Genomic DNA, 68,079 nt, shown 5'->3' on the forward strand with positions numbered 1-68,079 from the left:
TGCGCCCCCTTCCTAAGTGCTCACCTCATCAGCTGCACTGCACCATCTGAACAGTGTTAGCGTGGTGCATAGATGCATATCGATCTCACTGGTTTCCGCAATTGAGTTTGTTGGCAACAAGCTTGTTGAATTAACCATTGGCGTCGACGTGAAATTAGTTTTTCAGCATCCCACAGCTTATCTTGCTGCAATATCCATCCCCATCTATTTTTGACTGAGCCTGTCGTGGTGCACTGCCCTGAAGACTAAGAAGTTTGAATATGAATTGTTATTGTTACTCAAATTACATTCAGTTGAGTTTGGTACTTGCCATTAGGAATATTTAATTGGCCTGGCGTAACGCTTGGCCAATTAATGCCGTGTTTTTTGTACTATATAAGATTTTTTATATGAAAGGCTGTGAGCATGGCACACAAATGTTTTTGTAAAGGAGTTTTAAGGCTAGGCAGACATTTTTTGATGTCAACTGAAGTTTAAAATTATTAGAACTTTGGGGGCAGTTGTTTATAGAGCTAATTTGGAGGCAGTCACATTTTAAAGCACACCAATTTTTTTTTACTCCCAAATGTCTTGCCCAAGTTGGGCTTATTATCATTGAATTTCAATGCTCAATCCAGGCAATATTGAAACTGAGTGCACTAAGAGCATTGGAAAGGCTAAGCAGTTTGCTTGTGCTTGTGAGACGACTTGCCAATTTGTCTGGCAAGCATTGCCATGATGTGCCATCATTCAAACTTCACGCACTTCGTCATGGGATGTTTATCTGACACAATAGTGGGGCTGCCTTTTTGGCTCTCAATACGCTCAGTTTCAATATTGTTTAGATTGAGCTTTTGAATTTCGATTCACATCTTGAAATAGGTGAAATTTTCTTGTCATGTAAACATGCCCCCAAGGTTCTATTAAATAAGTTAATGAATTTTTGTTAGTCCTCAAACTTGCATTAACAGCGACAATGCCTGCCCGACATTGCAACTTCTCTGCAAAAATGCCACATGTACTGTGCTCATAGCACAGTACATGTGCTATGAGCATACTGTATACTGTGCTGTATACTGTGTATGCTGTGCTCATAAGTATACTGTGCTCATATACTTATTGACTTGGAATAGTGCGATTACTGCTGGTAGCACTAGGTTAACATCTGTGCAGATGATGGCCACTTCGTGACAGCTGTTTGGTCAAATGAGCCAGAAAATATTTCTACAACCTCCATTTGAAGTAAAGCATAGTTTCTGCTGCAAGAGTTCTTACTGCATAAGGGAATGGGTTAGTCAACAAGCACATACAGAAGCCGATTTCTTGCATAATGACCTAAAATTGAATCTGTACTCGTAATTCTTTTAAAAGCTGCACAATTCTCCACAGTTCATATGAACGTATCATACCGGCAACAGCCATGGTGTTTTAAGGCTTTCTTGTGTAAGACATTCTCGCAATAATATGAAGCACTGTACCTAATTGCTTGGATGTTGAGACAACTTTTGAATGTGTGTGACGATACATTGAAGACTCATTTAGAATGAGTGCCAGTGTATTTTGTCCAAGCACTGCTAGGGAATGTGATGATCCAGTGAATTTTCTTGCAAGAACAGCTGGTTTGGTTGGCTCTATGGTGCACTTGAAGCCGTCCACATGGCAGCACCTAAACCTACACATTTATCACATTTACACATTTATCTCATTATGACAGTGCATGAAGATTCCTCATTGCGAGTTGTTTCTGCTGCATGGGTGTCATTGGTATCGCTGGAAGCTCTGAACGTTAGCATCTGCTTGACCAAGGTGCCTTCTGAAAGGTTATGCGGCCATGGATGCCTGATGTCTCCATGTGACCTAGGAGTACCAGTCCTTGCTGCTGGGAAGGAAACAACGCCACATGAATTCATTGAAATCTTACTGCACAGACAAACATCTTTCTTTTGCTATTATGGCGTCCAGTAAGGTGTGATCATCTTTGCCAGGCGAGTTAGTAGGGCTTGGTGTGCAGGCAAATTGCAGAAAATTACGAGGTCAATCTACCACGCCACTTCAGTTGCATGTGTTTTATTTTCCACCTAGCACATGCCCCAGACACGAGGCTTCACACAAGCACTCTTTGAGTCCAGGAATAGGCAGACCTGAATTTGTGGGATGGTGTGTAGCCATCATTTCCAGTTATTTGTTATAGTCATTTCCAGTCATAGCAGCTTTTGTTATGACTGCAAAGATGGTCTAAGTTCTGAACAGATAACAATAGATGCAACAGTTTTTCATACGATAATCTCAGTCAAACAACCAAGTTTTATTTCCTTCGAAAACAGTAATTTCTCAGGGCCATCTAAAAGAATGTCCTGAAAAGAAAGTTTGAATGCGATCACATAAAATGGAGAACAGTTTCCACAGCGAATTGAAAAATGTTGTTGAAAAAAAAAAAAAAAAAAACTAGGAGCATGATGTTTAGTTACCACCATAATTCTGGTAGTGTATTATAACTGGAATGTAAATATGCACTCAGTGCAAATGTTGCTCATAATGTCCAAAAGCTTAAAAAAATATTAATAGAAACCCGAAGTATTTTCACAATACAACACAACAACCAACACAGACTGACTAACAGGGCTATATAATGTATACAATATGCAATCTTTATATAATATATGTCTATATATTAAAACTTTGGTGGCTCTACATGTAACCCACTAAACACGCAACACAACAAAGTTGCAGCTGATGCCAGCACACCAATAAGCAACAGGTGAACACTTCATCACTTGTTAAAAGCAGTGTTGACATAAAGCTGCCATTTCAACCATGCCTACTTAAACATAATCCAAGGCAACAAAAATTGCATTTGGGCATTTGCTATGCTGCTATAAGGTACGCTTTAACAGTTTTAGAAAGTTTCACATTCAAGTACACATTGTCCCACAACAGTAATTATGGTATTGAAGCTCATTTGCTTTCAAACACATATATGGAATATTTCATACACAAGATATTCTTGACTGGAAATTAACCCAACTGTAATTACCATTTTTGTACAACTATATAAAGTGCAGAACTTCTTTAGAATGTATGTATACGGTAGACAAATCGGCGATCATATGGGCAGTGCATTAGATACCTTGACGACCGAGGGCTGTCACAAAGGCAGTCATTGGAAATCCTTGAGAAAATGCAGACAGCCAAAACAGCATTCCCACTTTTTTTTTTCTTTTTTTCTACAGCACAGAACTTGAAATGCAGCACAGGTGCTGCAGCATTATGCATGGAAGCAACCAGCACATCTCATTCTACATCTTGGGGCAGTATTCTGAGACAATAGCTTTTGGGGATACTTTCACTGGCGTGAATAGCAATAGACTAAATGGTGTCTACGAGTGACAGCATCCGTGGCACAGAGCCAAGCAGGTTGTCTTAGTTAAGTGCCAGGGCCACTGTCGCCTGCAGAGGCCGACACATCTGGTGCTAGTCGCACAAAATCTCGAGGAAGTCGAAGTACCCCCAAAAGTGATTGTCCGAGGATACCATCCCTAGCATCTCGGTGACAGCACAGAAAAGAAATGATCGACGTGAATCAGTATGCAGCGAGATGGCTACAGCTACATAACTTCCTTGAAGCTCAACAACTGGATTGAAATATTTTGAGCTTGATCGGGACTTCGACCTCTAAGCATCACTCTACTCTCTCATCTGAACCATTAAGAGGTAGCGGTGTGAAGCTGTTCCATTGATGAAATATCGCGAGGACTATGAACAATTGTCCTATGAAAAAAGCAGTTCTGACGTCAACAGTGCAAAGAGCAAGCATGTGCATTGCGCATTGTGAAGTCTTGATAACAAGTGACAGTACTGCAATACATTTTTCACGGCAATGGGGCTATTATACATTTCATCTGGAAGTATGGGTGGTTTGTAAAAAAACAGCTTCCCAAAATTTACTAACTATGCCGGGCGCATAGATAGCTGGTTATATCATGTACCCTTGGCTGGAATTTGCATTAGGCAGCAAAATTTATGTCATGGAATCTCACACAACAATTTATGGTTTGATTGTTGGGATATATTATCCCAAAGCAACGGAGGGGCTATATGAGATGTAGCGCAGTGCTCTATATCAATTTTGACCTCTTGACGTTCTTTCATGAGCACCCGAAACAAGCTACATAAACGCTTCTGCATATCACCTCCGTTGGAATGCGGCAGCCAGGAATCGAAGCCACAGCCACTGCAGCTTGTGCTCGTCAATGTTTTGATTTCACAGGTCACGGCAGAAAGCAAGCAAAAAGAAGAAAAGGTACTATAAGACTGCTATTACCAAACGTCTTGAAACAGCAGCTAGACTGGTGCCAAGACTGATGAACTGCAAAGTTTCCCGTGATGTACTTTGTTTTGCCTAGAGCTGCACAAGCGCAGCCTTGAAATGTGTACAATAGAACTGCAAAAACAAAAAAATGACATCACAGAGCTGGGAAGCATTAGCATATATTTAAGTAACCAGGTGCACTTGAGAGGGCAGCACCATGTGAGGTGCCAAATGTGCACCCACAATTCCTTGTAATGTGTAACAGCGCATAAAAACTGATTAATTCTGCCTTCCTTGTGCAAACATGATCCCTGAAAGTAGGCCAAAGTCCTACAAATAGTATCAGCTGCACTATTAAACACTGTGTCAGTTGATGAAACTAAAACACCAGGCAAAGTGAACAAAGTATAGCAAAGCCAAGGAGTGGCCAAGACGTAGACACTGGTGTGACCAACAGTATGCTACTAGCCTAAAATGAAGTACAGTATCACGATACAAGAACACAAAATGAACACTGACAAAATGACAAGCAATGAAAATGTGATGTATCAGCTAAGAAACTGGAGAGTACTGTTTCAGAACTCAACGTCAGGATTTGGGAGTGCTCAACAGTTGTCCCACAAGATTCTTCAGGAATGAGTAACTCCCTTTCTCGCTATCAGCATGTTGAGCACAGGGTGTTTCTTGATGTACTCGACAGCCTTCTTGTGTGTCACCATAGTGAAGTCGTAGCCGTTCACCTGGGAAACGGGATCGATATTTGTGAAGCATGCATGAGCTGGATGACGTCCACCGCATCACGTTGCGATAAATAATAATAAAAGACCAACTGAAGTCTATTTCAAGAATGTCGTCGTGAGCATCGCAATTTCTTCCGCGCGTACGTGCGTGAAGTGATTATAAACTCGTCAAAACGTGCAGCGAGAAGCTTTGACACAGGGCACGTAGATAGTAATAGTTCATATTACCGGGGTTTCGGCGCCTCCACGCGTAATCATGCAGAAATGCTGGATAAGCATGCTACATGTAGTCCCTGCAGCGATCATTAACCCCGAGATCGTAAGTTATTATTGACGCACCTGCAGGATCTTGTCGTGCACTTTGAGGCCACACTTGGCTGCAGGGCTGCTCTCGTAAACCTCGGTAACGTAGATGCCCTGCAGTGGAAAGAAGTGCAAATTGACAGCTCTGTCGACACAAGTGGTAGGGCGTGCATACGTTATCGGTGTATCCTTGCGGGCTACGCGTGAAGTCCTGATCGATGCCACCTCCAATCTTGAATCCACATTTCATCACTTCCCTGCCTTCGGAGTCGATGCCAACCTCCTTTGCAAGCTTTATCGGGATCTGCAAAAGCAGAAGGGGTTTCTAAGCACTGCGATGAAGTGATCGCGCGCACAAAGCTGTGAAATGTGTTCGCGTAAATCGCGGCCAGGCCATAGGGCGTTATACCAATTGCCAAATCCAAAACATCGAGTATGCACGACACAGACATGATGTTTTTGGCCTCATCCCGAGCGTATTGGCAGCTCCCGCAAGCATTTGGAGAACGGCTTTTGCGCCGGATTGTCGAAACGGGAAGAAAATATTCGAGCAAACGTACGCTCAAGCACTGCATTGCTGTACCGGGCTGGTGCTGAAAGGCCATCGCCCTGGAGTCTCCACTCCGTCAAAACTGAGGCGTCTAAAAGCAAGGCACGAAATGTTTAGATTTCACGGATCCCGAATCAATTGGAAGGGGCGGAAGAGCCTCCGACCATTGCTCTGACAGAAGCACGTACGGATGTATTGGTCGGAATCGGACATTTCCTGACCAATCTCAGCGCGTTATTGACAACGCTCATTGGCTCAAGGAATTACGTCAGGTACGTGTAAATAAAGCACGCTAATTTTGTTGGTTAAAAGCGCGGAATCTTTAAACGTTGCTACATAGAGTTTCTCACTTATAATGAGAAACTATGCACATAGAATAAAGAACCAACTTCTATGCATTGCTAGCTGCGTGACTCACGTCAAACAGATTGATGAGATGTGCTCTTGTCGAACGCGATAGAGTTCATTAAACTCATTGGACGAATTAAATATACTGCAGAAACAGGGGGATTGTAAGACTGGCTGAGACCATGGCATGAACAGAGCGTCTTACCGAGGTATAATATGAAACAAACCGAAACAAATAACGTTTACAATGCATGGTAAATGTACCAGCCCACGGAAAAACAAAATCCTCACGGCACTACCCCACCCCACCCTATTTTGTTTGTTTGTTTGTTGTTGCTTTTTTCTAAACGTTGCAGGCATTACGACTTTATTACATGCGGCTACGAACGTGTGTGATTATTTTTTCAGCACATTTGGTATCGAATAGCATAAGAGGGACATTGTCTAACACCGGAAACAAGGTAATGTTGACTTTGCACAAAACGCTTGCTCTTCCTTGCTCTAAAGTAACGTGATCATATAGTTTCCTGAAATCCATGTATGAAACTCTATGGATGTGACCATGACAGTGACCGCCGTGACTACGCACACCCTTCCGAGAAAAATGGGTTAGCAGACGCATTCACCAGTCCTTCATTGTGGCCTCCGAGATAAAATGTGCATCAATGTAATCTCAGAGGACACGTTTGATCACGTCAACTACGTCGGAATTATAAAGAACAAATTGTGCTTAAGATAGTTAATAGTAAACATATTATTAATTCTTGTTTGTGCAGTTGGTATTTGATTTAGTTGTAACCTTTATTAGAACTTTTTAAATTGTTGGCTTGAAAGTCAGTGAAACCAAACGTGATGCCTAGATAGCCAAGATGAGCCAGCGCCATTGAGTTCGATCGGTGAGAGATGCGCGAGTAGCCCGGGAAACATGAGTAGTGGCGTGAAGGACTGGTTTAGAAATGAGGTACGATATCTTTTGTTATGAATGTGCTCCCGCTGAGAGTGAATGTCTTTAGGAAGCGATAAAAAGGTTTTTCAGAGCACCTCCAAAAGCGCACACGTGCTTCTGCGCGGGCCTTTTCTATAATTTTTTGTTTTACTTCAGGTCCACTTCTGGAGGTGCGTGCACACCATCGAGACAGTTCTGGCCGTACAGTTCATTCTCACCCCTCTCGCTTTGGTCTTCCTCCAGTTCAACGTGTTTTGCCCGTTCGACGGCTTCATCGGTGAGGAAGTTGTTACGGATGCATAGAACCCAAGAATGCTTTCGAGTTCGCATGTCGTAGGCAGAATACTGTGCCCTGTGATTAGTATTTTGTGCACCCACTGTATAGTATTTTGAGGGAGGGAATGTACCTGTGCAATCAGGGAAGCGGAAGACCGATGAAAACGACTAGTACGGACGCTTGATAAGTTAATGGCTACGTTTCTTTATTAATTTGTCTACTTGCTCGCTTATTCTGGCGCTTACAGCACCATGTGAAAGTTAATGTAGAGAGAGGAATAGCAGTACTGATGCAATAAATAGGACACATGTGTGAACATGTTACTGAAAGGCAGGCGTGAGGAATAGCGCTACTGTGTGCAGTAAATATGATACATTTGTTAACATGTTTCTGAAAGGCAGTAATGCTAAACTGACACGAGTAGCAAAACACCATGCAACGCTGATTTTTTTTTCTTCTTTTTTTTTCTCATACCTACCTGTTCAGTTACATGAATCCCTACCAAATTTCAGTCGTTCTAAAATGTTTTGAACACGTGTACACCGACCAACAGTGATGCAAGTTAGTGTTTCACAAGTGTGGGGTACAATGGCTGATAAAAATAGATGAAAAAAAAAAATCATATACTCACATATTCATAAATAAAAGAGAAACAAAAGATTCATGTTAATTCTTTTAAAACAAAAGATTCATGTTAATTGTTTTAAAATGTTTGCAAAAGCCATCTTGAGGGAAATTGTGTCTGTATACAGGTGATGGACAGGAGAAGGTGGCTGGCTCTGTTTATGTATTTCTCGCGTAAGAACACTATTTTGTGTTACAGTAACTGAACTTGGACTTTATAAAATGCTATCTACGCGAGATGATTGTAACATAGTCACAATAGTGTTCATGCTTTATTGATGCCTCTTTACAGTTTAAGAACAATTAAATATTTTTATCTTGGAATACTGAAGCCTGGCTTCAATAAAGAAAGGCTAGCAGTGCGACAGTATATACAACAATAGACCAGTTTCAGTGATCTTGAAGTTTTTCAGGGCATCAATGCATGTTCACTGTGCTGAACCTGTATTGTAAATCACATTCTAGATTAAGTCAACTTAGTGCTACAGTGGACTGTTAGTTTAAGGCCTGTTGGGATTTATCAAAGTTTCTGCATACACAACTAAAGATGCAACTTGTATGATTAATGATTAGATGGCTGGAAGCTTTGTAGCACATTGGATGGGGTATCATGCAGTGAAGGTAACTTTCTACTCTGGATATGTAGTTTAGTGCGTTAAGATATTTAAACTTATAAATGCGCCAGAAAGTTTTAAAGAACGAGTTTGGTGGCATGTTCCTTCAGCCCGCTTCAAAAGGAATGTGCATATCATATCATCATCATGCAGCTTAGATCTGTGCTTTAGGAAAAGTTGCTTGTTATGAGAATATCAAGAAACATAAGAGTTAATGTTCTTAGAGGCATGTAGATGTTTTGCAGTGAGATTAAGTGGTGTGAGATTATGTGCTTTCCTTTACTGGTGTCTATAGTTCGCTATTTACTACACTGCATGTTGTGCAGCGCTTTGTCAAGTGCTTTGGCAAAGTTTATGAATGCGCAGTCAATCACCAAGCCATTAACTGTCGGACGAAATATCCACATTGCTTTCTGTGTTAGCTGGTGATAACCATTTAGGTCCGTTCCAAAGGTGTCTGAAGGCCCCCATGAGTTGCTCGCTGGTTGGTCCACTCATTTCCCTCAGTCAGTGTTCAGAGTAAGCTGAATGTTGGCAAGCTGAAACCAGAGTGTTGCCCAAGAAAAAGTGAGGAGCAGAACTGAAGCCTAAGGCCAGAATGCAACTGCAAATGATTGCAGGACAGAAAACCAGGCCACTCGGGAACGAGAACTGGCGATGGATAGACACGCGGCAAGACCCAGCCTATGGAGAGCCAAGTGTTGAGACATGCAGAGTCCAGTGTCCAGTGTTTCGGAGTATTTTGTTGCCCCATGCAAACTCAAATTATTGTGCCGCTCTCCAATCTGGCACCAAATTTGGGTGTATCATATAGAAAAATTTAAGCCACCTTGTGAGACATTAATAACTATAATGGGAAAAGTTAGCGTATAGGTTTCCAGATATCTCGGAGTTTAATATCTCGGCGGCAAAAGGGCTCTTCACGGCACCCTGTAGTAGATGCGGCAGATTACACTACGCGGCACGCCCCTGCTATCTCTGAAACCATGCGCAACAGACACTGTTACGTGCAACAGTCTTGCGTAGACCGGCGGTGCAGAGATAAAATGATTTTTCTCTTTTTTTGAGATCACAGACAAATATCCGTTTTCATTTATTGAACTCCAAATTAGCAATTATGTATTCCTGAGATGTTGCGGGATCGAATCTCGGCCACGGTGGCCGCATTTCAATGGGGGTGAAATGCATGTTAAAGAACCCCAGGTGGTCCAAATTAATCTGGAGTCCCCCACTATGGTGTGCCTCATAATCAAATGGTGCAATCACGAAATCAGCCAATAGCTTTTGGTGGGTCCAGCTGCTTGCGATGACGCTGTATGATGACATTGTAGAAGCAAGAGCAAGTGATTAATGGCAGTTTTCGACATGAAATTGTAAATTCCCTACTGCATGCAGTGCAATAACATTTGGCTCACATGTTCACAGGAGCCTCTTGTACAGATCTGCACTCGCCACAGTGGCAAAGTGGCCTTGGCTTTGTGTCGTTAAGCCTGAGGGTGTGGGATCAAATCCCTGCCGCAGCGGCTGCATTTCGATGGGGGTGAAATGGAAACATGCCCGTGTACTGTGCATTGAGTGCACGTTAAAGGGCAGCTCTGGCATTTTTTTAGCCTTATTAGGATATTGTCATTTTCTAAGGGCATTGGCAGCCCTGTAACCGGTAGAGTAGTTCAATTTGCTTAGACACTCATCAATAATATTAAATAACCCATAAACGAGATACCGAAACTGAAACAGGTAGTTGCTTCATGTGACTTTACTTTGAGTCAATGACGTCAGATCCTACACTCCCATAGTGTAAACACGCAGAATGCGGGCTAAACGTGCAGTACACATTGTGCTAACGTCAAAAAAGCTAAGCTAACGATCTCTTCTGACGACATGGGGAGCTTTTCCAGCTCTTTCGAATTGGAGAGCCATGGTTTCAGCCATGATACGAGCGCTGAAGGATTTGTGCGAGGCAGCTGGCGTGCTTAAGCTCAACGCATTGTGCTGCGCCAAGACGAAGAGAAGCACCAGTTATGACGTCTGTCAAAACGATGATTGTCGGCCGTTATGTCATAGAAAAAGGAGCCAGCTTCGTCGTTTTTGGGTGAAGTGGTGCGGTAATCCCTGACATGACAAGCACAGGGTGACCAGTAAAATGTCATGCATTCGTGGGCATGAGTCGGGAGCATGCAACAACCCTGTAAAATTCATTTTCAATAAAACTAAATGACTTGCAGTCCTATCGTTTGGTGCAGACAATCAGAGTGCAAAAGAGAACGTACATTCAAAATTTTATTAAGCTCACTGGACATAGAAAAATCGCTGGAGTTGCCTTTGAGAGTCAGGTGTTCAAAATTAATCCCGAGTCCCTCATAATCATATCACTGTTTTGGCAATTAAACCCTAGAATTTCATTTCTTGTACAGATCGGCAACATTTTCTTACTGTGTTTAAAAAGTGTTTCAGAGCCCCTTTAATTTAGGACCGCCTTCGCAACTGGGAAGGCGACATGCTAGAACAGAAAGGTGGCGTGGACGCCAGCTCTATCTAGTACACAGATGTTGAGCAGGTGTTCGCCAATCATGGCAGCTGCTGGTGGGATAGCGTTCTCCAGGATCGGTATTACCTATTGCATTGGCAGAGTGGTTTCAAAGCAAATTCAGGGCTCTAATACAGGCTGCGTTGCTGGCTGTTATTTGAACTTGATGCCGACTGTACTGCTACACCTCTCCGGCTGCCACAACTCCCCTTAACAGCTTCGCTGTAAAAGCTACAGCTGGTCTAACATTATTGATGTGAAAGGTCAAATGGCTTATAGAGTGAAAAAGCCAGCATTTGGCATCTGCAGTAGCCTAAATTCCCATTGGCTGTGACGTCATGGCACAAGCGTGCCGTGACGAAGCAGAGCGGGCGAAACGGAACACTAATGCACCAGGTGTTGCGCGAGAGGAGAGGGCATCGCCGTGACGCTATGTCGCTCGCTCTCTGAAGCCTGTGTTATCGGTGCGGTCCTTGTTCGCACAAGCTTTCTCCTGTGTTCTAACTGCGCCTCGGTAAAGCCAAATAAAAACGACCTGAGTGTCTCAACGTGCTTGCTTGCCCGCGAGGAGTTTATAACTCAAAGGACCGCTCAGCGGCGTTCAATTGAACATTAATGCTTTTGCATGCACAACTCATTAGAAGTGCTTAGGTGTCCTCGGATCTTTTTTTTAGACCTCTCTACCTTGCAGCTCTCATAAGAAGACTGTGGCTTTGTTATGTAAAACCTAATATTCTTTTGCATATTTTATTCAGTTTTGCAAGTGAATGAATGAAGATATGCATAGACAAAAAGCATGTGATCTTGAAAGTTAAATGAAAAGCTTCATGATTGTTCTTTCACTGAAATTTGATATCTTATACCAGTGTGAAAGACCACAAAGGCTGTAGTTTTTCTTTTCTTAGTGAGTTGGGGGCTTTAGGGTGGATCACGTCCTACACCCTAAAGTGGGCAGTAAATTTTCTAAAGTGCTTTCTGACGCACTGGTACTGTCGTAGCGAACTTGACCACTCTGCTTAATAAGATTCTGTCACATCAATAAAATTGTGCGGTTTTCTCTTTACTTCCTTTTTTTTTCTTTCCTTCCTTTATTTTTGCTCTTGTTATTTTGATACCGCTATGGTAACAGTGCGTTTCTATCTTGATGTAACAATATGGAATGGAGTAGGTAAATAATTTGCAGGGATCAACCAGCTGGATGGAGGCAGATAGACAGCCACATAGGGCCTGCGAGCTGTAACTTGCCCTGGGCCACAATTTTTGTAGCGATGCCTTTTCCAATGCTAATGCACTTTCGGCACTTCTCACATTCATGAGTGGTCATAGTGATGCTCTGCAGAGTGTCGATCGTGGCCAGTCGTGCACGTGAAAAGGCATTAAGTCTGATTTATGATGCTGATACAAGTGTATTAAGTATGATTTATGAATTGCTGATACTAGTGTGTATAGTTAAGCTCATGAACGGCTTCTTGTGATGTCCATGCCTTGTTCATCTGTCTGTGCAGATTGGCTGACATCATTCACAAACTCGCCATGGTACCACATTTGCTTGCTTGGCGCGGTTTTCATTCTAGCCATGTATCACGTCACCTGCGTGAACGGTAAGCCTGCGCATTTACCACTGCTCATGTAGCACTTTCAGGAGCGCAATTTCAAGCCCGGTTACTGTGGATCTAAGAATATGTTGAAACGGATGCTAGCAGTCTGTCAGTGCCATTGAGTCTCCGAATACCAGATGGAAATCTGGTGTTATTGTCTGTGCATATAATCAGCACAGTGCTTCACCAAGTATAGAAATGACGGGTCGTACGTAGATTTGGCATCAGACAACCCCCAATCTCGCTGTGTGCCAAACATTAGCCTCATTTAGTTTCTACATTCTACCACTGTGCCACTTTCAGCATGTTCCATATAATAGGAGCTGTTTGAAATATCAAAATTTATTACACATGGTGAGTGTTAATGTCAATATTGCATCTAGATATAGTGATACACATGCTAAAATGTGACCAGACGTATTTATGCCTGGAACTAACGCCATAGGATGAATTAGTTGTTACAGAAAAACACTCATTTGCTTTAAAGCTTGAGATATAGTGTAACTGCATGCAATGAACAATATAAGTACACACCGTGCCCAAATTATGAATGTGTACTGTTGCGCTTAAAACACAAACAAAAGAAGGAACATGGTGACACACACGGAGCGTAAACTAGTTTCCGCTTTGTGTGTGTTACCATGTTCCTTCTTTCTCTCTGTTTTATGTGCAACGGTACACATTCATAATGAAAAACTAACAAGCCCAAGTGGAAACCATATAGAGGTGTCCAAATTATTGAAGGGACCTTGAAACAATTTTGACGTTTGTGTAAGAATACACCGAGTTGGTAGAGTAAGCACCTGTGATAATCCAGGGCCAACGTTAAGTGCGCTGCGTAAACCAAGTAATTAACTATTACGTCTTAAGCATCTGCATTGCTACAGGTTGTAGTGGTGCTGCACCCTGCATTTTCCCCTGCTTTTGCCCATTATACATAGAATGGGTAAGTGATGTGATGTCACTTGGGCGAGTGACCTGATAGGCTTCAAATGTGATGTCATTGGGTGTACTTCTAGCGTGCTGCTCCAGTAAGCTAACTTTTCATAGTATATGTATGCGTGGTAATCCCTGAACCTATGAAAACAATAACAATAACAAGTGCAAAAAATGTAGACTTTTCTGCAAATCGGTGGCACATTTTCGTCTGAGAACTCAGACTGTGCTGCAATGGCTGTCTACATGGGAAGGCATGCGCATGGGGAAAAGAGTGGAATACCGAGTTTATTCTGAAAAGTTGGGCTCTTGGTAAACTTTTGTAAGGTTGCACGGATTAAGGGGAGGGGTGAGAAGAGATGCAACAAGAATTAAGTCAGTGGCAACAGCTGATAGTGGGACACCGAGAGGTTGTCTTCTTCTGGGGGTAGAGACAGAAATCGGATCATCAGCGCTGTACTTTCGAGTCAAGCAGCACTCGTATTTTTGTGCTGCTCACCACACTGATGAGAATAACTGCATTGAAAGGAGATGCAGAAAACACTTGCTTCAAGTCAACCGGAAGTAGACAACACTTAAGTCACCGCATGATGTTGTGCCCAAGGAGGTGAGACATAGCCACAGCTGCAAGGAATACAAGTTAAGCGGGAATGCCGCTGTTTAAGAGGAGGGTAGCGTTTAATCACGGTAGTGCGTCGACATAAAGTTGCCCTTTAACATCCTTTAAAAAATGACATGCTTCCATCATTCCAAGAGTGGTTGAATGATTGCTGTGCCAGATTTCCTTCTAGTTACATTAGTATGAAACTATAATCTGTATGACTAAAGGTGCCACAAAGAATCATTGGAACATGCATAAAGCTTGTGGAATGTCGTCTTCGTTTGCAGCTCATATGAGCAGGGGATTATTCTGTAAGTGTCCACCTATTGAACATGTCTATTTTGTCTGCTGATGAAGTGCTGATTTGTGTTATAATTGATTTCCAAAAATCTGTGGCTTGCTGGAGAGCATTGAATATCAAGAACTTGAGGAGGTAACAGTGCTTGAGGGCCAGCAGTTTCAGTTCTCAAAAGTGATCTTTTGACTTTGTAAGCGTAAGCACAGGTAATTTAATTTTCTAATGCTTTTCCTTATAAATAATTAGCTCGGGCTTCACATTAGTAACCTTAATGTAATGCCATTTAAATGAATGTGAATATTGTATCCAATCAGCCTTTGTATGTGATTGCTGCTGCACGGTTGTCTAGTCAATAATTACAGTGCTATCCACTTTCTCAAGTTTGTGCTTGCCCGGGGTTCGTCCATCACCATTTTGCAAAGAAGCAATGTGAGTTGAGCAACGTTTGGCAACACGTTGGCTCAGCTTCTGCAAAACTTGATGGCAAAGAGTGCAACTCTTGACACAAGCGTCAACAGTCTTACTTTAAAATCAATGTGAGGGCGATGAAAACTTTTTTTTTTTTTGAATGACTAAGAAGTCACTGACTACAGGAAGTAAAGATGGCAGCTAAAATTTTTAAGGGCAGATAGGGAAATCCAAAATCAATAAGGGGGGCTGACAGATGGAGTAGCACACATGGTATAAAAATTATAAACGGATAAAGTGCATCAAAAGGCTGGCAGCCTTTCTGAGGCACTTTATCCCTGTTTATAACCTTTATACCACAAGGGCAGATAGAGCTATATGAAGCCAACTTACAATGAAGCCAAGGAAAGCATGGAAGAAATTGACTGCTTTTCTCTTATTGAACTGTACAATTGGTTATGGATGAGGGATACATTTTCTATGGTTTCATAGGAAAGTCTACATACTCAGTGATGGAAGTGCAGCACCTATTGCGCCAAACTGCGCCGGGAAGGAAATCCTGCTACATGCTGCGCCAAATTGCCGTTTATCGCAGATATTGCACAAGGCCTGCGCCAACAGGCATCTGCTCCGAATTGGCAGTACATATTTTGCACACGTGAGAAGGCGCCGCGCATCAAGTAACCCTTCTTCGCGACTCGCCCTCGCACGCTTTCCATATACCACCCGCGCATGCTACAGAATATACGGCGCGCAGCCATTTTGTCGCACGTGGACATTATACGGAGCCTCACGACAAAGCTGACGTAACTCTTTATTAAAATGCAGAATTAACTGTGAATTAGGATTAGGTTTGTGCTTATTTTCATCTTATATAATAATAAAATGGAACAGCAAGTTGAAGATAAAATAATTGCATCTTAGTATAATACGTATTGAATGCAATGTTTCAGAAAGTACTAACACTTATACAGAGCTACCTCTTTGTGCCAGCGTAGTTAAGTAGCTGCTCCATAGCATTATTTTCTTGCTCCAAACGGCAAATATTTCTGCTCCAAACTATTTTTCCTGCTCTGAAAGCTGCTTAAAAGACCAAGTGCCACTTCCATCACTGCATACTACACGAATTCCTGCAGGTAATAAAAATTCCACATTTGCCACCATGGTCACAAGTGGTGCTGGCTAACACTTGCAGAGCTAGGGTAAACATACATCTACGTAAATGCATTAGAATGTGGTAGGAGAGACAGCTATCACCATAGCTCAGTTGATAAAGCACTACACTCATAATGCAGAGTTTGTGAGGTTGGCTCCCCCCCAATAGCGAAGTTATCTGTTCTTCCATGTTTATTTGTACTTTTCTTTATTAAAAATTGTGGTGAGCACACTCTGCTCGCAGCAGTAAGCATTGTTAGACCTGATGCCACTGATTGCCTTATTCATCCGAACCCAACGTAGCTGTGATTACATGCGCTACGGGTTGAGGAGTACTATGGAAAGATGGTGTGTGACTATATACGGACCTTGCCTTGAGCCTTAACCTCATGCCATCGTTCTGTAGTACTTCACAACCCGTAGTGCGTGTAATCGCAGCTATGTTGACTTCGGACGAATAAGGCAACCAGCGGCGTCAGCTCTAACAATGTTTATTGCTGCGAGCAACAAGTAACACTTGCAGAAGGAATGTCCACTCGGTTTGCTTCGTGGCGCATGATAGTCGGGCAGCGGGTTGCGGCAGGTATCCGTTATATCGTTGGTCAGGTTTGAGGTCAGGGCACCAGAGAGAGTGTCTCTGCAAGAGCATTGTGAGAGCCAGGGGAGAACTGGGAGAGGGAGTAGTACACTTCTCATGTGTCTACACTGGCTCTTGACGTCTCCTCAATGTGTGAACACGGTGACGTGAGTACGTGGGAGGAAATGGGTGCGTGTGCTCCCCACAAAATATGAGGTTAATTATTTCAATAAAAAAAAAGAAGTAGTTAATTTTTAATGTTTTTCCTGGCATCATTCTGTCGGCTTCATATGGTTGATACTAAAAAATCAAATGCCTCTGTTGTATTGTCGCGCAAGGCTGATAGAATCTTACATTAATGGTATATTTGACTGGTTCCTACCATGCTTTGACTCAGTTTGCAGCAATTCAGAGCCCTCTCCACATTGGAGCCAGAAAAAGCATGCCTGAGCTAAACATTCAGCTGCTCTAGAGCAATTGAAAGAACCATGCGATCAAAATTATGTCGGATTTCGATCGTGCTCCAAGCTCGACGACGAGAGCGCCTCTGAGTGCTCTGAGCTTGAGCATGGGGCTCTGAATGAACCAGCCTAGTGTGTTCCAAGCTTCATGGCTGAGCACGCTGCCGAGTCTGGTAAAAGAAGACAGACAGACAGGGTGATGCGCAAACTGACAACTGGTTTATTTTTCTTCCGCCATGTGCCTTATGTACAGAACTTGAAAAATAATAACAGGCCAACCCCCCTCAAAAAAAAAAAAGGAAACAGCAAAATAAAACCACACAGCTCGCTGATCACACACCCTAGAAATTTAGCTGCGCACTGTGCGGCATGCATGTGTGAACTGTGCTTCCATGACACAAAAGTTCTTCCATGACACGAAGGACCAGACAGAAAAGGAGATAAATGAGGCATTTCGAATGCATCTCATTGGTGGATGTATGAGCATGACTTCGATTGCTCTATCAAAAAGAAATAAGTAGAATTTTTGAAAGCCGCGAATGCACAAAAAAAAAAAAAAACTACAGAAAAATGCACGTAACTTGAGCATGCATGTTTATGGCAAATAAGCCATGTGGTTTTAATCTGTTGTTTCCTTTTTTTGGGGCCCTGTATTCTATTATCGTCTGTTGTATGTGAGGCACATGCCGAAAGAAAAATGAACCAGTTGCCACTACGTCCATCACCCTGTCTGTTTGTCTTGTGTCTTCTTTACCAGTTTTTTTTTTCTAACACTTGGCAGTGTGCTCAGCCTTGAAGGCACACCCAACTAGCCCCTGTCGCAGCTTCACTTGTGTTCCAAGTGCTTCATTTTGAACAGCCGAATATAAGCTGCACTGCGAGAGTTCTCTAAGTTTCCAAGTGCAGCTAATTTTATCTTCTTATAGTGAAGCCACACTTTGCACATCTGTAAAGCAGCTTGTCCTCTACAGTGGTTCCTGTGGTACATGTGACACGCCTGGCACAAGTGGTGCACTTTGGTCACCCGCGTAGCCAAGGTCATGCCATGTTGCGAGCACTTGCTGGGGCTGTCTTTGTCCGTGCACTACTGGGCATCTCGAGCAGCCCGTATGCCCACCTGGACGTGCTGTGTACCCCATCGTCCGAGTGAGTCTTTTCACTTGACTTGCACTTTTTAAAACTCTTGTAGGATAAAGTCACTGTATGCAGTGCACAGTTGAGCTAATAGCGATGAGTTGGTTGCTACCTGTGGTAATTTTAACCCCTCAAGGCCCAATGTATCATATTGAGTTTGATACTTCAAAATGCTGATTTAGTCATGGGAACCATAGCGTAACAGTCATAGTATTGCATTTTACATACTGGAGTGAAGTTTAAATTGTGGATACTTCAGGAAATTAATTTATAACTGAAGTAGCATTTCATTGGTGTTTTTCTTGGCACTCTCCATGGCCGTAAGTAAGTGGTCTAAAGCTGTTTTAATTTTTCTTTATGTGGAATGGTGTAATGGTGCTTGGGCTTTCTGGGGTTAATTATGGAACAGTTGTGGCAGATATAATTTCCACCAGGTGTCATCATTCAATAACATTTGACAGGCTTCAGCTAATTTATCTGATTGTGGTGCTGGGTTCATTCCCTTCAAACACCGTCGTTCGAAAGCAAACCTTAAATAAGGCAAGACCAAGATGTTTATCTTTTATAGTTCTTGGCATTAGTTTCGGTTAAAAAAAGTGACTTTGTAAAAACACCTAGAACAAAAATTTTAGTTTTTCTCTTGCACTCATAATGGGGCAGCACACCGGTGCCTCAGACATAAGTCTTTTATCGTAAGTGGGCTGTTTTTTTTTTTCTGCAGAGGTCTGTAAGAGCTCTAGAGTTGAATTTTGTGTTTTTTTGTATGATCAACAATTGTGAAGTTTTTCGTGATCAACAAGCATTCAGACATCCAAAGAAAAAAATGCATAAAAAAAGTTGAGTGACGAAGTGAATGGTATGTTTATAAATATGCTTTAAAGTTTGATTAACAGCGCAAGGACGCCAGAGGGGAAAGAAGAGAGCAGAGTGCTGGACTCTCTTCTGTCCCCTCTGGTGTCCTTGCACTGTTAATAATAACAATAATAACTTGTTTCTTCCTCAAGAAATACAGATGGGAGCTGCAGAAAGAGCTATCATAAACAGTGTGACTGGGCCGCAGCCCCTAAATACAAAGTAGCAGCGACAGGCAATCTAAAGCAATTCATCGCACACATGACGACTTCATGTTAAAAAAAAAAATAACACAATAGCAAAGACATAAGAAGACCAAACAAAATCTTATCCACACTTATGTATTCACAGACCAAATTACTTCATCAGAAGCATGATTACACATATTTAAAACCATTGTCAAATAGCATGCGTCAAGTTACAGCATGAATGACAAGAATAATGACAATATAAATAGAACAAAGAAAAGATCCTATATGAAGCTTAACCATACCTAAAGATTACTTGGTGGTAAATTCTTAAACATATGATTTATAAATGGAATGAATTTCTCGTTGGGTACAGGTAAACAAGTTGATGTTAAAGCTTTAAAGCATTTTTTACCAGCAAGCCTAACCTTACACTCTTCTTAATGTTTATAAAATTATCAAGACCACTAGACATGCATATTAATTGAAGAAACTAAGTGTACTTGCAGATATTCTTTGGTGTGTGCTTTTATGTTTTGAAATTCTGCATCCACTTGTACATAGGCTAAGTTGTATTGGTAGTGGGGCAATGGTGGTGAGAAATGACATCAATCGATCCGAATAACCGAACTTAGTGGCCACTTATGTGTTGATTCAAGCTCATGCTTGTCATGATAATAGGTCCATTTGATTCGACCCACACTTTGGGAACTTTAGTTCATTGTGGTCTAGTGTCAATTCCATGCTTGTTTAGAACTGGCCCAGCACCTCCTGCACGAGCCTTGCACTACCTCTCCCACTAGTGCAGGGAATGCGGTGAACTCGTTATGCACGAAGCCTGCACTACTTGAAATGGATGGCGATGTGCAGACAATGCCATGTTGCACTGGTGAAATGAATAGCGAGGTGCAGGCGAATCGAATGGACCTAACGTGACCATGCTGCTGAAACGGGCTCCATTGGTGAAGCTTGTACAAGTTGATAATTTTCTAACGAAAATTTGACGCAGTGTGGAAGATCAGTATGTGAGAAATACGAGGGGTGTGCCTTGTTTGTGTTTCCTTGTCTCCTCTTCAGGGCCCATGTAAGATCAGTTATTGTGCGTTTCACCGAAGCCCATTGTTTGTAGTGGGTGTAGGCAAGACACCACGATGAAATGACTTTACGCTCAGAGGTTGTGCTTGTGCAGGGGCGAATACTGCATGAGTGAGGGGTACGTGTTTCTGGTGCTGCATGGAGCATTCACTTCTGTCAGCCTGCACTTGACCCAGTTGGCTGCCAAGGGGTTCTGCCTTGCCTTCCCTCCAATACAGGTTGGTGCTCTCTCTCTCTTCCCTGTCCCATGTGCTTCAAATGGTAAGATCCAAAGCTTTTAAGGACACAGCAGCAGAGATAACAAAGTTATTTTTCTCACCGATGTGCTTATAGACAGCCTTGCGATGATTGTTGCGATGAATCAATTGAACGGCTTAAAAATATTTGGATTTACACTAAATTCTAATGAGCATGTCTTTCTTCAGTAATTTTTTTTCACAGACAAATGCAGACGTTATAATTTAATAAATACGTTTTTATTTAGAGCAGATGTTTCAGTTGTAGAATTGAAGCTGGTTAGAGCATGAGACATGCGTACTACTTAGCAGAAATACATTCATATGACAGCTGGGATAGCCCCATCAAGTGCCACTTAATTCTGTTGAATCGAAATTTAGTTTTAGCGAATTCCTTGCATCTTCAGCATTAAAAACATACGTCATAATTCTGTAAATGTCTGTTTGATGGTCTACAGGATTCAAATATGATAATACTATACTCAGTTTCATTCATAGCAGGCAACGCTGCGGAAGGTATGTAAGTAGAGCGGTCATAGAAGTCTCACTCGGCATGTTTCGCAGTATAGTTGCTCTTGATCTGCAACATTTTCTAAAGATAAAAATTCTTCATATATTACAACCGGAACTTGAAAATGCAAGTTCATGTCAAATTACGTAGTTCTTGTGTGCCTTTGTGCTTTCAGTGTGTGGCCTGTAGGGTTTGGGAGTTGTGGTCTTGGAGTCTGGCGTCAACTGAGGGTCTCTCTCTAGCCTACGCCGCCGGTGCGTCTCATAACGGATAGCTGGCCTATGCTAACGGGGCGTCACATGGAAGCTTAGCGGGCCCATGCCATCGTCCGAGCAGACTTGACGAGGGTTGCTTCTTTAATGATGAGTAGGAGGTCCAGAGGTAGGGGAAACAAAACAGGGGCTTTATTTACATAAAATAGGCAAACCTATTTACAGAAAAGGGGATATGCTGGCAGGAGCATGGAGCGCAGTACATCGTTGTCATAGCATGAGCTACATGTCGGAGCAGACTGCATCTTTTTGGAGAGCACACTAGAAGAGTAAAAACATTCCACTTAAATACACCTTGTCCTCCCTAGATCCCTATGCCGAGAAACCCATGGTCACACCTTCCTCCATTCCGAACGTACAAAGTCGCTGAAGGCTCCGCCTTGAGGGTGAGGGTGCGCATAATCACTCTGGCACTTCTGTTCACTGAACACATTTGGAGAAGTACCCTCGGGCACACACGGCTCACTGCCCCAGGGAAAGGAGGGGACGCTCGTAGACAGGAGGTTTCATGCTTGACTCGGTTAGTGTGTCTTGGCTCCTGTGATGGCCCAGCAATTAGCTGGTTCGTCTGTCGATCGGCTTTGGCGGCCAGCAGCTGCAACGAAATGGTGTAGACCGCACTTTCCCAGGAGTTCCTTGGTCTCAGCGTAGTGGTCGGCGGCCAAAGGGCATCCATAAACCACGTAATCATCAAACGTGTCTCATCATTGTGTCGCCGCTGGTCTGTCCGATGAGCCCTATTGTTAGTTTCACCAAGCTGATTCATCACAGGAAAACAGGAAAGGCTCGAAGTTCGCTGCCCCTGCTGGCCGATTGTAACAGGCCTACTATGTATTGGCTGCGAGTGCAAATGATGTGCTGTGGGTGCTGGTTGCAGAAACATGTCACTACGCTTGTTTGGTGGCAAGTAGGCTCTGATCTTGGACGCCTTTCATTTAATGAATACATCATATTTTGCGGCATAAATGTAGGAGAGTTAATTTTACATCGAATTACATGAAGCGTGCCTATATCTTTCATATGTTATGCACTATTTTTTAGTCACAGACGTCTTAGTTTTCTTAGATGTTTTCTTGTTTTTAGATGTTTTAGCCTGCTATGTGGGAAACAGAGTATAGTTCAGAGTTTACCTGAAATTGTTGCGCTGTTTAATTCAGTTTTCCATAAGCTCTCCAAATTGTTGGTATAATTCAGAGTAGTGCATAATAAATCAATCTTGTCTATGTTGTGGTCTCAGTTAGATGCATTTTCAGTTATTCTTGTGTAAAATTTGATGGCCCATATGGAAAATCTGCTCCCAGCAGCTGATAGATTATTATTCGTCATGCTAACCTAGTGGCTTCGACATTCTGCTGCTGAGCCCAAGGTCATGGGTTTGATTCCCGTCAGCCACATTACGATGATGATGGAATGCAAAAACACTCATGCACTTAACTTTAAGTGCATGTTAAAGAAACCCATGTGGTCAGAATTAATTGGGAGCTACCCACTACCTGATGCAGTTTCGGGTCAATAAACCTCTCAATTTCATTTCAACTATTTTGTTTGATGACTAAAACAAATGTCACCAAGGTTGGTCTGGCGGATGCTGCACAACACGATTTATCTTTTTCCATGCATTTAGATGGGAGCTCCAGAAATAAGTCTTTCCCTCAAATAAACTGTGCTCCACTCCTACATTGTTCTTCTAAGTGTTGTGCAAATTTCTTTTCCAGGTGGCGTCTGTGCGAATGCACTTGCACATCAGGTCCACTGTACTCAGAGCTGCCTGGGAGACCATCAGGCATGCTTACATCTATTACCTGCTGTATTTCTTTCTAGGTGGGTAACACAATCCATGGCACCACAGTGTTTTTAAATGAACCCTTTAGAGAAATATGCAGCTCTAGTAGCTATGCAGGTTTCTTCTGAAGTACTTCAACTTCCATGGGAAAGAAAAGAAGCACATGGATTTGTTTAACGGTTATCCTTGTGGCTTCAGATAAATTATTTTGGGTCTTTTGAATGTTATAACTTCTGTGGGCATTCTACGATATGATGATTTGTGCTCCAATGTTGTGAACATCTTCCAAGAATTGCAAATTTTTGTCAAGTTACAAAGCAGATTCATAGTAGCTGTCACCAAATAAAATCTTATATAATCTCTTCTTCTGATTGGAGGAATTTGGCTTGTTCTCCAGCCATAATTTTGGAAAATAAAAGCTTCCATCTAAAATGTAAGCAGCTACACATAAAGGCACAAATTATACAAATTTATTCATTTCAAGCAGCTATTGGAACATGAAAGTGCCACCCTCAAGCGAGCGCCGCCAAATGACATCCAGCATTCTGTCGGGGTACAGTGGGACAATTCCTGTCTCAACGCCTCATTCTCGATAAAATAAGTAGTTTATACTCGTTTAAATTCAAGAATCTTGGTTTATTAAATTCTCTTGATCACTGCATTTTATATTTCACACATTGTCTTCCTTCGTTGATTAGAAATATCTGCAAATCAAGTACTTAATTCACCTACATTGAAGATCCACTTTATGGCCCGACTCCAGCAATGTTTCATCGCTTTTTCATTGTGCTGCCAACCGAAATAAAATATTTCGATAACGGAAACTCAGTAGTTCTGTAAATTGCGGCCAGTAGGTTTCTAGGGGCAAAACATATTTATTGAGACGTTTCAATTTCGGTGATGCATGTGTCCCATGTACTTCAAGGTGTTAATTGTCTTTGGCGAAGTCTACCTTTTTGCAAACGCTGTCATTTTGTAGGGGAATCCACTCCTATGCAAATTTCATCAAAGTAGTGTCCAACAGTTGGTTACAGGTAACAATAAATAAACCTGCCAATTGCTGCAAAGCTGCATTTCGTTTATTGCGACCTAAGAAAATGCAGGTTTCATATGCATGCATAACTAGTTCTCTGTATAACTTTTTCAGGCACATGGTGTCCTTTGTGCAAGAAATAAATGCTCTATTTAGCGCGAGTTCACCAACCGGGGTGTTAGCTCGGTAGTTTTGTAATGAACACTTGTAAGGGTGGGTCAAATGAAAATAGAACAATGCCCAGCAAATGGTATGAACCATATTTATTTAAACATAATCCCCATGGACACTATGGACCCACAAAAAAAGACACTCTCAACACTTTTTCATAATGATACTCAACTTCATACAAGATATTATACAGTTTGATTTCCACAAGTCAGGGTGTTCCATTGCTTTTTCCATTGCAAGTCAGGGTGCACTTAATTGCTTTTAAGCAAATGTGTGGGTAAAAAAGAAGATTGAAGGAAGCTGCACTGTGCTTTCTCAATGGTTGTAACACAGATCAAACAAATCTACGTACTACCCATGATTCTTATAGTGGCTGAACAATTGCAGCATTTGGTTTCTTTATTAATGTTAGTATGAAATGTTATGCATTGCCTATTGCGTGCCTCAACTTTTATTTCATTTCATTTATTGTGGCCTTAAAGGCCCGAGGGCATTACATAAGGTGCATGTATTGGTAGATGAGGCTGTCATCACTTCTCTCTCCATTTCAAAGGTTCCTTTCCAAGAAGTTGGATTTATGGAGACGTGGAGCCGACCATATGGTATGCAAGATATTCTTTCGCGCATCTTCAGTTTCAGTATGTTGATCACAAACTTGTAGAATATACAGTTTAATGTACAGGAGGATGTTTTTTGGTTAAACACTGTAATAGTGGCCTGTGGTTATAAGATGCTTAGATAGTAATAATAATATTAAGGGGTCACAGCCTTAGTCAGGTGCAGGTCAGTACCTTTTGTCCTGGCCTTTTCGGTTTTTGTGTGAAAATGAAAGAATTCAGTAAATCAAGTAAACACAGAAGGTAGGGCGAAAGATAGACAAAGTGCTTTTGATGTAGCTATTTTATAGCATTCAATGACTAGCACAATTCGTTGATTTGCCGTATAACATGGACCAACTATATCAACATATCAACATGAACCAACTCGTGATGCATCCTACGAAAAAAAAAAAAAAAAGCATAAGAGAAATTTGAACGAGCAATGAAGTTTCTGTACTGTTTGCACACACACAAAGTTTTCTTGCCTCGTTTTCAGACTAAAGATGGCATTGAAATGCTGGGAAATGTACGTGTTGCTGCTGAAGGCTTTAGCAAGTTAGGCATAGAAGTGCAGCTTTGGTGATTTTCTTGAATTTTGTAATTGTGACAGCTGCAGATGTGTTCCTTTGATGCACTGCATTCATAGGAATATGTATGTGCATAAAAGGTTGAAATACATTCAGTGATCATGTTACAGTTGACCCTCAATACAACAGGCATGGATACAGTTAAACCTCGACATAACGAAGTTGGTAAAAGTGGCAGTTCGTTTCGTTATATTTAAGTTCGACCTCGTAGACAAATAAGTACAGTTGCCGATGGATTCTTCTTTACACGGATGGGGCCGCAAAATTTTGATCCATCGGGCACTCGAAAAAAGTAAATTTGAATGAGAAAAAAATTGTTTCTTGTTGAAATTGTGAGTCGGCAATGAACGTTACGGTTTCATGTCGTGTCGACATTATCTTCACATTGGAGGTAAGCTTTCACATCCACTCCGCCCATGCAGCTGAGAGTGTCGTCCGTATTTGGATGACACTATCATGAAAAGTGCCGGCACTGGGGAACGAATGCTTAAAGGCCAACTAGAGTTAAACCTGCCTATAACGAACCTCCATATAACGAATTCCTGGATATCACGAAGTTTTTCTGTTCCCCGCCGTTACTCCATAGAAGCACATGTCTTTGAAACCTCTGCGTAACAAAGTGGCAGCGGGGGCCCCCTCGATATGACGAATTTTCCCCGCCGACAATCTAGAGATTTCGCCCCAAATTTTGTCATTTTTGCGCGAGCAGCAATCGGAAGCACCTTCTCCGCCGCGACAGAATGCGAAGCGGTGGTGCCGCGCTTGGCACGCTCGAATTCACGGCGACTGCGAGGCGAGAGCGAGCGCACGTGTGCGTGCGTGCGAGCGTGTGCGAGGCGGCCCTGCATCCCTCGACCCGGCGATCTTGCCGCCGCGGGCGTGACCTTTCCCCCTCCCTGCATTCAAAACCTGATCCCGCTGCATGCTGCAGCTGGCCTAGCCCGCCAAGCCGGCACTCTTCTTTTCCTGTTGGTGTTGCCGAAAAAAAAAAAAACACGTTTTTTTTTAAGCGCTGGCAGTGCCATTCTTTGGTTACTGCGCAAGTCTCTGAGCTTCACTTCACTAACCTGACACTAGGCGACACTATAGGGCCGTTTATAGTCCTGACGTAACGCGAGCGTGCGCACGCTACGTCACGTTGGCGAAAACAACCCCCTTTATAGTCGAGCGCACCGGCGCAGCCAACGTAACCGGTGGCTTCTGACGCGCCCCGACGGGCCCGGCGCCGAATTGGCTCTTGACCCATTCTCGCGTAGGTCGCACCGACTACGCCGACCCACAATGCCACTTTGCGCGAACAAATAAAGGTGCCCACGCCGCTTCGCCGACGGTCGCAGACAGCCGTTCAAAGCGGTGGCGCGCAGGCTTGGGATCGTTCTGCGCATGCTCTGAAGATAACAGCCGACATAGACGATTTTGCTCGTTTGATAAGAGCAGCGATAGTGCACTCCCAAGAAACTTCCGGTCACGCGCCTTATCAGTCTACTGTGCCGGATCACAAAGCGCACTCCTGCTAATCTATATCACCGTCGCTGCCTTTCTTGCTCGCTATAGTTAGCGAACTACGTCATTGAGCCAAACCGGAAGCCATCCAGGGCGCATGTTTGTAAACAGCCAAAAAGTCTATAGACTAGATGGCGTTTCAACTGGTGCAGCGCAACCGGCGTAGCGTGACTGGCCACAAATGACGCTGGCTCGCGCCCCGATAACGTCGGAATATAAACGTGCCTTATACGACGCTACGACGCCATCGGTAAGCGGTAAGAATCGAGTAAATACGGCAAGCATTCCTTTTTCGAATTTTCGTGCCGAACCTGCATATAACGAAATCCTATTTATATCGAAGTTTTTCGGGAATTTGTCAATTTCGTTATATTCAGGTTTAACTGTACAACAAAATTCTCGACAGAGTGGACGCACAACAAAAAACTCGCAAACATCGATGTTCTTTACACCAAAAATGGGAAAAAAAAGAGAAGAAAGAAAGAAAAAAAAATACGCTGCTATTACCACTTGCCGGAAGTGACGTACGACTTAGACCGTAGAAAACCAGCGCCCGGGTCGTCTGCTTCCCTTCCTTGCACCGTTCACGTGTATCAGCTAACAGGTCCCGCACGTCTGGTAGCCATAGAGTTAGTATACTGCTAGCTGCTTCATGTACTTAAAGACCCCTTTTGTGGTTGTTACTGTAAGGGGTGGGGTTTACAAGCTGCAGGCGTTTACAGCAGTCAAACATGTCGATGGACAGGTCATGGCAGTGATATGGTGGGGAAAGCCGTTTCAGTCAGTTGATGCTCGTGAAAAAAAATGAGTTCATGAAGGTAATAGGTACGTGCTCTTGGACGCAAAATTTGAAGAGGGTGACTGATTTGATGGGATCTGCATGGTGGGGCTGCGCAGATGTATGGTTCTTGTCTCAGGGGCGAATAAAATAACTTGTGATACAAAACAAGACTGGCAATGCGACGGCGAGCAGAAAGATTACATAAACCTGAGTGCAATTTTAGATATGATATGCTAATGTAGTATGAGTATGAAGAGTGAATAAATCTGGTAGCCCGGTTTTGTACAGTTTCGATGGCATTTGTTAAATATGCTTGATGAGGGTTTCAGATGGCCGATGCGTATTCCAGTTTAGTTCCGATGAGTGAGACGTATGCTTGTAGTCTGACGTGTTGAGGGGCTTCCCGCAGGTGACGTTTTAAGAAACCTAGTGTTTGATTAGCCGAAGATATCAGGTTGGTCATGTGCAGATGCCAAGATAAATCATCAGAAATGGTGATACCTAAGTATTTGTAAGGCTGGACGAGGTCAACAGGGGAGTTAGAAACGTTATATTTGAAAACAAAAGGGTTGCGACTGCGGTGAAAAGACCTGTACTTAGTAGGTACATTTGTTAGGGTTGAGTGTCATCATCCACTGCGAACATCAGTTTAGCACGTGGTTTAGGTTTTTTGTATCTGGCTGTCTACGTTCAGCAAGCAGAGCCTAAATGTGTTTCGTCTCTGCTGGGAGACGAGGAGTGCATTGAGGTAGACCAAGCCCAAGCTAAAGGACCTTAGCTACCTTAGCCTGAGCAGGCAACTGCCGCCATGTCTAGTTAAGGATGGGAAGTAGTTGACTCTTGGCGCCAAGTGCGCGTAAAGTTTCACCCGTTTCGCTCCTGCGGCCTCGCATTCTGGCATCATTTGTTGCCGCAACTATAAACTGTGCTCACCAAATGTAGCCTGTGCAGCTTTGTCAAGGGGAGTTTACAATTTTATATGCTTTGTACGTGTTGTCTGGTCCGTGTCGCACTTTCCGGTTGTGGCGCAGTGCATGCTTGCATCCTGAATGCTGAGAAAGATGTGTTCTGCCTTCTTCTGTGCAGCGCTGTGCATTGAACAACCATCGCTCGTGTTTGAGTACCCAACACATTGGCATTCTTTCGAGTGCTCAAATCATCAGCTGAAGGCTTGCCATTACACTTATTAGGCGTATCGATGCTCGTACTGTAACAGGATACGGTGGGTGCGCGCATTTATAAATAAGCAATACAGTCAACGTCCGATTTTTCGGACTTCCTAGTGGCCGCGAACATGTCCGAAAAAATGAATGTGTGGGTTTTACTGCCTCCAAGTGCTCAAATCGCCACAGACACGTCTGAAATAGCTCTGAAGGCATGCAAGTACACTTATTAGGCATATGGGTGCTCGTACTGTGATAGGAGACGGTGGGTGCATGCGTGTACAATTAAGGAATACTACAGGAATACATACCATGTCCTGTGACAATTGCCTCTTCCCAATCTTGGTATGATTCACCGCGTAACAACGCTGTACAGAGGTGAAGCTGACCTTTGGGAACGGGTATTATGCAACGTGTTGTGCTTTCCGAGCTTCCAAGAGATTGGCGAGGATTATAAAGACGTAGTTGGCGCCATTGCTAACAGCAGCGAATTGTTTCAATGAAAAACACGGCACTGAACAGCAAAAAGCTTGGTAGTGAACGTCAAAGTAGCTAGGCCTAGCGTTGCCGTGGTGGTGGCTACGGCTGCCAGCGGATCTGCGTGCGAGAGCGCCGGTTCGAGGCAGCGAGATAATAAAAATGCCGGCAGTGGTGGCTTCGATTAATGCCGCTTCTGACCTGTGGTGATGGCAAAAAGACCGTAAAATCAGACGGCGAAGGTGTTTTTGCGTCCAAAATTTAAAACGTTCTTGTACATTGACTCTATGTGCTACGTGGCGGTGCCGCGAAGGCGTCCGAATTATCGGGCGTGTCCGAAAAATTGGCTGTCCGGAGTATCGGTCGTTGACTGTATATATACAAATTATAGAAAGACAACTTGCACGATTACCTTTCGCATTAAAATAAAGGGGGGGGGGGGTAACGCGAAACAAGTGCAATGTTCTCCTGGGCAAAAAGTAATCGGGGATCACCAAACCCATGTAGTGTAAGATAATACAATTTAGGTGAATTCACGTAAAAGAGATGCAACTATGTACAAGATTTATAAAGAAGGGTTTTTAAAGCGTTTAGCTTTCAGTGGTAGCAGCCCCCGATTTCTTGTCAATGTCTAACCATTTTTGTGGGCCTATCCTGAAGATAGTGCAGTCTAACACAGCTGTAAATACTGCACTGTGGTACGTACTGTGGTGCCTGTATTATTGGCACCAGTGATACCATGTGCAGTACCGCACGGTGGTAAGAAGAGCATTCTCACATTGTTCCCTTGTGGCAGCTAGTGTTTTGAGATGCTGTGCCTCTGATCGAAGACGTTTGAGATGCTGCACCTCTGGTCACATTGTCTACGACCAGAGACATCTGTGACCAGAGGTAGTCGCAGACGCTGCATATGGTTCCGAGCTGCTCTTTGAGGTGGTGCTCATGGTACTTGTTGGCTCCTGCGTATAGGTAATTCACAGTGGTAAAGGGAGTTCCATCTGCCCCACATAGTGCAACATATCACTTCCCAAAGCATGCTAAACACATTCTTGTATGGCAACTAGGATTGGTTCTTCATGAATTTTACATACAGCATGTAATTGACATATTGTTCAGTACAGTCGGTGCCAAATTTTTCGGATTGCCTAGGGACCATGAAAATATCCCAAAAAATAGGGCAGTCGGAAAAGATGAATTTTGCTGCCCTCGAGCTTGAATTGCCATAGTTACATCTTAAATAGCTCTGAGCTTATTGAACACTTATTAGGCCTCTCGATGCTCGTACTATGACAGGAGATGATGAGTGTGTGCATGTACAATTAAAAAACACATACTATGTCTCATGATAGTGGCACTTTCCCACTCTTGGTATGCTTCACCGCAATACATTGTTTATGCTTGACCACGCAACATCGCTGTATTGCGGTGAAGCTGACTTTTGGGACTGGTATTATGCAACGCTTCTTAGACCCTTGCCGTGCTTCTCATGCTTCAAAGCCATTGGGGAGGATCACGAAGGTGAAGTCAGCGCCATTGCTGACAGCGGTGAATACTTTTAATGAAAAACACGGCATTGAGCAGCAAGTAGCTTGGTAGTGAACGGTGAAGCAGCTAGACCTAGTGTTGCAAAGCACGGGACCACAAAACGACCACACGACCACGCACCAAACACCATGTGGCTAAAGACAAATGGCTACAGTGACTGTAGTGGCTACGGTGCCAGCAGATCGGTGTGCATGAGCACTGATTAGAGGCTCCAATATAATCAAGGTTACGGCAGTGGTGGCTTCGGTTAATGTCGTTTCAGACCTGTGGTCACGGCAGAAAGTCTAAATTCGGACAACAAAGGGTTTCAGTGTCCGAAATTTCAGAAATGTAAATATAATCAGTGTGCTTATCAATCAATCTGTTAATCAAGACATGCAACAAAAACAATCATTAATATACAATAGGAACTGGTTGTCATAACTAAAATAAACTAAAATTTAGCTGTCCATTATTGCAGGTTTGTTGCGAGAAACAGCATTTATACGGTTCTAGTGGCACTTCAGACTAATGGCGAATTCGAGAAATCGCACCAGGTCGTCGAGTATGGTGCCTTCAATGTTTATCATTTCTAGTGTAGGGTATGTTCTACTGTAAATCATTTGTGTGGATGCATCATTGTTTTTATCTCATGTTAATGTTTTCAAAATTATATGGCTGTTGCTGCCTAGGATTGGCGATCTGCAGACAGTATATGGTCTGTTGGACTTGCGGCTTTTCTGGGCACTGGTAGTCACTGGCACCGCTCTCAGAACTTTGGACCAGCTGGCTGTACAGATGCGGGACTGCTTTCTCACCAAGGTGCGGACTGTCATTCTTTTCTCTGTTTTGTTTCATTTGAAAGCTGTAGCCTTTCTGTACATTTTCATTTATGTCATTACAGAATACCGGAGACACATGCATGTACAGCAGCACTTGCTGCACCATCTTGTGACACTTGGCTCAACTGGAGAGCACAGAACTATTATTGCAACAACCACATTCTGTTTTATTGCTGGTATAAATGTCTTGTCAGCAACAATAATTAATTAACTGCCACTGCCATTATCTGTGTCTCTGGTGTTATGTAGTTTCGTAAACAGTAATACAGTGCAGTCCACTTATAACGATATCAAGAAGAACGAAAAATTCAATCGTTATAACCGATCATCGCTATATCTGGACTGTGGAAAAAAAAATAAAACCTTGCCAAATATACCTTTGTAGTCCCGAAACCAAATTTACCACTTGTGATAAAAAAATCGACGTTGTAGAAAGTAGGCTGTGCAAAATAAAACTTTTATTTATACCTCTAAATAGCGTTTCAATCGTTAGGCGCGCTGAAATAGTCAGAAATCTGCACTTGCTTTCGTGCAAGTTTCAGTTTCACAACCGCGGTGTGCATCGTGTCCAGCTTCTGCGCGAACACTGGCGGCTATAATTTAGCGTGCGTGAAATCAATTAATGAGCGACTCGATCGACGACATTGCACTTTGGTTGAAAATCGGGGTCGGTGTCAAAGATGGGCCGTTGTCAATCTCGTCGTCACTGCCGCTGCTGTGGTCGCCTCCGTCGCACAACGCCGCCATCTTTCGCGACAACGATCGCCCTTCGGAGAACAAGGCAGCACTATCTGCACTCAGAAACTTCTCCATCGAAGCACGACCTATTTCATTGTCAGTAGCGACGTGCTTGCAGAGTTCGCTAATGTGAGCGGCTTCCACTGTGTTCACCCATGGGGGGTTTTGTCATGGTGTACAAAGCCCGCCTTTTCTGTTGCTGAGGACCCGATCACCCTGCCCCTGAGGCACCCGTTCCAGTACCGTGGGACTATTCGTCCATTCTAAATTATTATAAGGGTACCCGAAGAAAATACTCTCCCCCCATCGCTCACTCACCAAAGAGGAGGCTACCAGCTGGAGACTTATCCAGGCAGGTACTTACCCCAATCTCTACCTCCTCAGTAAAATCCACCCCACGGCATACCCTTCACTGCTGCCCGTGGTGTTCCGAGAAAGCCACTCTATTCCACATTACATGGGCGTGTCGTGCAATCACTACCTTACCCCCCATCCAACACCTGAGCGCGGAGCGGTGGGAGTTGCTGCTGGCCAGCGAGGCCTTGGACGATCAGCTGAGCCTGATTGACAGGGCACGCAGGGCGGCGACAGCGAGTGGAGCTCTGGACTAAGGCCCCCCCCACCGCAAGACCAAGAGCCTCGAATCTTCGAAGACTCACCGCGAATGTTACCATCGCTCAATAAAAGTTTCCATCGATCTGTTTCGTTGATCGGCATGGCCACTGCTTCTAGCCTTCATGTTCGTGCCGAGTCCGGTTTTTATAATCGTCGATATCGTCGACTGTGCGAGCTCGTACTTTGAGTCTTGCAAAATTTGCAGCTTCGTCTCAAGCGACACAGCTTTGCGCTTTGTTGACGCACCTCCCGCTGTTTCCGCGGCGCATTTCCGCGCTCGCTGAAAGAGAGGGAGCGCAGGCACGCTCGTTTATCGCTTTCCTCCCACCCCCCTTCTCTTCTGATGCTCGCACGACCACCGGTGACGCGGACATGAAGTGGCTGATGCCATCTTGTGCATGCTGCGCCAAGTTGCGATGCACTCAGTGGCTTTTGCTCGACGCGCGGGCAGGATGTGCGGTAGTGGCGGCAGATATGAACTCGCGTAGGCAAACTTTTTGCACTGTCTCGGTTAAGGGCAACTCAGGAATGCAAATTTCACGATTATTCTGCATGAAAAACGCCACCCAGAAGCGAAATTTCGATCGTTATATCCGATATGCGGTGAATAACAATCATTATTGGTTTTTTTTCTCGTAGCCCTCATGCATAAGTTGATACTCGTAAGTTGACTCATCGTTATAACTGATATATTGTTATATGTGGTATCGTTATAAGTGGACTGCACTGTAGTATACAGACAGGAACATTGGGTTACTTGGATGTGCTACTTTTACAGTCAACAGCTAGTCAGTGTTGCTTTCAGGCCAATAAGAGGTTTGTTGAACATTAGGTACCATTGGAATGGTATTGTATGAATGGGATTTACTGCCCAAGATGTTGATGACTCATTAGAAGAAGCGTTTAGTTATATTTTATCATTGTTGACAAGTAGAACCCTAAAGGTAAAATGAGACATCCACCCAAATGTAGTAATTGCTACAAAGGAAACCCAATCGGGTTCTTCGAAAGAAAGCCTGGCAGCTGAAAAAAATTCTTCCTGGTCCGGGACTCGAACCCGGGACCATTGCCTTTCCGGGGCAGCCGCTCTACCATCTGAGCTAACCTGGCGGCTAGCAGATGGCCTTTAGTTATTTCTCTCCACCTAGTGGGTTTCCGCTGAACTATTGCGTCAAGTAGAACCCTGTTTCAACAGAGGTTTACCTTGTCTGTATACATATTACCTTTTATGGAATACTGTGTTGCCGGAAACCTGGGTAGCAGTAACAATACTGGCAGCATGCTGGTAGCGACCTCTTGTGTCACTTTGTCCAACCACATGTTAGAAACATCTTTGTGTTGCATAGGAAAATCAAAATGGACTGTGTGTTAATGGTTATGTCACCCCTGATGCGTTAAGCCAGCAGCTCAATAGAATATGGTTGGTCACTGCTATTATAGCTCTGTGTCCTCTCATGTTATTAAGTCTGCATCACAAGATGGTGCCACCAATGTGACTGCTCAGTCTACGCATCCAGTACCCTGCTAGTTTATAAAGGTATAGGTAATGTCCAAATCCATGCCGCAGCGACGGTTGCCTCTGAGTAACCAAAACAGATATCGAATGCTATGCTTTTGCAGGCTGCACGCACTGGAACTGATTGCAGGAGCTGGAAATATGTCTTGACTGCCATGTTTTAGACACCACCTATTACATATATTGACAGGCCAAAGCTCTCTAATGACTTCAGCTTGAAGTATACATCACTTTCTCTGCTGAAAAGATTTTTGAATATCGCTAATAACATTTTTATCTGCGTTGTGAAACCTCCTTAGATTCACTAATTGGATAGATCACCCTCCAAAAAAGCATGCCCTTGTGCCACGTGAAAGGAGCCGAAACAACAATGTGTAATTTGCAAAAAGGCAGGGAGCAACCCTTACATCCATATTTTATTGTGTAGTATATTCGTTTGCCCAGAGGCTGGAAGAGTTGCATGAAAGGGTGATCCAAAAAGTTAGTGGAAGCATGCTGCCCTGCCTCATTATAGAGTATAGTATGCTGGTCTGCTGCTAGAGGATGCTGCTAGTGTAGGTAAAGAGGGGATATAGAAGTTCTTGGTGGCCCTCTAGCAGTGCCCCTTGTAGTAGAGTGGTGTACCACTCCCGGTCAAAGCACGGCAGCATATTTCTGGATACTTTTGCGTTGCTTCTCATTAATTTTATTGGCATGATTTGATTGGAAGTACAAGGTGTAAAATGCGTGAATTGGTTTTTAATACTATTCTTTTTTTTTAAGAAAGGCACTGCAAGACTTTTATGTAATAATTGTTTTCTTTTTAAGCTTGTAGGTGTGCTAAGACCGCTTTTTCTTTGGCAGGGCCACCTTTTTCCTGTCATGGTTCAATGTGATGCAGACAAGCCCATGCAGCTGTCGACGGCCATGACATCACGTGGCTGTGCTTTTGTGCAGGTGTGTGACACCAACATGACTGTGAACTTTCTTTGGGGGGCAGAAACAGTTTGTGCCTCCCTGGTACAGTAAAACCTCATTAATGTGTACTCATTTAAAACTTCCGAACTTAACTGTTAGTATGTTTTAAACGGGTACATATTTTGACATAGTTTTGACTGATCCATGACCCAGTATTCATAGAGCCCAAGGTATTAGTGGACCGCTCAAGTCGTTGTGGCTCGTTTGCCTATTGGTTAGCGCATACTATGATCACTTTTTGTCATCTAGAGGCTAACTGTGGCTCCCTTGATTCGTGGTGTGGCTGAAGCACCAGTGTGTTGCAACAGATTTTGTGCATCTCTGTAAAGTGCAGAGATCGGTCTACCAATGATTATGGCTTCAGTGTGGGTGCAGTGATGCTTATACAGATAATCAGAAATGCATGGAGGCGAGGTGGTTACCTTAATGAAGAACATAGCCACTGCAGGTGCTCTTGTCCTATCGCTGTCAACCCTAAAGCAGCAATAGGCATCTTCAGCTATCTGATCAGCAGAGTGTGTGTTGTGTTCATAGAGGAAAGAAAACTTGAAGGAAGGCTCATCAGGGGCAGCTCTATAATTTAAACATTTGTTGCTCAACTTCAGAGCACATGTGGTGCTTATGCGACATAAAACCACTGCTGCTAAAATGTGCCAGAAAGTACCCTGCCATGGCCTTCATATTGTTCAAGGTTTGCAAGATGCATGTGTATATAGTGATGCGTCCATCTGTCAGTTATTTGATTTCTCCAATATTGTTTCTGATATCTGCACCGTCTGCTTTTAAGATACTTTCTTGTACACACTGTCTGAGTTCATTTGCACTCACTTATTAGTAGTACCTGGGTCGGAATTAGGTTCGGGCAAAGTGCAGATTTTCACTTCAGCCTGTTTAGTAAACTACATCAATTGATATACAGTGGAATCTCGATGATACGATCACGGCTAATACGAATTTCCGGATGATACGAATTTTTCTGTGGTCCCGGCCGAGCCCCGTTAGTTTGCAATGTGCTAGAGAACGGTTGTTACGAATCGATTTTCGACCCGCGTCGGTTGATACGAATTAACGCCGCCCCACCGACGGCCGCGAAAGAGAACAGCGCGCAGGAACGCGCTTTCTCTTCTTTTTTGGTGTGGAGGTGCGGACGCGGCGCCGGACAGCGTGGAGGCCGCGACTGGGCGCGAAGAGTTTGAAGCGCGTTTTTGTGGCTTTTGTGCTTTTCCTCCTTTTCCGCGTGCCATCGGCCGGACGGAGTGGCTGCTGTGCTTCGGGCCGCGTTCTTTGTGTTTGCGCCATTTTGCCTAGTCGCAGCGAGCTATGTCTACCAAGATACGATCTCGGCTGATTCGCGTGGCCGTACGCCGAGGCGCGGCAGCCTCCGTTGGCACGTCTTCCGTCGACTGCGTTATCGGTGCCGATTGTCTGTTTCGCTGCCGGAGTCACACGGTGCAAGATAGCGCGGCACGTAATCCATGGTGCAAGGTAGCGCGGCACGTTGAGTTGGGTGCTCCTCCGCTTCTCCCGCTAATCGCCGTATTTTTCTTGCTGTAGGAGGCTTGCGCTTCCGTATTCCGAAGAGTGCTTCGTCCAAAATTTCTTCTCCAACGAGCGACGATCCATCACTAACCTGGGAGCTCTCAGTAATCCGAATTCTGCGTGTCAGGTGAAGACGCCGGCGTGGTTTACGAAGCAGACAACTGCCGTTGCCATCTTGCCCCTGTCACAGCAGCAACCAATGGAGACGCCTTTCAGTATGGCAGCCAATCGGAGGCCCGCTTTCATCGGAGGGCCCGTGTGACTACCTATCGCAGACCCGCGCTTCTTTTGTGTTTGTGCGTTTGTTACAAGATGGCGACGACGGACGAATTGAGAAGCGGAACGGCGAAACTTTGAGCTTTCAAACTATACCAAGATGGCGGCGCTCGGTGGCGGGAAATACAAGATATGTCTCCGTGAACTGCAGTGATTTTGTGCGATTTAAAGCTGTTTTCTCTCCCTGCTCACTGACGAATTAATCTTTTTCGGGCACTTTTAGTGCGTTTTCAGCCAAACCATTTTGATACAGCGTAGATTAGGCGTTGCAATACCGAAATGCGTGGTTTTCAAAAATCGATTTTTCTTGCGATTTTCGCGATCTGATCCCCCCACGCCCCCCCTTACTTTGGCTAGTGTTAATTGTGTTTCAATGATACGAATTTCGGCTAATACGAATATTTTACTTGACCCCGTGAGATTCGTATCATCGAGACTCCACTGTACACACTAACAGTAGGAAGAAGTGCACTGATCCAGACACCCTTCTTGAATGTTATCTATTGGACAATAGCAGCTGTCTATGGGAATCTTGCATATGACGACATGTGCAAGTTGCTGGCAGCTTCGAAATGGGTGAAGAGAAGACCTCTGCTTGAAAAGAGAATGTTTGAGAAAAAGGTCGAATTTGATAAATGTGTTTACAGCCTGCATTCAATTGTTAACAATGCCTGCGAGAGTTTTTTGAAAGTCCTACTTGCAGGTTAGTGGTATACAGTAGAACCTTTCTAATATGTTTTATGCGAGAAAGAAACATGATCACCAGGGAAATGTATTATGCGAACATGCTGGTAAAATTACGAGGACTACCTGTTACAGTCGAACCCGGGTATATCGAACTCGCCAAAAAACGTTTATTAGTTCGATATATGGCATAATTCTATATAGGCCCGCTATAGGATTTGATGACGCAAAGGCACATACCAATAAGAAAAGTACTTTATTAATATAGTGACTTACTTGCGTGCCCTACTTTGGAACAAAATAGTCCTGGATTTTCTTCTGTTTCAACGACTTCGCTGCCTGCGACAGCACGCACGCCTCCACGTTGTCCAACAAGTCGGAGCAGCTGAGGCCGCAACCTTCTATATTCACGCAATGTCTGCCTTGTTTTTCAGGATAGTACTCAAGGTGTTCCTTGGAATATTGTACGCGGCGTCGACGTCGGACTTCTCACCGCGCTCGACTCGATTTATGATTTCGAGTTTCGCGGCGAACGGCAAATTCTGCCTCTTTGCACAAGCCATGACGACAGCGCGCCAAGAAAGTTCACAGAGCGCCAACAGGCAACACCACCAGCACGGACCATGCTGAATGAGGACTCGAGGAAAAGAGGCAGCAGCAGGCACACAAGCATAAAGAAAGAAAAAAACGGTGCTCACTTGTACGGCCTCCGCGCCTCGGAGAAAGCGCGACGGCCTCTGATTGGCTGTAAGCGCTGCGAGCAGGCCAGGATCATTTTTTGCAGGGGGGTGTTCGCCCGTGCACGGCCGGGTCTAAACCACTTTTTCTAGGGTGGCACCGGCAGTTTTCCCCGCCACCGCGAGGGAAAGCCAACTTGCTGGGGCACTTTTGAGGCACATGGAGTTTGATATATCGGTTGTCGTTGCTATTTTCGTTCGATGTAACAGTAACTTTTGCAATGTATTCTCAATGTAAATTTCCCGTGTTTAGAAATTGTTCGATATATGGGATAATTTAATATAAACGGGTTCGATATAGTCGGGCTCGACTGTATATCCGCAAGGTGTGTTGCCATCATGGTTGAAGGTCGTTACGTTGGAAATCCTTTCAACGTGAGTCTGGAGTGCGGCATCCATCGCCTAGCCGATGTGCACGCTGCCGAAGTACTTGCACGCGCCTGCGAACATGAAGGCGAAGTTTGTTCGACCCTCGAAAATTGTGTGATTGTTGTAGAGATAAGTGCGAAAGGAAATGTGCAACTCATGTCACTCTGTGCAAGAATAGCTGCGCGTAGCTATCTAGTACACTGTAGCACAGCAAAGGGATGAGACCGTAAACTCAACCGTAAGCTGAGGGGTAGCCTCTGAGTTTGTCGCATCATAGGCATCAAAATATGAAGTAGTGTATATGTCAACATCCAAAATCAAATTTGAAGTGTGCACCACGATGTTCAGTAGGTGGAGTGTTGTGGGCACCACCCCGTTCAGTTGTAGCCTTCACAGTGCAAGGCATTGAAAAAGTAACGGGAGCACTTGGAAAGCGATCTTTGATTGCCAATAACTCCGCTTCTGCTGAACGCGTTGAAATACATTTTGCTGCAAAGTATTTCGGAAATTGTCTATCTTAACGTCAGACGCATTTCTCAACTTCGGTAAAAGGTGGTTCAGGACCCCTAGAAATCCTGCAAAATATTAAAATATACCACATGACTATGTGCTCGCTAGCAGTGACGACAGCTCTCTAACTAGCTCAGTGGGAAAGTAAACATTTTGCCTCTAGTGCATCATACTGCACATCACGTTGCATTTGGGCTGGTTCTCAAGCTTGCAGCACACATCGATGATGCATGGTGGAAAAATCACACACATGCACAAACCCGGCTACAGCAAAGCGATAACAGGTGCACAGAAGCCGGCAAGTTAGCTAGAGGGATTTATTTTTTTTTCGTTCACTTCAATTTGAAACGGCAATGACAGGCACAGTCATAAGATAATGAGTAAAACATTCATATGTGAGCAAGTCCGGGCTAATAAAACTAAGGACCATAAGTTCATAACTCATGTCAAGCTTTTTTTCATTATTAATTTCTTTATTATCGGAACATTAACAAAGCACTTTGTTTGTCCAATGTATTCATTACCACATGACAATGCAGTAATATATGCAACACCTTTTATGTACGCAATATATTTATTGCACATAACAAGAAAAACCATGCGAGAGAGATTTCCACGGCAACGCTCTAGTTGCTTGTCAACATTTTCTAGAACAATGCCACTGATAATAGGTGCCACACACGAACCTATAGAAACTGCTGCACATATACAGATTTTGCTTCTGGTTTTTATTGTACCTTTGGTTCCTTTTAGATGTGTGATGTTTTCTTAATAAAGTCATTTGAAAGTAAATGCTGTGTTGTTCTTTTTCCTGCCTTTTGTCCCTATTTGTTTGTGCTGTATTACACATGCAAAATCAGTTTACAGGTTGCTGGGCCAAAATTCTTTATTCATTCCCACGTGCAGTTATAGTCCTTTCAGACATGGAGTGAACCATGAAAATGTCTGAATACGTATTTAGATAACCATATTTGGACGAAGCTTGCTTTTGGTAGTGTAGACTTGAGTACTCACACATTTGCTGCTTCTGTGATGCAGTACCTGAGCTTCCAGGACTTCCGGCACCTTGCTGAGCATTCTCGAGCACGCCGAGCACAAGTATTTGCCGTCAGCACACCAGGTATGCTGGCACACTCATGAGCCCTACACGCTTCTGGTATACCCATAATTGTAAAGTATCTACTGTAAGCTGGATAGCCTCATGATGAGCTCATATCAGCAAAAAAGTAGCACCTGTAGTCATTGATAAGACAAAAAGAAATCAGTTGATCCTTCTTTCAGAGGAATTGGTCATAACAAGAGATGAGCGAATATCAAATGTTCAATTTCGAAGAAAATTCGAATAAGGAAAACTGAATGTGAATCGAATAGAATATTTTGCGTATAGGAGTACTAGTATTTGTATTGCAAGAATGCGATCTTTCTCACCAACCAGAAGTATGAAAAGAAAAGCAAGTTTATTGCACCATAAATCATGTACAGGAAAATTATACTTTGGGGTGCAGAAAATTCTCTAGTGCAACACTTTTGCTTGACAGTATCATAATTATTGTTGTCATGAAGGAAGGATAGCTGCTCGACATGTTCGAGGAGCAGTGACACTCTCCTGCATCTCGCAGTTCCCTGAGACGTTGAAAAGAGCCTCTCACTGGACTGTCTGGTATCAGCAGGTATCTCTTTGCATGCCGAGCCAAGGGTGGGCACCATGCTTACACCACCACTCACACGGATATTCTTTATGGCACAAAATTTCATCATGCACATATTTTTCAACTTGTGCTTATGGCAGTGAGAATTGCCGCCACAAGAAAGTGAAAATTCTGCTGGTTGATTAGCTTATGAAAGTCTTTGCTGACGTGGATGGAGCCTCTTCAAAAGCTTTTGTTATTGAGGACATCTGGGTTTCTCGGTGTTGAAATTTAGGTAGGGTGCACTGAAATGTGGTCGTAAGTAAGGAAGTAGTGTAGGAGATCGTAATTTCACTGACATATGGTCGTTTTAACCTATAGATCGTTATATCTGGCATCACTACCCGCCGCGGTGGCTTAGCGGCTATGGTGTTGCGCTGCTAAGCACGAGGTCGCGGGATGAAATCTTAGCCGCCGCGGCCGCATTTCAGTGGGGCAAAATGCAGGAACGCGCTTGTCCCGTGAGGTCTTGAAAGCGGCCATCGATAGTGGGCTAACGATGCTGAATGGGTGCAGTACGGAAAGAGTTAATAAAACTACATAATTTTATTCTTTATGTACATGTGCTTTATTGTTTGTGCCCTCTTTTTGTGTATATATTTAAATCTGTTATCCATGCACTTATTGTAATGTACTATATATATTCTTGCGTAAGGGCTACCCACTCAAATTTGTGCCTAAATATTTCAGCCAAAAGTTATTTGTTTATGGGTTGCACACCCCTTTTTTCGTGCATGCAAGTTTCTATGCATGGCTGCGCAGTATCAATGCAAGACAGAGATACGTCTCCAGTCACGTATGGGTCTCCTTCTTCGGTTGTAATCGCAGTTGATAACTGTTTGGCTGGAAGCTCGTTAGCTCAACCATTGGCATTAATACATGATTCCTTTCCCGGCAGCTCACAGTTTGTGTCATCATGATTTCCAACCACGCTGTCTTTCAGAAATAGCTGCATGCTGCAACATGTGTGCAATGCACAGGCAAGGTTTTCTGCAATTTGCGCCTCTGTCGTCGCTCCTAGACTGCTCGAAAAGTGTTCGACTGCAACATTCCATTTACGTTTCACATGAAAAGCTGTTTTTCACTGTGCAACATTATGTGTGGTGCGACGTTTGTGTCTGTGTTCAAAGACAGTTTCACCTTTGAACAGTGTGGTATTGGCGCAGTGCATAGAGGTGTATCACGTGGCTTATCAGTCTCTTCGGATGTTTTGATAGTCGTCAACTAAGCACTGGTGAGATTCGTCTTCTGGCACCTTGCAGCTTGCGGTTTAAAGGGACACTAAAGCAAAACAATAAATCAATCTGTCACCACGTGAGGCTGTGTAGAAGCATGTGCACCCTGGTGGACATTTTCTACAGGCTTCCACCCACTGCACTGGGGTGCACTTTGTGAAGCGTGCTTGGTTCCTGTGCGCCAATTCAGCCAGGCCCTGGGGCAAGTGGATGTCCCACCATCGACACGAACAAGTCAGCCCCCACCTAAGACTTCTCAGGGTGAGTATACTACTACAGTTAAACCTGGATATTCTAGAAAAATTTTATTATGAAGAGGATTTCGTTATATGCAGGTTAGGCACGAAAATTCGAAAAAGAAACGCTTACCGTATTTACTCGATTCTAACGCGCCCTCGATTGTAATGCGTACCCATTTTCTGGGACCAAAAGCGAGGGAAAAAAAATCCTTTACAGTACTGCGCACCTCATGCTTTCATACAGAAATACAACTATCGCTCAAGATTTACTCCCAATACACTAAAGTTGCGATGAACAAAATAGTCCCAGTTTCACCCAAAAGGCGAAGCATCGATTGCGACAGCAAATTATCAGACAGCTATACAAAGTAAGGATAGTAGTTTTATCAGCCGTATAAACTTGTAAACATTTGCTGTTTAACTAAATTGGTAGACTAATGCCTAAGCACACGTACTACAGCACATGGTCGAAGCTACGGGAGCTAGGCTCGAAGTCCGTAGGAGGCGGCCATATTGAAATGCCGGTGGTGATATGGTAGCGCAAATTTAGGGTCGTATTCGATTCTAACGCGCAGGCATTTTTGGACCCATTTTATCGGGAAAAAAGTGCGCGTTAGATTCAAGTAAATACGGTAAGTAAGCAAAAGGGTAACAGACGGCAGAGCTCAACCAAAACATCTATTTTGCGGTAAAGAAACTGCGTGATTTTGGTTTGTTGTTTGCTCATGATGGACGGCAGCACTGACCGTTCGTACGCAGCGGGATCAGCAAGCGGCGGGATCAGGTTTGAATGAAGGGAGGGGGAAAAGTCACGCCCGCGGCGGCAAGATCGCCGGGTCGAGAGATGCAGGCCCGCCTCGCGCACGCTCGCACGCACGCACACGTGCTCTCGCCTTGCAGTCGCCGTGAATTAGAGCACATAAAGCGCGACGCCGCTACTTCGCATTCCGTTGCGGCGAAGAATGTGCTTCCGGTTGCTGCTCGCACAAAAATGACAAGATTTAGGGCGAAATCTCTAGGTTGTCGGCGGGGAAAATTCGTCATTTCGAGGGGGTCTCCCGCTGCGACTTCGTTACATAGGGGTCTCAAATACATGTGCTCCTATGGAGTAACGGCGGGGAATAGAAAAACTTCGTTATATCCAGGAATTCGTTATATGGAGGTTCGTTATAAGCAGGTTTAACTGTATATCATGTGCTGTGTCTTGGCTGTGTGTGACTTGCATTCAGCTTCTTTAAAGGGGACCTTAAAGAGAAGCACTAAATCAGTTTAGGCTGATAAAGTATTCATTCGAAACTGTATTTTTGTTACTTGCACTATAGGATGCTGATTACTCGAAAAGAAAATGAAGGTCAAATTTATCTTCCTTAAATTTTGTGCCTAAACACCAGCGCCGGCATGTCAGTGTGGCTTCATAGACTTAAAGTATCTCTTTTTTTGTATTTGGGTTGTTCTTGAGGGAATGTTCTGGAAGCTTGCTAAGTTCAGTCTTTCACTTTTTGAATACATTGTTTTACCTATTAAAAGTGAGCTAAGCTTGAGCGGATGCCATCAAAATTCACGACGTCATGGCGAGCTGGTGTGAAAACTTCAAGGTGGCATCACTACCTGTCTTTCGTTATCACATCTTTTCTGTTGGTGGTGGCGGTGGCATTCTTATTGTCGTTTGTTGTTGTTGTGATTCTAGATATGGTCTATACATTGAGCACTCACTGTCTTGATTAATCGGAGTGGTAGGGAATTTTCGGCTTGTTAAGTGCTGCACTAGGGATCTTGTGTTGATATTTTGTGATCTTTGGCCGACTGTGTTGTTGCAGTTTCCAAAACACCTGAGAATCTTTCCTTCATACGAATGCGGCCACTGATGGCGACGACACCACCACGTGAGTCAGTCTCTTCACCTACTTCTGCTGTTTGTCTTTATTTGTTGTTCCAAAAACAGTGAATAAATTATTTGTACTGTATCCTTCATGTTTCTTTTGTCTAATGTAAAAAATGGGAAGGTAGGCATCTTTAGGGCTGGTTGTGCCGAAACATGATCCATTTTGTCTTTTGCTTGAAGATTCAACAACACAGTACAAGCTTATTTGTTTAATTTTTGAGGCACTAAAGGGAATGTGATAATTCAGGATTTGGATATTTATTCAAATGTTGAATTATCAAATGGACAAGGTGATTAAAACGCAGGAGGTTTTGAAGAAATACCATTAGTAGGAAAATAAGTGCCTAGCTTAATAGCACAAGCAAAAGAGAAGAACAAAGGAAATTACAGGACAAGTGCTGACTTCCAACTGCTACTTTATTTGTCCCAGACAACAATATACATAGCTACAAAAGAATAAAAGCATGATAAACGAGATAAAAAAATCTCATGTACTAATCGTACAAGTAGAACCAGCAAGCAAGCTAACAAACAAAATGACTACCTGTGGCATTGAAAAATTCTAGTTCTTTTGTTAATAAACTAAAGGTGTGCTGACAAATGGCTTGTTACAGTGCTCTATTTCAGTGCCTTCTGATTGTCTCTTGTGAGCAGCACACAAGCCTGGGTTAACAGCCGCACCCCTTGCAATGCTCAGCCAAATGAGAAATGACCCTTTAACCCTTGTCTTACGTTATTGTCATGCTCTTGCAACCAATCATTGATGCAGCAACCACTTTGGCCAATTTACTGCAGTTGAACCCACTTCTAACTATACCGATTTTAAGAATAAGTACAGTAGAAGCTCATTGATACGATCCCATTATGTATGATTTTCCACCATCAACGTTCGTGATTGAGAACCCAAAAAATGACTCAATACAGTTACACTCATTTTTTACCGGTTCATATGTTCTCGGAATACACAATCTTTTGGCACGATCGTTCAGTACTGATTGCCAAACTGCGATCTTATGATAGGTTTTCCAGCTGCTAGATCCGAGAAAAGGTGCAAGGCGCACTTGATCGAGAACAGTAGCCGCCTGCCGCAGCAGCTTTCCCGCAATACTTGCCCGCCCGTCTCACATGAAAACGCTTGTGTGCACAAAATTTCTTATTCCGGTACTGGCAAATCTCCTCCTGGGTCGTCGCACACCCACCAGCCCTATTAGGATAAGCATCTTCACTTATCTGTTTCACAGCATGTGGGCTGTAGTGCCGTTACAAATGTACTGCACTCATTTTATAAGACAACCCGAACGCGCCGCTGTTTCCTGCTGCTCATGGCGAAAATGGAGCGTCGTGTATTGTTCTGGCAGCACTGTAGGCATTGTATTCCGGTGTTGTCTACTAGCTTGATTTCGTTTATGCAATTTCCCGTTGCGGTCTGCAAACACTTACAATAGGAAACCAACGGCCATCTTGGGTCGCTTGGGCCCTACCAGCTCAACGTGCGTCTGTCTCTCGTGCCGCAACGATTCGCGCTGAGTGGGCCTGTCAAAACTTCCTGCCAAAATTCCCCGCTTGAGGAAGCTGCTGACCCAGGCCAAATTTAAGAAATGCAAACGTAAGCTTGCCGAAGCCGTAAAAATGACAATGTGCGTCACGGGCTGCATGTGCCCCACCAGCTTGGCTCGCGTCGGCGTCTCGTGCTGCAACGATTCGTGCAACACTTCGTATTACCTAGATGTCAACTACAGTTGAGTCCGGCAATTTATTTTGTGACTTCCGATTGTATGTTTTCTCGGTTAGTACGTTTTTCTTGCTTTTTTTTCTCTCTTTTTCTTCAGAACATGTGAACGAGGTTCTACAGTATATCAGATATAACACTGAGCAGCCGATGCATTGTCAACGTTTGTATGTGTTCTATGGGGGAGTAAACCGCTTACTACAATGCTCCCATGCGGCATTATCTGGCTACTTGGTGCATGGGCCAGGAGAAAAAAGGGAATGCGAAATACTTGAAAAAAAAAAAAAAAAAACGAATTCTACGTGGATACATTTATTGCTGCCTTCAAATCACCACCAGCATTTTTGAACTTGCCACTACCAATATCTGCAGCTATGTGACGTCCCACATCTCCATTGTTCTACCTGTGATGAAGGTGCCTGCAATGAATCTACAGCTCGAGTGAGCGATTCGTTTGGTTGAAATGGTTTGTGTAGAGATATATCTCATCAATTTTCTCTGAACCAGGACGCCTAGCACAGCTTGGTATCTGCTAGTCAGAGGGCATCATTTCTCAATCTAAGCTACCAAGGCCTTCAATATGAGTAGCCAGGTGCCAAGGGGGCTATGCATACCGATATTAGAGAGAGGAAGCAAGAAGAGGGAAGGCAGGGAGGTCAACCAGACTGTTAAAGGCTTGCTACCCTATACTGGGGTTCACTAAAGGAAAGGGAAGAATAGAAAGAGGAAGAGAGTGAGCACTGAGTGCATGTGGGAGGATGCACAGGAGCAATATAAGCGGTTTCTCAAACCAGTGTGCTTCACGAACGGTGCTAGTGCACGAATCACCAATATTAGAGACATGCTGAACAACTCCAGTTGATGAAAGCTGGAGGGCCACTAGCCAGCCTGAACCAGTGGCACTTCGTATGCTGCTCAATGCCCAGCCCCATGTCAGTCAGCTGTTAGGCGATCCCTTCAAGCCCCAGCTTGGACTGGTGGAAATGGTGGAAGGCCCACAAGTCTAAATACCTCACCAATGCAAAAAATAATAATAGTAATAGTGATAATATGTGCAACAGTCTCATCCACAAGCTTGGAGTGCATACTTTCAACTGCAGGAAATACAGTAACTGCTACAAGAAGTTGCTTTTACTGGAAGCTGTCAGCTTCCTCGTGTTTTTCTACAAAAATTCACTGGCACTTGACAATGTTTATGTGAATGTTCTATTTCTTAAACCTCTTAATATTTGACAAGTAAATTATGGAACAATATTTCACCTACGGCTGGTCACCTCACCTGTATACTGAGGCTGTGAGTCTTTCCTTTTTCTAGCAAACCCTTGGCAGATGATGAGCCCTGCTCAGCGGCCACCACCCCCTGCCCAGCCAAAATTGTCACTGGCTAATCGGGTAAGTCATTCCAACCAGATAAAATAGCCAATTATTGTGGAAAGTTGCATATAATACGGGTTTTCCAGAATTTGACACGCATAATCTACATCTCGTATTCTACAATGGAATCTTGTTGATACGATCTTCACGGGAACTGGAAAATAAAGCATATTGACGCGTACTCTATCTAGACGTTTAAACGACGATGACAGTATGTGCATTAACCGACTCTGAGTAGTAGGACAGGGTAATTTGAAGACGAAGATGTCTTTGTGCTGGTGATTCTTAAGCTGTTCCGCCGTCTTGTTCAACGTGTTGTCTCTTGTTCGCGTTGACTCGTGACAATATCATCCGAAAAGCGTATTATCCAATGTATTATCGAACCAAATTGTATTATCGGGAAAAGAAAAAGAAACATATTATCCCGAAAAACATATTATGCAGTATCGTATCAACAAGATTCCACTGTATTGGGGTAACAGACCTTTCGACATTATTTTGTGCACTTAGTCACACTTTCAGCTTTGAAATGTGCAAAGCAGCCAGCACCTATCACCGTTGTCATTGGGCCCTGCGATGGAAATGGAAACCCGAAACCACAAACGCTCGTGCCCGCTGTGCTGAAGCATTTGTTGAGGCCTACATATTACATACCATGCTCACTATTGTCCTGCATATTCATTGCCAAGCTGCACAATGGCAGCTCCACGGAGCCAGCAGGCAGAGAGCTATTTAGTCTGCTGAAACTACTACAATGCTGCAGCATAACAGTGTGAAGTGACCGAAGGAGTTATCCGAAGCTAGTGGGAAGAGACGAAGTTTCCGAAGTCAGCCTATGCCTGCATAAAGTGGCAATGCTCTTCGCATTTTGCAGGGGACTTCAAGGTGCTGCCACAAAATGTTCAGAAAACTGTTCAGAAAGAGCAGGAGCCACTGTTTCGACAAGTCCACTTGTCGAAACGGTGGCTCCTGCTCTTACCTTGTTCTCGTGTTGCTCATCGTCTTGAATTTACATCTGCCACATTTCCCGTGTTTTCCTTTGCTTCTTTTGTGTATGTGTGGTACCAATAACAGGGTAAATGCTTAGGAATATTATATAATGAAGCTATTTTCGTGTCAAATTCGAATTCGTTATAACAAGATTCGACTGTATTACAACTGTGTAATGACACATATGAAGTGCACAAAATTGATGCATTATGCAATGCTCCAAAATACATCACTAAATTGTGAGGAGGACTTTGCAAAACCCTTGTAAACATTGTAACAATTTCCTAAGCTGTAAACTTATAAATCAAATTTGTCCACCTTAGATGCTCTAACAGATGCTGTTTACAAACTGCAATACTATTTGTTTCTGGTGCAGAGTTATTTATTTACGAATGCGAAACAACCTCGACTGTCCTTGTGCGGCTAGTTAATTGGTTTGCCGCTTCTGTGTGCCCTATACTGCATGTTCAGTGTTTTGTTGATTGCTTGTTGAATGGGGTGCAGATGCTGGCTGCACTGAAAAGCAAGCCTCTGGCGACCTACTTTATCTCGGAGCTGCCCGATGTCAAGAGCAGGCAGCTGTTTACTGATTGCCAGCCTCTCATCTGGGCCATTGAAGGTTTGTGCTTTTATCCAAGCATTCTGTGTACAGTGCAGCAACAGAACGAGCACTGTCTAGTCATATCCTGACCGCCAATATACTGCTTGCATCTGCCTGGCTGCAGTGCTGCTTGGCATTTTTTGGTCTCTCTGTGCTCATGTGGGGATGGTTAACGGATGGCTGTCTACAATTAATAAAAATATAAGGTTCGAACCAAAATAATTTTTGCTAATAAACATTGGTAGCAATGGTTGATATCAAAATCAGGGTGGTGACCAAGAAAAAGATTACCAACGACTCATTTTACTAAATAATTCTTTAAGTAATAACATTGAGGGTATACTGGCACCCTTATTTGGGTAACACGAAGTCGAAGCATACCGGTCTGCAGTTTGACCACCTGTAGCATTAGACGTGATTATGGTGTGTGACCTGTGCAGGTCTTTGCTTGCTGGCGTGTGCGTCCAAGACTGAAGACCAGTATGGTGTGGTGCAGTTCAGCCTACCCAGCATCTTCAATGCCCTACTGGAGCTTGATCAGGCAAGCTGCTTTTTGTGTTCCAGAAGAGATTCTTTCACTGGGCCAGGCAATTAAGTATGGTGCCTAGAATGCAGTTACCATCTCATAATTGAAAGGGTTCTGCAACACCCTTTGAAGACAGTAAGAAAAAAAAGTACGAGGACACCTAAGCACTTCTTATGAGTTGTGAATGCGAAAGCATTAATACCCAGTTGAACGCCGCTGAGCGGTCCTTCGAGTTTTGAACTCTTCGCGGGCAAACAAGTGTGTTGAAATGCTTGGCCAGGGCCTCCTAGATAGCAGTGCACAAGGCTGGTGCACTTCGATTCGTGACGTCATGCTACCTTGCCTGACGGCCATAGAATCTAATGGGGACGCTCCTGATTAAGCCGCGCTGATTTTTTTTACGTCACTGCTTTTGTCACTGAAATTTCGGTTCAAGTAGCATGACGTCATAAAGCAGAGTGCAGAGGCCTGCTATCTAGGATGCATTGGCTTAGCCCAGTGGGTAAGACACTCGGCCTCTGAGCGTGGGGCAGTAGGTTCGAAACTCACTTACGACACTTTCTGTTGAATAAATACTTCATATATTACAACTGCAACTCAGTGGTGTAAGGCTACATGTGATTACACATTATTTGTGCATCGTTGTGTTTCCAGCATGGGAAGTACTATGTCCTGGTCGCAAGTGCGAATTGGCTGCTGATCGCTGAACCCAGTCACTCCCCTCGTTTAGTTACAAATAGGTTCAGACCTGCGACAGCTTCCAAGTAATAAATATAGCATATTTTGTGACATAGAAGTATGCGACAATGTTACATTGACTTATCTCTTTCTTTGTTATGTGTAGTCAAGTGTGTTAACGAGAAAATTATCGGTTTCCTGAAGTCAGCTTTGCCGCAATACGGTCATTTTATGCGGCAAAGCATATGAATGGTTTTCGGCTCAATTTACCAGGAATAAAGAAAGGTGCACGTTAGAGTCGAATAATTATCATAATCAGACATTGTGAGCTACTGTTACTACTTGAAAATCTTCCTAGGACAGGCCAAAAGTAGGCATTTGCGATGGGAGATAACATTTGTTCAATGCATTCACTGTCCCCTAAGCTCTGCCGAGACAGACGCCGCCAGTAAAGAGGTCGCTAGTCTGGTCACCATTAGGGGTCAAGCGCATGCATGCTGACTGGTAAAGTTTCAATTATCTGGTGAAGGCCAATTTTAGGATCAAAATAACAAAAGTTTTGGCCCATAGAAATGCGTGGACACCGGCCAGGACCGTTGGTCAGGATCGAATTGACCGAAAAATCTTATTATCTGGAGTTGAATTAACTGAAGACTATGGTACTGCAATTGAACCTGTTTATAATGAACTCAATAGCTCCGATGAAATTGGTCGCTATATCAGAAGTTGGTTATATGACCAGCCTGTCAAGACATGCAAGAATTAGTGACACAGCCCTTCTGCCACAGTCTTACTACAAAGCAATACCAACCCTCCGGCAATAAGTCAAGCTGATTCCTGCTGTGTGCAGCAAATTGAACTGCCTTTGCAATGAATAAAATCTGTTACTGGGAGCAAACTAGCCAAAACTGTCACCCTTCTAAGTTACTGGGAAACCTTGTTCACGATGCCTGCAGAGACATTCTCCGTGGCATCTTAGTAATGAGCAGTAGTTGAACAAGGAATGTCGCTGAACCCACCATTTCGACAAGGGGACTTGTCTTCGTCAGGGCAGACCTGACGAAAACAAGGCATATCGGCTGGGAATGAAGTTTTCAGTGAAAGTCGACAGTTGCATCGTTTCACTTTTTGTTAGTGGAAACCCTAAAACAGTGAATTGCTGCCATGTTCCTACTCGCTTCTGCGTATTCTACAGCATCGTTTTCAAACGTAACACCAAAGTCAAGTTGAGGTCTGCTGATTTTGCACCCCGAGGCAGTAGTAAAGCATGTCTGCACAAAGTTTGCAACGTTCACGTGTTCACAACGGCAGCAATACCAAAAATAACGACACTTTCTTTCTGCCAAATAATGGCGAGACAACAATTGAAATTATGCCAAGACTGCTATGAGACGAGACAAGGGGGCACTCTTCCACTAAACTTTTTTTTTTAAACTCCATCTATGTTTCTGTTTTACAATAGCTGCAAAATTTTGTTTAAGAAATCCGCCCAATTCGTGCATTACATCAATCTTAATAACAAAATTCAGCGTCATAGTTGTTTCAAAACATTGCCCGACTCAGATCACCTGTCATTTCGAAACCATGAGCACAGCCACTATTTTTATTCGAGAGCTTGGGATTAGTTTACAATCAGTGAGACTTGGGTGGATTCTGGTACAGTGTAATTCTGGGTATGAGAATGAAGTGAGTGCTCTAGCTGACTAGAAGCGGAAACTTCTGTGGCATACTTGTCACCTTTTCGAAAAGGTTTCACTTTTGTGGTGTTATGGCTACGCATCAGCCATGCGAGGCCAAGCGCACCAAGAGCTGTCACATTGTGCGTGTCGCTTCAGCTGAAAAAAATATGAAGTTCGAAAGGTTTAGTGTCATTGCAGTCAGTTGTTATCAGCAAAGATGTAAACAAAGTGTCTACGAACTTTGATGTCTAGATAATGTTGTAGTAACCGCTAACTCTTTGCATCTTCGTGGCATGGCGCTCAGTGCCACGTTTACGCCGACTTGAGATGTGTGAAGATCGTCAGTAACAAAGGCAATTAGTCGCATCCAAAATCCATGCATGATGCTCGCCCACCTAAAAGGTCATATCTTCGTTGCTGTTAGACTAGTAGTACTCTCATGCTTCAGAAGATCTGTCTCTCTCTCTCTCTCTCTATATATATATATATATATTTTTTTAATCATTCTTTTGTATGTTGTATTTTTACCGTCACTATATTTGAAGTGTTCTTAACCCCACAAAACCCGAATGCCATTCCACATCAAAGAAAATTAAAGCAGCTTATTCACATGTATTTACGGCTATAGAAGGGTATATTGTTACAAAGAAAACAATTAAACAATAATTGTGTACACATTAATTAGTACGGTAATTAATTACTTAGTAATTGATTTGCAGAACTATCTACAACTAAGAACTCCCTCCGGTATATCAAAAACATGTGTATGGGCCCTGCATAGGGTTTCCAGTGCTTAAATCAGTTTTAGGTGCCAAAATCAGCGTATCAAAAATGATACATTTGGATTTGTGGGGTTAAAAAATGTTCTTTATATCTGGATACAGTTTCGATAGGTAGGGTAGCAAAATCGAAGTGTGTATTTTGCACTGTTCCTGGTAACAGAAAAAAAAAAGATGTTGGGTTGATTTAGTGATAAATGTGAGAGAAATGCGTTAGGCATTATGTCACACCTCTTTGAGGTCCCGGATCCATGATTTAAACCGCGTTCACCATATTGCAAAGTGTTCAGAAGCTCCCTCAATGCACGTCCTGCCTCTTCGAAGAGTGAAGTGCAACTGACGGTCGTCTGAAGCAGACCAGTAGACTGCAGACCACTATATATATATATATATACCTCTACCACGTGACTGGCTTCCCAAACTTTACACATACTTTTTTACATTTTGACACTTCTAATGCTAATGCATTAATGAATGGTGTATTAATGCTAATGCTATGGTGCTAATACACCAGCTAGCTTAACTTATCATATATTCTGCGTTGATTAGAGCAGCTTAGTGCCATTTTGTTTGTGTGGTGTTGCCAAAGACTTGATGGCGATGCGCATGCAGCTTCTGGAACGCCATGGCAAGCGTTGCTCCATCCTGCGACGTCCCAACAGCAGCTCAGGCCATGAGCTGCGTTTGGGGAGGGCCTTGGCAGCTGCAGTCTCAACAGGTCTCTACCAAATGGCAACCACTTTTCGACAGCACCTTGGGTCAGTACTTCAGGACACATGGATAGCAGTGAATTGAAATACTGACATGAAGATCTTGTTTGTACAATCTTTGACCATAAGGTTCTGTGATTTGAGCTTAAAAAAAACAAAAAAAAAACATGCAGATTCAATGCACGTGTTGGAACCAATCTATATGATGCTTCTCGAGGGAAAAATGGCGGTGACAGGTGTATGCACAGAAAACAGGTGTATGCTCAGATATATGGCACGTATCAAGCGACATTTAAGGATTCATTACCTCTTTTGTCACTGTGGCATATACTCATTCTGGAGGATTGGCCAAGAACAGGCACACAACCAGTGGTGTGTACCAAGTAGCTAGATAAAAAAATCCATTAAGTGCAGTCTAATACACTTCAGCCTCGTTATAACGAGACAGGATATAACAAAGTAGTGGATATAATGAAGTAAATGTAATTCCCCTTGAAATCTCCATAGCGATCCTTGTGTTTAAAACCTTGTTTTAACAAAGTAAAATTGTTCTGCTAATGGATATAACAAACTAATTCCTCTCAGAAACCAAAATTACTGACCGTTGCGCACTGAGCATATCGCTTTTCGTCAGGTTCTGCGCTCGTTCGGTGTGGCAGTTCAAAATTCCTCCGTCGAATACGCCGTTGAGCAACACTGGTCTTTCTCACCGCCGTACGTAGCCGCACACACCGTGGCTGCGCACAAGCAGCACTTCTCTCCTTTCATATCTTATCGCACCTCTCTTGCTGAAGCATGTAGCTTGCAAAGCTAGGCCGTCAGGCACAACAGAGATCGCAATCTTGGAAGCCACGCCTAGCTGCGCCACGCCGCGTAACCATGATGATTCTTGCGCGTGGCATGCTAAGAAACCAGTGCCTCCTCTTCGCTTTCTATCATTGCAGCGTGCCGTGCTGGCTGATGCAGCTAGGCATGACCTCTGAGATTGCGTGAAAACAGCATGAGATAGTTTTGCTTTCACGGGCCGAACGTGCCTATGTATGCGGCTGACAGTGTTTCTCGTGCTGTGCCAATTGATCACAAGCAATTAATTACATGTAATTCGTTACATACATGTCTGCTTTTTTCCAAGAATTGAAAATAACTGGAAAAGTAGCATTTTCTTCCGTCTTATAATGCAATGCAACAATCTTTTTATTATCAGTGGCTGAGTACTAGTCACAGAATTATACTTAGTTGCTACGATATTGGGCTAGTACTAGAATGTCCCGGTAGAGTCTCAAATCGTGTCCTATATTTGCCTTAATTTTTCGCTTACTAAAGCCCTCTGCTCAATAATATTGATGGCTTAGACGTCTTTAACAGCGGAGCTGTTTATGCTGAGTGTAATCTGTCTGTCGTAGACAGAAACAACTCCGCAGAGCGATGACGTCACCTCACGTTGCCTATTAACCACCGGTGCAGGTGCACGCTCGCTTCGCCCGACGTAGACGCAGCTCCGCCGAGCTTACGCTATCTGCATGCTACTATGCATGCGCCGTGACGTCATCCCGGCGTGTCTGCGCTCGCCGCCCATACACTGTGCATAGCTATGGTGGCTAGAAGGGGAGGTGGGAGCATCGCCCGCTGCGGAGTATGGCAACAGATTGTGCCAGCAGCGGCGGCGCTGTTGTCGCTTTTTAGATCGGTCGGCCGCGGTGGACGCCCTGTGGCCGAGCCGGAAAGGCGCGCCGCGGTACTTCCAAACAGTCTGCAGAACTTCCAAACAGCTGGTTATAAGTGGAATCCGGCAGTGTATTGCACTAGCTATGGGGTGCTTTACACGGAGATATAAGCACGGAATGTAGCGTGGCCATTGAGCTATCCTAGTGGCATGCAAATCATGGAGGTAGCATCCAAGAGCCAGTTTACTTCGCGATCAGACCGCGCGTTAATCTTTATAAACTGTTTCAAACATAGGTGCAGGAGTGATTATATGCCCATATTTACAAACGGTTGTAACCCCTTTTCACGGTGTTAAAGCATATGCAGCATTTAAGGATACATTATTATTCATATTTAAAACAGCGCCTAAAAAACACGGACAAGAGAGAACACAGGACAAGCGCTGAGTGAGGACGAGCGCACAAGACAGCGCTTGTCCTGTGTTCTCTCTTATCCGTGTTTTTTAGGTGCTGTTTCAAATATGAATGATCCGTACCAACTAGCTCGCACCCAAACCTTCTGAGTCATACATTATTACTTCCTTCACTTGGCGGTCGTTCACTTTCTGTCTATCAGGTAAAAGTTTCGAGTCTGGTGGATTTTCTACATCTCGACTCACGCATATACAAACACAGACTGCAAAGAGTTGGAAGATGCCATGTTTATTTTTGTACATCACAAATCTTGTGCAACAAGCAGTTCTAAATCACAATCGCAGGAAAGCATAAGTCCAGGCGTATTCATGTAATGCGACGAAGCTTCAAATAGTGCATTCGCTGCCACTTGCCCTCTCGAGCCTTGTTTTCTGCTTTTACTATAAAATGCAGCCTAGTCATCGCATAAAACTTGAAGGGACTGTTGGTTACATCCGTCGAGTGTTGTTTGCAGCCAACATGATTCAGTCGATTTCTTGCCGGTGCAGAAATCAGGTCCATTATGTTATTTGCTTTCAGTTTGCTGAAACTGAAGCAGTATGTGAACGAGTCTTCCATCTTTGCGATAAAGGTCTGCAGTTCATAAGCTGGGTAAAGCAGTCATCCCCTGTCTACTTCTTTGACTACACAGGCATCCGCTGTGCTTCTGCCTGGAGAGAGAGAGAGATCTAAAAAGCGCCACGTGCGCCACATCTCTTTTGGCATGAACAAGTGCTACACCCTCCGCTGCAGGCTGCGAAGCGCACACCTCCACTTCTAGCCACCATAGCACAGCTTTCACCTCACTTCCCCTAGGACTTCGTCACCAGCTAGGACTATTGCGCATGCGCCGCGAGTCAGACATGACATCACGGCCAACTGTGCATGCACTCCTTTGTTCGGTATGAAAGCTGGTGCGCAGCGGCGGCGGCACGCCAGACGTAGACGTGGGGAGACCAAGGAAGGTTCACACTGCCGAGGAAGAAGCCGCTTACCAAGAATCGCGGCGCGCTGCTAAACGAGACTGCCAGCGTCGATACCGATTGGACACCTAGCACGGTTAGCCAAAGAAGCTGCTGCAAAACGACGACGGTGAGCCGGAGACCCCGAGTACGTCCAGTGAGAGAATGCTAGGGAACGGGAGAGAAAGCGTCAGCTCCAAGAAGATCCTGACGTGAGAGAAGCCGAGAACGAACGATACCGTGCCCCTAAGTCCGTGGAAGGCGCGAACGATGGGTTCCAGCGTGAGTTCCTCTTTCTCGAGTTCGGACATCCGTGCCGTGTCTTTGACCGTGTGTAGTTCAACACGAACCTCTCTGCGCTTAGCTCGGTGCGTAGCTGCGACAAACGTGTGCTTGGGCTGCAAGTGCTTCGCGAGGCATTCCCCGATGCCACGGGCCACCATCACTTGATATTACTTCGTATAACTTCGCATCACTTCGTATATCCAGGACCAGCGAGGAACAGCTGGTCCTGGCTGAAGACACAGCTCCGCTGTGTCTCCGCTGTGTCTTTAGCCTTGCGCCACTAGTGAAAGCTACCCCGAATTTTTTTAGTATTATTCTGTCAAGTTAACTTGACTTAATATTTGCCTTTAGTGTCCCTTTAACATGACTGCTATTTGTAGTAGTCCCACATGTGTCATAAAACCTTGTGCATTGTTCGGTTAATTTTAGAGCAACTGATTAAATTCTGGTTGTTTTTTAGTGGCATGCAAGGAGATACAGCACCAAAGGTCTAATTAAATCTTTGCACAGGACGAAAGACCCAGTTTACTAATGCTACAGAATTCACTATTCTTCTTAATGTATCACTTGTGCCTCTAAAACAGAAAACTGCCTCCTTCCCGAAGACAAACGCAAATAAATCAAGAAGGAGGCATTAAATTTTCTTTGGCATCCCCGGAAGCAAGTTCTACAAGGGCGGTCTACAAAAAATATCTTTACGTAACTTTGGCAAATTAGCTTTTTCACGTACTGCCAGAATAGATAATGAGCCATTATTCTTAGTTTGCAATGCTTGCATCAGAATCACTGAAGCCATGTGTTTGCCAGATTGTAAGGCCAGGGCTTGTGAAAGCAACAGTCAAATTTCATCATGAGCAGTGGAACGAAAAGTGGCACTCTACATGATTCTGGTGGAATTGAAACTTTTTTAGAAACTCAACTAGTCTTCTGTCCAAGACTTCAAATGAAGGAGGGATGTCTGATAATAGTTTATCAAATACACTTTCGCTTGCTTCTGTATGGCAGTATTGACATTTTCTAAAGATATTATGACGTTGATGTGTTTTACCTACGGTGGGGATCTGCAAATGGTAATTGTAGCTGGTCCATTTTGTCAACGCTAGCCCCTGAGTTGTGCTTGCATGCATGTTTTCTTTCATTTCAGTGCAATGGATCTCACAGCAGAAAGCAGGCGACGCCTGAAGCAGTTCACAGAATTCAACAGATGACTCCATTCATTTCAAAATGACCCTATTGTCCCACAATAACTGCCTGTGCCAACACTCACTCTCATGGGCAGATTTTTCTATAATTTGTACATATAAATTCCTCCTAATGTTTCTTGCTTGCATTTCTGTCAGGAAATAAATGCTTTCATTATACATAACAAGACATTGCCTACTGTAATTGTGTCAAGCATTGAAAGTGTGTTACTTATTGGGAGACGAGTTACACTGGTAGGAAGCCGATGGTCTAATACATATACACAACAATGCAGCATTGGAGAATGCTACTGGCCCAACATCCTACCTTCCCGAAGACAACAATGCACATTGCAAAAGCACTCGTTTAAAATGGTCAACCACATGCATTACCCTACTACGGCAGGCACGCACCTCACACACATGCACAAGCACTCAATATACTTTGGAAAGACGGCCATTGTGGCTCGTGCACTGCCTGTAAGTTCATTGCAAGGATACATGTTGCTCATGGTCGACCCCCTGTCTGGCAGACATTTTCTAGCTTGACCTTCTACACACAGTCAAGTGTCACTTGACAGGTCACATTCACATGTCATCTCTTGCAAGGATTCTGCATTTAAAGAGAGGTAGAACCCCGCAGGGGCGTCTGCGTCAGCAGGCGTTTGGTGTGTTGCGACACCACGGACCCGAGCACACGAGGGTCGGACCCTCCCACGCTTAACCGTGCGTGGCTTAGCCGTGTCCGGGGAAAAGGGGATCCTGGGGGTTGAGCCGATGCCGGGAGTTTGGACCTTTATGGCCCCCCGACGGAGGCAACACACTTCTTTGGCCTCTGCTTCACGTAGACGGCACCCCCGGACTGACCCACCCGGGGGAAATCGGTAGTTGCCTTTTCCTGTCTCCCTCTCCAATCTTCGTCTTTCCCTCTCACTTTCAATCTTTCCTGTCTTCTCCTCTCTTCTATATTCCTTCCGATCTTCTTGGCAGCGAGGGTTAACCCTGTGTGAGTAGCCTGCCTAGGTTATTTCATATTCGGTTATAGTGGTGACGTACAGCTGGCGTCTGCAGGGCCTATGTTTACAGGCACTGCAGCGTCCCCTAGTAGGACTCCATGGTGGGTGGCTGGCGTTTCTGCCGAAACATCAATATTTGCATGGCTAGTTCTTTTCCCGCGCTTTCTGATCGCCCCCAAAAGAGGGGGCGCACCGAAGAAGTTTTTAAATTTTTTGGCCGACAAGTTGAGAACTTTCCACGCTACCACGTGGTACACAGTGAGAAAACTGAAAAGACCGTGAGAGTGATCTCACCTTTTATCGTTGCAAAGACTCTGACAGAGACTATAGGACCAGGTTACAAGGCGACGAGGATGGCCAGTGGTGACCTCCTCCTGGAACTCCGTGATAAGAAACAGCATGATAAACTACAGAATCTAGTGTCGTTTGGAGACTTTCCTGTAACTGTGACCCCGCACCGCACCATGAACACCACCCGCGGTGTTATTTCTGATGACGACCTGTTGGAGCTCACCGAAGATGAACTTTTGGAAGGATTCAAAGAACAAAATGTTTTGACTGTAAAACGAATCAAGATGAGGCGCGATGGTAAGGAGCTAAAGACAAAACATATAATTCTTACTTTTGGTTCTAGTGTTCTACCCGAGACCATTGAAGCCGGATACATAAAATTACGTGTCAGGCCATACGTGCCAAACCCTCTTCGATGCTTCAAATGCCAAAGATTCGGCCACAGTTCGCAAAACTGCCGAGGCCGTCAGACTTGTGCGAAATGCAGTGCAACTGAGCATCTCTCTGAATCATGCGAAAACTCTCTCCACTGTGTGAACTGTGATGGGGAGCACGCCGCATACTCGCGGTCGTGCCCATCCTGGAAAAAAGAAAAAGAAATTGTAACAATTAAAGTAAAGGAAAATCTAACGTTCAAGGAGGCACGCAGGCGGGTATCCTACCTGCCAAAGAAAACCTTTGCCGAAGTGGCGCGTCAGGGGGCAGCGTCGCAACGGCTTCCGGCGGCTGTCCGGCCCACACACAGTGAGCCGGCAGTGACGCCATCCGCCCCCCCGGCGGCTGCAGCTAGCGCTGCTCCGCCACCCCAGCAGAAGGGGCCATCAACCTCCGGGCTGGTGGCCTCAAGGGCCTCGTCCCTCGAAACGAGGCCTTCCCGTCAAACCAACCGCTCGCAAGAGCGCGTGTCCAGCGCCTCGCAAGAGGCGATGGACACAACAACCTGCCAGACAGCGCCGCAAGCGCCAAAGGAGCCGCGAGAATCTCGCGATCGCTCCAAAAAAGAAAAAGCCCGCATCACAGGGCCCGACAAGGGCTCTGTAAGTTAAATTAGTCTCTTTTAAACACACAGCACCAAAAAACACTTCCAACATGAATACACAAATAATACAATGGAACGTCAGAGGACTCCTACACAACCTCGATGACGTCAAAGTAATCCTACACAGGTTTAATCCTAAGGTGCTGTGTGTTCAAGAGACACACCTTAAATCTACACAATCAAACTTTCTCTGGCAATACGCCATTTTTCGTAAAGACCGCGATGACACAGTCGTGTCTTCCGGCGGTGTGGCTATTGTAGTCGATAGAGGTATTGCCTGCCGGGAATTAAAACTTCGTACGCCCCTAGAGGCAGTTGCTGTCCGAGGGGTGTTGTTTGACAAGCTGATCACTATCAGCTCTATATACATCCCTCCCAACTATCAACTACGTAAAACCGAATTTCATAACTACATAAATGAACTTCCGGAGCCATACATAGTTCTCGGAGATTTCAACGCACATAACACCTTGTGGGGAGACTCGCGTTGTGATGGAAGAGGTCGCCTAATTGAAAACCTTCTTTTTTCCTCAGGAGCGTGTCTACTTAATAAGAAAGAGCCAACGTACTACAGCGTGGCGCATAATTCATACTCCTCCATAGATTTGAGTATCGTGTCTAGTACACTAATTCCGTACCTGCAGTGGTCCGTTCTGAAGAACCCCTTTGGGAGCGACCACTTTCCAATTATGCTAAGCTTAACAAAACAAGATGGATGCTCGCCACATGTTCCCCGATGGAAGGTTGACTCTGCTAACTGGCAACTTTTTAAGGAAATAACATATTTAGGCCGGGATGACATTGCCTGTCTTAACATAGACGATGCTGTGTCGTATATAACACGTTTTATCACTGACGCTGCAGAAAGGTGCATACAACAAACTAATGGACTAGCTAATAAGCGTCGCCTGCCTTGGTGGAACGAGGAATGCCAAAAAGCACGTAAAAAGCAAAACAAGGCCTGGGGACTGTTTCGCAACTCCCCAACAGCCGAAAACTTGATTAATTTTAAACAAGCAAAATCGCAGGGCAGGAGAACGCGCAGACGTGCTAAAAGAGAGAGCTGGGAAAAGTACATCTCCAGCATAAACTCGTATACAGATGAAACGAAAGTCTGGAATAGGGTAAATAAATTAATAGGTCGGGAATCACATCCCCTACCCTTAGTAAATAGCCAAGGTGATAGCCTGGAAGACCAGGCGGATAGTCTAGGCAAACACTTCGAATATGTATCGAGTGAATCGCACTATACACAATCTTTCCTGAAGTTCAAAGAACGCGAAGAGCGGCAGCCCCTTAATCGCAAAGGTTCATCAAATGAGGCTTACAACCGACCATTCAGCTTAGCCGAACTTAAATCATCTCTCGCTTGTTGCAACAACTCAGCGCCAGGTGGCGACCGTATCATCTACGAAATGATTAGGTACTTACACCCCGAAACACTGACAACACTCCTCTCTCTCTTTAATGCCATGTGGGCGGCTGGATATATTCCTTCCTTGTGGAAAGAAGCCATAGTCATCCCGATTCTTAAACAAGGCAAGGACCCGTCTTTAGCTAGCAGCTACAGGCCAATAGCGCTAACAAGCTGCCTGTGCAAGCTGTATGAGAAAATGATAAACCGGCGTTTAATCAGTTTCCTAGAAAATAACAAAACACTAGACCCCTTCCAGTGTGGCTTCCGAGAAGGTAGGTCGACAATAGACCACCTTGTTCGCATCGAGGCAAACATCAGAGATGCGTTTATTCATAAACAGTTTTTACTTTCTGTATTTATAGATTTAGAGAAAGCGTACGACACGACATGGCGCTTCGGAATTCTGCGAGATCTTTCTGCGATGGGGGTCCGCGGAAATATGTTAAACACAGTCGAAAGCTACTTGTCTAACCGCACGTTTCGCGTAAGAGTGGGCAATGTTTTATCTAAAACATTCACCCAGGAGGCTGGTGTGCCACAAGGGGGTGTGCTTAGTTGCACACTCTTTATTGTAAAAATGAACTCCCTGTATACAGTTATTCCACGCAGCATGTTTTATTCTGTGTATGTTGATGATGTACAGATAGGTTTCAAATCATGCAACATTGCTATCTGCGAACGACAGGTACAGCTTGGATTAAACAAACTGTCTAAATGGGCTGATGTAAATGGATTTAAAATAAATGCAAAGAAAAGTACGTGCATACTTTTCTCAAACAAAAGAGGCATGACACCAGTGCCAAATCTCACGATTAATCAAGAGGAACTATCCGTGAGCAGTGAGCATAAATTCCTGGGAATAATTCTAGACTCGAAGCTTACCTTTATCCCCCATCTTAAATATTTGAAGGCAAGGTGTCTGAAGACGATGAACCTTTTAAAAATTTTGTCGCGCACAACATGGGGTAGTGACCGAAAATTCCTCCTGAACTTGTACAACAGTCTTGTCCGCTCACGCCTTGATTACGGAGCTATAATTTATAATTCCGCAACGCCAAGTGCATTAAAAATTCTAGACCCCGTTCACCATCTGGGCATCCGCCTCGCGACCGGTGCTTTCCGAACAAGTCCGATCCAGAGCCTCTACGTAGAGTCGAATCAGTGGTCACTTCATCTGCAGCGTTCATATAGTAGTTTTACATATTTTCTTAGAGTACACGCGAACATTGAACATCCCTCTTATTCAACCATAAACGACATGACCACTGCCACACTCTTCCAAAATCGACCGGCATCGAGAAAACCGTTCTCTCTGCGTGTGAGGAATCTTAGTGAGGAAATGGGTGTTCCGTTGCTTGAACACTGTCTTATGGCTCCAGCGAAACTGTTACCGCCGTGGCAGTGGCAGCTCATAGAGTGTGACACATCATTCGTAGAGGTCACTAAGCACGCACCAGAGGCACATATCAAAATGCATTTCCTTGAACTCCAGTCCAAGTACACATGCACAGAGTTTTATACAGACGCTTCTAAGTCACGTGACGGGGTGTCGTATGCAGCCGTCGGCCCATCCTATTCGGAATCCGGTGTACTCCACCCGGAAGCAAGTATCTTTACGGCTGAGGCTTTTGCACTATTGTCAGCTGTGAGGCATATAAGGAAATCTAAACTTCAAAAATCAATCATATTTACAGACTCTCTAAGTGTCGTAAACGCTTTAAAGTCACCCTGTAAACAGAAAAATCCTATACTCATTGAGCTCTATTCCGTACTGTGTAGAGCGTATGTATCTAACCAGCATATCATTATATGCTGGGTGCCTGGCCATAGAAGCATTGAGGGTAATGTGCTAGCTGACCGAATGGCTACGTCAATAACATCGCACGCTACTAATCCTACAGCTACTGTTTCTGCAACAGATTTGAAACATTTCTTGCGTAAGAAATTGCGAAGCCATTGGCAACGTCTGTGGGATGAAGAAACAAATAATAAGCTTCACTTGATTAAGCCACAGTTAGGTTTCTGGCCCTCCGCAACGAGAACTCGGCGAACTGATGTCCTGTTCTGTCGTCTCAGAATAGGTCATACATTTGGCACCCATAGTTTTTTGTTGACCGGGGATGAACCACCAACTTGTGGTAGATGTGGTGAGAGGCTAACCGTCCTCCACGTTCTCCTGGAGTGTCGGGATGCCGAAGCAGATAGAAAAAACATTTCCCTTTAGCTTACCGCTATCATGTCCCTCTGCATCCCAGTATGTTTATTGGTGAGGAACCGCTGTTTAGCACCAAAGCAGTCCTCGCTTTCTTAAACGACGTGGTACTGCATGTTATAAGCCCAATAAATTCATAGCGCATCCTCCCTCCAGAGGATGCTGCTGTGATAGTAGTTTTGTATAAGCACATGCCTCCAGGCCCTTGTGGTTCAAGGGCTCTGTTTAGGCAGTAGTGCTTCTGTCCAATTACTACATCTTAAATATTTTAAATATCGTGTCATTCTTTCTCAATGCATTCTTCATTTCATAGTACACCTCATTAGTCATTGCCATGATCTTAGTACATTTATATTTTACGCACTTTACAGCGATAATTTTTAGGCCCCTTTACAGCCGCGTTTCATCTACTTCTCAGAATTCACCGCTCCACTGCACACTCACAAACACTGGCATGGCGCTCTTTGGCCATAACTGGCCCTTGCGCCATAAAACATCACACATCATCAAAGAGAGGTAGAAACATGACGTTGGCAAATGCTCTGTGCCCCACTGGGGTAATACATAGTATGTTATCTTCTGCCAGAGTTTCACGCAAAGTGATTGATTAAGATTATGGTCCATGGTGTCCAAATAATGTAGTGTAAAGCCACCTGCAGCCACCTACAGCCTATTGCTGTGCACATGTCGCTTAGGTCGGCAAAATTATTGGAGCTTACTCAGGCTCACTCACAAGATTTATTTTTTGCTTAAGGCTTGCTTGGATTCATACTTGCCAAAAGTTTACTCAGCTGAGCTCACTCGGACTCGTCAAAATACTAATCAGACTCTGCAAGATTCTGTTTAGCCGGGCTCACTCAGACTCAACCTCACCCAAAATTTTACTTAGCCAAACTCACTGAGACTCAGACTCGCCAAAATTCTACTCAGCCGGACTCGCTCAGACTCGTGGGTCAGTCCGACTGAGTGAGTTGACTTGTGAGTTTGCCGACCTATGCATGTGAGGCTTTAACAATGATCTTTGAAATTAGGCGACAAGAATGTGATGAACGACCATGGCGTGACAGCTCAGAATATTGCATAACAGTTTTCTGTAAAACACGTGGTAATACAAACCTTGCATATCAGAATTGCTGCCATAGGGAATGATCACCACCTCCTCAGTGTGGCATAGTTTGCACACTTGTTTCACTGTAGCTATGTTAACCATTTAGCATAGAAAGAAGGGAAAATAGAATGTATGAACGGTATTGCATTGGCAGTACTAAAGCAGATCTGGAGGGGACGTGCAACTATTATATCTATATTAAGCTTAGTCCAACGACATAATATTGCAGATTTTCCACGCATTTAACTTGACCTAAAAGAAGCAGCCTAACTACAGCCAGTAGCACTGAAGTCGGGAGACTAATTTTATAAGCTTGGTTGGTGCGAGGGAAACAATTGACATAAAGTATGGGGTTTTACATGCCAAAACTATGATTTGATTATGAGGCATGCTGTAGTGGAGGATTCTGGAATAATTTGGACCACCTGGGGTTCTTTAACGTGCACCTAAATCTAAGTACACAGGTGCTTTCGCATTTTGCCCCCATCGAAATGCGGCCGCCGTGGCCGGGATTTGATCCCGTGAGCTCGTGCTTAGCAGCCCAACACCATAGCCACTAATCAACCACAGTGGTGTGAGGGAAGAAGGGCGGCAAGGAAAATGACACCACTCCCAAGGTCCATCATTTTGGTAAAATCAAAGATAGAGACACTAAAGGATGGTGGTAAAATAGTCATGACCATGACTCAGCAATTAAGAGTGAATCAAGGTGTTATGGAGTGGGGGAGTGACTTGCAAAAAAAGTGCTTAGTCACGGTTTGAGTTTGGTAAATTATAGGAAGGGCGACTTGCAAAAAAACGTGATGACTTGGAAAATTGACTAAATTGTGGTTTCAGAGTGATGACGACTCAGCAAAAGAAAAGTGCTGAGTCACGGTCCGAGTTTGGTTAAGAAAGGATGACTTGCAAAAATGACAAATATGGCTTCAGGGTGACGATGGCTCGGCAAAAAAAAAAGTACTGACTCACGGTCCGAGTTTGGTTAAGAAAGGATGACTTGCAAAAATGACAAATATCTGACTCACGGTGCGAGTTTGGTGAAATAAGGATGACTTGCAGAAATGACTTTGCAAAATGTAAAATGTGTAAAAAAATGCGAATAAAGACAATAAAGGAATTCAAAAAAGCAATTTCACAAAGCGTAAAAAGTGCTCGTCCTGCCAGAGCTAGCGGCGCATTAGCTTTCGCCTTCAAGTCGTCTTAGTTGTAGTATAATGGACCCCTACTAATAATTTTCTATGTGCGAATCGCTTAACGTCCTTCTGTTCAGTTCTGTGCCTGTTACATGCCTTACCAGTATAACAAGTTGCAGTGCACCTGTCAACGAGACAAACCAAAGTAACCAAAACAAGAGCGCGCGCGAGCTGACGCAAGCAGACGATAGTACGAACCTAAAGGTCCGGCTGTAACCACATACGAGTACACATCGAGCGGTCGGGCGGGTACGCATAAACCAGTTTCCCGCGCGCACGTCACTGAAGCGGCCGCTCTCATTGGTCTCCACTCTTTGCGGGTCGTGTCTTTGAACTCCGGCTCCGCGATCGCTCTTGAACGCTGCCCCTGCGCGAATGAGAGGTGGCTTCACTGCACAAATTTGGATTGCAAGATGGCGGACCTACGCCCAACTCCGGTAATCTTAATTTAAATGATTACGGACACCACCTATTGGAGTATAATATAAACTTCTGCCGTACTTGAAAAATTGAAGTCCTGTTTGAAGGACGTTTTCCTTGGCAAATTCTTAAATCATTGTCTTATTTTACTTTTCTTTTGATGTATTCAAAATTTCTTAGTGTTCGTTTTTTAGATTTGACAAATTATTTTGCTAACTCATCCGATTCTTAGCCCATTCCCCATAATGGGTATCGGCCACCTATAAAGGCAAATCAATCAACTAAGAACGCACAGGAGCGTTCTTTTAATTTTTGCAAAATTCTTCTGTTTTCCTTATCCATTTTCCCAAATAAGCCTCCAGGCATTGTTTCCTTATGTTATTCTTTCTCTTCCATTCTGTTTCTTCTACTGCTCGATTCATGGCCTATCCACTGTAGTGGGTTGTGCCATTTCATGCGGACGAATACGAACGAGGCTCGTGTCTACCCACTCTATCAGTTCGCATATTTTTCTTCTCTTTCTACACAACGCTTAAGCCTGGCGCAGGGTGTTGTGCTGCTCGCAGTGCTCGTCGTGTGTGCACTGCCACCCGCCTTATCTTACTCAAAAGGGGTGCCCCTGAGCGCCTGCAAGGAGATGGTGCCCAGGCACAAGAAAGGGCCCACCATCACACACCACAACTTTCAGGTAAGAGCACTCGACGACCAGCTTCTCCTTCCACTGCCGTGCGAACGTCCTCATTAAGGCAACCGCTATAGTCTGATGTGACGGAAATCTGCTGGTT

At 44.0% G+C, this 68,079-nt stretch overlaps 2 protein-coding genes across 2 annotated transcripts; one reads left to right on the plus strand and one right to left on the minus strand.

The window, feature by feature from the left end:
• Window positions 1-2,265: 2,265 nt before the first annotated feature.
• LOC119433788 (tax1-binding protein 3 homolog) lies at window positions 2,266-6,076 on the minus strand. The gene is made up of 4 exons (XM_037701047.2): window positions 5,892-6,076; window positions 5,507-5,635; window positions 5,368-5,445; window positions 2,266-5,028 (listed from the first exon to the last, which is right to left on the minus strand). Exons 1-4 carry the CDS (start codon window positions 5,934-5,936, stop codon window positions 4,918-4,920), a joined length of 363 nt encoding a protein of 120 aa, XP_037556975.1. The 5' UTR covers window positions 5,937-6,076; the 3' UTR covers window positions 2,266-4,917.
• A 1,013-nt stretch (window positions 6,077-7,089) lies between these two features.
• LOC119433784 (nucleoporin NDC1-like) lies at window positions 7,090-58,786 on the plus strand. Its single transcript, XM_037701034.2, has 17 exons — window positions 7,090-7,190; window positions 7,332-7,452; window positions 12,723-12,818; window positions 18,223-18,397; window positions 20,615-20,738; window positions 23,255-23,360; window positions 25,080-25,128; window positions 31,853-31,982; window positions 35,715-35,807; window positions 40,982-41,063; window positions 42,993-43,127; window positions 44,923-44,988; window positions 48,032-48,108; window positions 49,585-49,699; window positions 50,122-50,222; window positions 53,956-54,101; window positions 58,562-58,786. The coding sequence occupies exons 1-17, from the start codon at window positions 7,155-7,157 to the stop codon at window positions 58,623-58,625; spliced, it is 1,716 nt and encodes a 571-aa protein (XP_037556962.1). The 5' UTR covers window positions 7,090-7,154; the 3' UTR covers window positions 58,626-58,786.
• Window positions 58,787-68,079: the final 9,293 nt, after the last annotated feature.

The sequence above is a fragment of the Dermacentor silvarum genome, chromosome 11, assembly GCF_013339745.2.
Source record: "Dermacentor silvarum isolate Dsil-2018 chromosome 11, BIME_Dsil_1.4, whole genome shotgun sequence".
NCBI lineage: Eukaryota > Metazoa > Arthropoda > Arachnida > Ixodida > Ixodidae > Dermacentor > Dermacentor silvarum.

What these genes read in the sequence shown, in the direction of transcription:
- LOC119433788 (XM_037701047.2), bottom strand. Translation starts at nt 5,936, where the DNA reads ATGGCCTTTCAGCACCAGCCCGGTACAGCAATGCAGTGCTTGAGC. An exon ending in CAGCAATGCAGTGCTTGAGC is followed by an intron (nt 5,636 to 5,891) that starts GTACGTTTGCTC and finishes CTGCTTTTGCAG; the next exon opens with ATCCCGATAAAGCTTGCAAA. An exon ending in CGCAAGGATACACCGATAAC is followed by an intron (nt 5,446 to 5,506) that starts GTATGCACGCCC and finishes TTTCCACTGCAG; the next exon opens with GGCATCTACGTTACCGAGGT.
- LOC119433784 (XM_037701034.2), top strand. Translation starts at nt 7,155, where the DNA reads ATGAGTAGTGGCGTGAAGGACTGGTTTAGAAATGAG. An exon ending in ATTTGCCGTCAGCACACCAG is followed by an intron (nt 41,064 to 42,992) that starts GTATGCTGGCAC and finishes CATTTTCTACAG; the next exon opens with GCTTCCACCCACTGCACTGG. An exon ending in CCCACCTAAGACTTCTCAGG is followed by an intron (nt 43,128 to 44,922) that starts GTGAGTATACTA and finishes GTGTTGTTGCAG; the next exon opens with TTTCCAAAACACCTGAGAAT.